This window comes from Cheilinus undulatus, linkage group 8 (assembly GCF_018320785.1).
Source record: "Cheilinus undulatus linkage group 8, ASM1832078v1, whole genome shotgun sequence".
Taxonomy (NCBI): Eukaryota; Metazoa; Chordata; class Actinopteri; order Labriformes; family Labridae; genus Cheilinus; species Cheilinus undulatus.
Genome location: NC_054872.1, coordinates 23433089 through 23505177, shown reverse-complemented (window position 1 = coordinate 23505177; position 72089 = coordinate 23433089). Strand labels below are relative to the sequence as shown.

General features: G+C 38.4%; 2 protein-coding genes across 7 annotated transcripts; both read right to left on the bottom strand.

Moving 5' to 3' along the window:
- Window positions 1-19793: 19793 nt before the first annotated feature.
- tcea3 (transcription elongation factor A (SII), 3) lies at window positions 19794-35598 on the bottom strand. Of its 6 annotated transcripts, none has more exons than XM_041792443.1 (21): window positions 35378-35598; window positions 33810-33872; window positions 32132-32237; window positions 31891-31996; window positions 28306-28830; window positions 27096-27209; window positions 26744-26845; window positions 26589-26657; window positions 26396-26497; window positions 26198-26275; window positions 25962-26021; window positions 25783-25854; window positions 25572-25640; window positions 25406-25468; window positions 25246-25314; window positions 23043-23203; window positions 22865-22921; window positions 22580-22734; window positions 21962-22108; window positions 20482-20553; window positions 19794-20384 (listed from the first exon to the last, which is right to left on the bottom strand). In XM_041792443.1, exons 1-21 carry the CDS (start codon window positions 35444-35446, stop codon window positions 20376-20378), a joined length of 2268 nt encoding a protein of 755 aa, XP_041648377.1. In that variant the 5' UTR covers window positions 35447-35598; the 3' UTR covers window positions 19794-20375. The 6 variants fall into 6 exon arrangements, with proteins under 6 accessions (XP_041648377.1, XP_041648379.1, XP_041648378.1 ...); XM_041792445.1 differs by lacking the exon at window positions 35378-35598 and adding an exon at window positions 35267-35345; XM_041792444.1 differs by lacking the exon at window positions 25783-25854.
- A 29096-nt stretch (window positions 35599-64694) lies between these two features.
- tent5ba (terminal nucleotidyltransferase 5ba) lies at window positions 64695-69474 on the bottom strand. Its single transcript, XM_041792747.1, has 2 exons — window positions 69081-69474; window positions 64695-66281 (listed from the first exon to the last, which is right to left on the bottom strand). Exons 1-2 carry the CDS (start codon window positions 69234-69236, stop codon window positions 65253-65255), a joined length of 1185 nt encoding a protein of 394 aa, XP_041648681.1. The 5' UTR covers window positions 69237-69474; the 3' UTR covers window positions 64695-65252.
- Window positions 69475-72089: the final 2615 nt, after the last annotated feature.

The following is a 72089-nucleotide window of genomic DNA, read 5'->3' as shown; positions in this document are numbered from 1 at the left end:
AAAGTTCAACAGCTATCAACTATCATGTCTTTTTCACAAAAACATTGCAAATGTACCAACTGAGTAATTGAATCATGTCATTTAGGGCTTAATGGATCTAACTAAAAGGTGGCAGTGTGACAGATATTTGATGCTGGCATACAGATATATCAAGACGTTGTCTATTATCACACGTCATAAATTTGAGGTAGTTTGTGTGTTGGAATAATGCTGACTTCCTTTGATGAGGCATATAAAATGATCAGGCTACCTGAGCCATGCCCCGTACGTTTTTGTATAAGAGCTGAATAACCTTTTGGCTTCAAGGTCTTTTTCAAAGACAAAATGTTACATGGGTTTGTATGCATTTTGTAGGATAAGTTAATCCTCGAATGAGGCCTGAAACTGTCTGGTTTTGCTAATGTTGTTTACAAACATTTAAAATGGCAGACTTGCTGTTGATTTAGCAATAAGGTAACATTGCAAAGCAGATTGATTTACCAAAAGAAAAGCTTCAATCCGCAGCGTTTGTGCTAAACTGAACACTATTTGGACCAATCAGTGTCAGTGAAGGAGAACGAAGTGGTAATGGTCTGGGTTTAGTTGTACTCAAAGCCATTTGCAATAGCAGCCTCCGGTGTGGTGATTAGCTTGGATACAGCTCTAGTATAGCATCAGTTTTACCAGAACTTGACCACATTTCTGCATGAAATAAAGAAAAAAAAACAACACTAGTAGTAGCAATTCCTTCACATTATATGCTGCGACACACCTATTCTGCTTGGTTACCTGTGGCTGAGGCTGAGATTGAGTTCTGGCTGCTGGGTAGGTGTCTGCATCATGCAGCATCACTAAGGCTCCAGGGTTCTTTGCTGGTTTTGTTAGCATGCTGCTTTTACAGATGTTTGGAAAGAATAGATGCAGACTTCACGACAGAAGCGAGTTGTTTCTGACCTGGCAGTTACTCAAGCTAATGTCAAAACATGCTTTGCTAAAAGTCAGCAGTAAACACAGTCACTCATTAAACTATAACACCTGCAACATTTTTGAAAGTCAGCCTTGATAAAGCAGATGTCATTCGGAGAAGCCGAGGTATCATGCACCGTGGATGTTTTCTTGAGTGTCAGTCGTTTGGTCTTGGTCCTGGATATCTGCCATCTTACTTCTATACTTATTTAGTACAAGCTGGCTGCTAACTTTTGTCACATCACAAATGCTAGCCGTGCTAACATCAGCAGACTGTTCCAGTGTCACACTCAGCAAGCTTCACCGTAAAGTAACTTTGTGCTTCAAGTTTGAAAGATGTTCAATTGTTAACATTTTCCCATAGTCGGTTTCTTATGTAACTAAAATTCTTATCCACACACAGTGAACTTAATCCAGCATCGCTGACGTTAGGACTGTCCATAGAATTAGCTGAGACCCTGAAAAGCCCAGAGAATGGGCCCTCCCCAGTTGGGATGTATTGATGATGTCAGTGCATGTTTGTTGCATCAGTAGCGATGATGCTAGCATCCTGGCTAACAATTACCTTAGTTGGAGCAAGTGTGTCAAGTTATTGTTGGGTTCTGATGTTGGTATTATTTATTTATTATTATTATTTTTTTTTTTTTTAAGATTTATTTTTGGCCTTTTTGCCTTTATTAGATAGGACAGTGGATAGAGTCGGAAACAGGGAAGAGAGTAGGGAGAGACATGCAGGAAATAGCGCCACGGGCCGGATTCGAACCCGGGTCACCTGCGTACATGGCGTGCTTTAACCACTCGACTACCGGCGCGCCATGTTGGTATTATTTATACCCCAACTTTTTTCCATCCATTATTGCCACATATTTTTTTTTACCACTTTTAATCCATTTTTGCCATTTTTCTTTTTATGTTTTTGCCACTCATCCCATTTTTACCAGTATTTGCTCATATTTGTGCAAATTTTGGGTCCCTTTTTGCCCATTTCTGCAATATCTATTGGCGACTTTTTACTTATTTTATCCCCTTTTTGCTATTTGTTTTACCCATCTCTGACCCTATTTGTCCAAATATGTCACTTTTTGCTGCTTAATCTCCATTTTTGCAACTCTTGCCAATTTCTGCTACTACTTTTTGCAACCTTACCCCACTTTTGCCACTTCTCACTTGTTTTGTCCACCCTTTTTCCCATTCCTTAACTACTTTTTGCCACTTTTCACCCATTTATGCCATTGTTTGACTATTTTAATCCATTTTTTGCCATGTTTTACAGATATTTTTAGTGTCCTTTCACAGTTATTCTATTCTTTCCCAAAAACATCTCAGCTCCTTCTACTTTACGCATCCGGACATTTGTCCACATTATGGCCTAGCCATGAAGTCTGACATTACTTTCCTAATCATTAAGTTGAATGTGCCCATCCTCATTGTTTACATCACTATTAAAAAGGTAATTCTAGTTAAAGAAAAGGGGTTTAGATAAAAAGGCTTTCTTAATAAACAGAAATTTATTTTTTTGTTGCTTTGATAAGAGTGTTTTTATTATTCAGGTTAAAATATAGATTTTATATTATTATCATAGCTTTACTTTAGAAAGGACCAGGATTTTGCTGACCCTCATGGGGCCCCCATTGGCAGGACTCAAGAAACCTCTCACCTTTACCTCCCCTTATAGGTGGCCTTGGCTGACACCACATATCAGCAGCAGAAATGTTTGGATATGATATTAACCCTTGACTGTTTCTGTTCCCAGTAGGGGTCGACTGATTATCGGCCTGGTAAGCGTTGGGCTAAATTGTTTATCTTTGATTTTCTTCATCATGCAATTTCACTTTTTCCTCATTAAATACATTGTGTTCAACATATTAAATGCATATCTGTTCCAAACGTCTGTTATCTGTCTCATGACAACTAATAATCAGTGTCAGTGTTGAAAAACCGATACCAGCCGACCCCTTGCCCTGGTTACATTACACCACTGATAGCTTACAAATGTATTTATGTCACGATGATGATAGGTGGATGTTGAAAACACTCAACTTAAGAACAGAAGAAAGTACAAAAAAGTAACAGAACAGATAAAAACATATTTAGATATTAAAACATATGCAGAGTGCATGCAGGATTACAGCTGACGTTGCCACTGGTTCAGAAGCAGCAAAGCCTACTGTACATTTATCTTTAAATGCAATGAGTCCTCTGCCATCAACAGTGTAATCTGCAGCGCAAAACAGGAACGACAGACCTCATATAAACTTCACAGCTCTTTTAAAAGCTATAATCTGAGTATGAACTGAACAGAGGCACATTCTATCTTCTGAGGCACAGACAGTTCAGTTAAACAATAACATGAGACAATGAATTTACATTTCAATGTGGTGTTGTCCTTGTCCTTATAGTCAAAATACTCCATAGAAAAAGGAATGTTATACCTGCTCTGACGTAGGAGAGAAAAAACAATAGCTGCTTTAGTGTTTTTTTTTCTTTTTTTCTTAAAGCAACAAAAGGGATAAATATAAATATGCTAATTTTCTCATATGCTGTCTTTTCCAGTAGCAAATGTTAATTTGAACAGTACTGCTTGATCCTAGTTTAGCTGCTGGTTGGCTGTAAATGCCGGTTGGTCTTATCAATTCTAATTTAATTAGTCCACATGTCTACCGTCTGACAGTGTTGTTCAGCTTCCTGTAACATTAAGCAGGTTCTATTGATTTTAGTTAAATGTTTGCCTGTTTCCGTCTCCTTGTTTTCCTGTTGGTCGGCATGCTTCTTCTTCATGCATTCCTCTCTGTCTCTATTTTTAAAAGTTCTTTGTCAGATATCAACATGTCAACAACCAAGGCTCTGCAGTTCAAAAATTTCCATCTGGCATGACTACAGACAACTTGTCTGAAGGATCAGATCTTTTTGATGAGGTGGGAATTAGTTTGTGCCACAGCCTTCCTGCACACACATATGGGAAAGCTGATGGAAGATTAATGTGTTTTGTAAGCTGTAAAGAGATCTTAATTTGAATTGTCATTCAAATTTAACAAGTAGGTACGGCTGCTACCTCACTCCTTTTCACAGGACCCTATCATACAAACAAGCCCTGAAAACCAACCAGGAAAAAAAGCAAGGAATTATAGTTCTGTGTGTCTTCTGGGCATTGGATTTATGATTCTGAAGCAGAATTCACTAAAGAAAACTGGATTGTAACCTGGTTTTACTTTGAAAATAGGAAAATCAGAATAAAAATACAAGGCAATTTTATTTTCATGGTCAATAACAGATAAAAAGCATTTAAAATCGTCAAATTTTGCTGAACAAAAATAATTTAAAAAATTGTTTCTTTTTTCTTCTTCTGAGACAGGAAGCTCTCAACAATGGGGCAGAAGCACCAAAATGGATTTTGATGTGTAACTTCTCCAAGTAAAAGCAGAGTATTCAGAGATGTGAATAACAGTTAAACCATTAACATAATGGAAGATACTTTTATTATGCTAAAACCATTCCTTTTTCATTCGTAGAATTAATTCAAGTGAAAAATTGTATTGATTTCTGAGCCAGAATTGGTGTTAATGCATTAATGCAGACATCTGACCATGTTGATTTATTAATCATGATGTAATTGCGGGACCTTGATTAATACATCTAATTTTCAATGCCATTAATTGCATGCTTTATTTTCCATTTCAGCACATTTTGGTCACCTTGCTGCCACAGAATAAGACCATCGTTATGCAATTATGTCTCATTTCAGGTAACAAAAACTACTGTTATAGCCAGGAAACTTTTTTAAAGGAGATTCTTAAGCTCAGTGAGGTTTTCCTGGTTAAATACACAGCATAAATTAGAGATTAATACTCCTATAGTGTTATTTTACTCATTCTGATTTTAAAGGCGTTCTGTGTTGGATTTATTTTAAAGTGTTGATCCATAAGTGTTATTTCAACTCAGCACAGAGGTAATTAAGCTCCACCCACATTTCCCACCCTTTGCACATTGTTGGTTGGAGACAAAGAAGTTGCCCAAAATTTCCCTTTCTGAAGCATTTCTGAGAGTTAAGTGTCATTAAGTCTCTGTATGCTTTTAAATGTAATGTGAAGAAATTCTGCGAAGAATCATGCCCTTTACAAAGTCTGTGTGTGTTACCAGAGCTTAATGCAAAGCAAAAACGGGAGTGTTAAATTCTCAGTGTTAAACATTTCAGTGATGATTGTAACTCTCAAAGTGTCATTTTAACTCCATTCAGAGTAAATAGTCCTCAGTGTTGGAGTTATCTGACAGTGTTGATGCATTCAGTGTGAATTTAACTCTGTAGAGCAGGGTCATCAACTCCAATCACACAAGGGCCATTGAAATAAACTAAGCTAACATCAATAATTTGGTTGACTGAACATATTACTTATCCATACTTATCACCTATACTGAAGCCAGCCACAAGGGGGCGATTGAGATTTTTCAACTACATATTTCTGGAGCCCTCTTGATGTCTCTCTCTGAGATTGCATAGCTGTGCTGTGATTGGTCAAAATGAGTTGAAAGTTGCAGGTTGAAATGGTAACTCTACACAGTGTTAAATATTTAACTATTTCAAAAGTGTTGATTTAACTCTAGCAAGGGTGGAGCTATATTAACCCTGAAAAAGTGTTAAAATCAACTCTGTGGTACTTAATTCAACTCTGGACGTTTTGCTGTGTACCTTTGAATAAATTATTGATTTTTTCTTTCACCATTTCCTCATTTTTCATTTCCAACCGTAACAAGTTCATTTTTCAAGGGTGAAGTTCATGCCATTTAATTTCCCTGTATTTCCTTTTTTTTTTTTTTTTTTTTTTTCAAAATAAAAGCAGGTGTGTTTCCAGACAGGAAGCAGCTACCCTCGGATAAAGACAAACCAAAATGTAATGAAAACTTTGGAATTTCAAAATAGGACTAAAAACAGCTAATTGACCTGATAAACTACAGAAATTCTACATTAAGATCAGAAAATGTAATCATTTGGCAGCCTCACCCTAAAACTAAAAATAGGGAAAAGCTATTGAAATTTTCATTATATGTACAAAGTTCACTGAAATGAATCAAAATTGAAGTAAGGGAGAATGAGGTTGGTTGTCACACTTTTTACTCTGGCTTGAATTTGCTCATCATCAAAACATCGCTCAGTAGTCATTCCTACATTAAACTGAAGCTTAAGGTATTGGCTTGAAATGTGCATCCCTCTTATTTTCCAACGTACTGTAACAAAAAAAAATTGACCATCAAAGACACTCTGACATATCAGCAGGTTGGTTGTCACACACTTCTAAATATTGTTTTAATGTGAAAAAAATCATACTGCCTGTGGTCATTATCGGATGTCTGTTTCAGAACCAGAAATCCAAAGACTCAAAGATGCACAGACCCAGACAGAATCCAAATGGAGTCCTGCAGCTTGTCCTCAAAAACTCGAACAAACTGAGCCATTTGATCCAGCATTGCAAAACCACTGCTATAATATCAGGTTTTACATAAATGCTCTGACAACTTGTTCCAAACAGACAAATTGCAGCCTTTTTAAACTCACAAAATAGAAGACTCTCCTGCTGCTCTTCAGTCTCTGAACTGTTTATTTTCGTGCGAAAGTTGTTTAACTTACCAAGCTGTGAAATGTGCTTTAACAAGAGAACACACCGAACCATCAGGTGCAAAGCACTTCCTACAGCTCCCCTCCAGAGAAGAGAGTGATCAGTTTTGAACAAAGCAGCAGAGGGTCCTCTGTAGGATTTCCACTGAGGATCATTTACTTTTTGACTGCAAGGTGAGTGCCAGGATTTCTTCTTTTAGCTTACCTAAACACATAAAAACGACAGGTGCATTTCAGGATGGTATTAATCCTGTAGAGTGTGATGGCTCGAAGCATCATTTGCAATTCTGCCAACCACTCGTTAGCAAAAGCAGTGAAGGCATGTCTGTGTAATTCAGAGCAAAAGGCAGGGGGCTGAGAAGGAGGCCGTCATCTCAGCAGGGGTTCAGAGTTCGAGATCAACTATTCCCTCTCTTCATCGCCACATTTCATCCTGCCATTTCAAAAGTCTCAGGCGTGACTCTTTGATCCGACGCAGCATCAGTAAAGGTGAACATTTAAGATTTTACGCCCACTCTTTGGTTTATTACTAAAGAGGACTCAAAGCATTAGGCATCGATATGAAACACCTCTCGTGCTGCTACAGTAAAAATGCAAGAGGTATACATCACCTATAGTATGCAAAAGGGCAGATCTATTTTTGAAGAACAAAGCTACAGATACAAGAAAAAAACCATGGATGTTTAAGAGTATTTAATCAACTAGATAACTTTCTCTGGAGGAAGATAATCTGATGCAGCTGTTGGATATGCTGGAAAGTTTTATCTTTTGAAGAAGACGAGAGCATCGCTGAGGCTGAAAGACTCTGGCAGTTTGAAATGAGGGAGTAATTTCACATTGTGAAGATGGTTTGGGATTCTTTAGAAGCTGCAGATGTTCTGAATTGAAAGGCCTCATGGGAAGATAATGTTTCCTTGCAGCAGGTTAGCGTGACATGCCAGTTTTTGAGATACACAAAAAGACAGACAAGAAAAATCCTCTAACCAAGATGAGAGCTTTAGAACTGGAGGAATTTGTCTTTGAGAGAATTTAGATATTTCTATAGATGCAAAAGTATGCAGCAGATTTAATGCCGTCTGTCCTCAAAGACATCTGAATGTCGTGATAATGATTTGAAGTCAATATTGTCCTTAAACGCTCATCATTAGTTAACGTCTGTTTTTCAGGTGAGAACATAGTCACTGTCTTTGCTGTTTGGCCAAGGTCTTCTAAACACACAAATACATCAGCCAACAGTCTGTAAGCATCACACAAGGAGCAGCTGTGGTCGTCTCCAGCAGAAACACGTTTTGACATTTACAGACTAATGTTGCTCTATCAGCTCACTCAAGCTTACAGGTAAAGTCTGTGGACATGCTGCACTGTCAGGATGGAAATGTTTTGATGCACAGCTTGGCAAAACTAGACCTTCATTACACATACAAATGAGTCTGGATTTTTGTTTTCTACACACAAAATCAAAATATCTCTGAATGCTACGACCACCCAGAGCAAAAAAAGATGAGATATAAAAATGTGCTGCTGGGCCAGGTATTTTATTTTGAAATTCAAATCATGTGACCTTAAATGTCAGCATTATGTGCATATTTCAAACAAGATAACATGGAATCAAGCTTATACATGAATAAAGTACATCAGTTAGTTTAATACAGAGGAAGTAATTCATTTTAAACATCAGAAGCATCCTTATTCTTTTCATATCACTCAAACCCAACCACAGGCAGAGCAGGGGGGCAGCTTACAGGGATGAAGCCCCAATGTTTTCTCAAAAGGCCCAGATCTTTTAGGCTGGTAAAATATTCATTGATGTTGAGAGTAAAGATAAATGCAAAAAGTAACAATTATAATAAAGAAAAACAGATTATAATGGACCCTTCTAATTTCATTCTAGTATCAAAACTGAGAAATTTTTTTTTAACTTACAATGGTTTATACACCAACAGCAGTATTCAAAATACTTATAACGTGATATCACATATCAACATTTCCATAAACAAATCTATGAACTTCCTATCTACCCTTCTGTGTTCTTGTTTTTAAATAAACTGTCCAAATTTTAATCTTTTATGCTAAATTCTCACCTTACCTCAAAAATAAGCATCAGTTTCTACTGGGGCTGTCAAGATTAATCACATTAATTGCGATTAACTCCAATCCACAGTTAGCGAATTCATTTTTAGAAAACCATGATTAATCACATGCTTTATTTTGGCTTCAACAAACATGGTTCAGGCATGTCAGTATCTCCCTGCAGCCACAGTGATCTAAAATCAATCCACCAGTGCACCTCAATGTCTCATTTTAGCTTTAAAGAAAAACTCAGACAGCTCAGTGGACAAGTCAAAAACCACCTGAATCAAGTTTAAGCAAACATTTACAGTTAACTGTTCTCATATTTCCTTTTTAGTCCACCACACATCCTTTTTTTCCCTGTGGCTAAGTTCATGTTCTGCTGATTAAAGCAGGTTTGTACAAAAACTGGAAGTCAGTTACCCCTGGATTAAGGCTGTGGTTCTCAACTGGCTGAGTTACAGGACCCACCATCAACTCCTCAGGGAGAATTGCAGCCAAATTTTGGGGAATTTTTTGGTCAATCAGATGTATTTAATAAAAAAAATAGAAGAGCTTGGACCTAGGGCAGTACAAAGGTGTAACAAAAACAATGAAATAAAACAAAACATGCATGTTTTATGGAGTCTCTGACAATATGGCAGTTTTTTTTCCCAGACACACATCCACGAACCACTGAAAAGGGCTTCATGACCCACTTTTGGGTCCCAACCCACCAGTTGAGAACCACTGGTTAAAGAAAGGAGAAAATCCAAAATTACAAAAACAGTTTTAAATGCAAAATAGTGGATTTTTGAATGCACTTGCAATTACTTACAATTAACCAAAGAAATCCTTAGATTAATCGCATTTAAATGTTTAAATCTCTTGACAAGTTTCTACCCCTTTTTGGGATGCAGAAGTAAAACCTAATGATCTTCAAGATACTGTAGCATGATTTTTGAGTAATAAGGACACCCTGTAATAAATAGATTATAAAAATTAGTCCATCCAGTACTGGTTTTTCAGGGTCAGTATCGATACTGATTATTTGTAATGCATGAGACCAATAACCAATATTTGGAACCGGTATGCATTTGTTACAACAATCTAAACATACTTAATGAGGCAAAAGTACGACTGCATGCAAAAGAATTGAAAAATAATTCATCAGTAGCTCTGCCAACATGAGAAACCACACAGAGCAACACTGTAGAAGCAGCAACCAGGAAGTGATGTCGTTTACTCTCTGTGTCAGTGACAACCAGGCTCAGTGTTTATTGGTTGGTAGTTGTAAGACATCAAATCAATCAGATGGTGTTGTGGGCAGGACATTGAGTGAGACCGTGGAGAGTAAAAACAAAATCAGAGGGGAGGACACACCTCACAAAAATACAATGCTGATACTGACAATCAGCTAAATGCCAAGCCAGGCCAATAATCAGTCCATCACTAAAAATTAAGTCGGCACAAAAGAATGTATGTTCATTTATTTATTTTTATTTCTTTTTTACTGCATAAATTTTGCCCAAACAGTGTTTATTTCATCTACTAAAACTATGACTAAAATTGTTTGTTGACACACTCATTTTTCATGAGAAAGACTATTCTAAAATTAGCCAAAAATAGGACTTTGATGACTAAAACTGACAATAAGTCAGTTTAGTTTCGGTCAAGATGACTAAAGGGAGAAAACGATGTAAGTTAGTTTTCGTCAGACATTAAAAATCCATGACATTTCTCCACTGTGGTTAAATGTCAAAATACAATGCACTTCTGTCTCTTCTGCCTCTCAGCTGTAGCAAGAACCCCAGGTTTGGCAGATTGCACACTACCATGATTTGGTACCAGATTTATGTAAGAGAATAAATGTTTGGACTAAAATAAAGACTTAAATGTGAGGACTTTTTATGGACTAAAACAAGACTAAATTTTATTAAATTTTCATTGACAAAAACTGGACTTAAACTATAGAGGGTAGAAATGAATTAAATGTGACTAAAACTAAATGACATTTGATCTAAAGACTCAGATTGAGACTAAAATTAAAAATAGCTGTCAAAATTAACACTGACCTAAATGATTTATTAGCCTCTAAAATCTGAATATATTTTTAAACTTACCAGGGGTAATTGACTTCCGGGGCATAGTGGCTATAGATGGGAACGTTCTATCCGCATAGTTTAACAAGTCTTATGCAAAATATGTTGGCTCACCTGTACACTGTGTCAAAAACGTACAAAGCACTTCATTTCTCCAAAAAAAAACAAACAAAAAAAACCTATGTGTCAGGCACTAATTTACGATGCAGCTTTTGGCATTTTGTCTCCTTCCACAGCGCACTGATCCTCTGATCAGCTGTGTGGGTCTGTGGGCTTCTACAGAGAAAATAACACCACACCAAGCTAAAACAAAGATAATATGAGCAAAATCAACTTGAGTGATGATGATGATGGGGTGTTTACTGTGGATACAAGAGGATATTTGTATGAACCGGAGTACACCGAAGAAGAACTTATACAGATGGGAATTAGTCCATCCATCCATTTTCTATACCGCGTATTCCTTTCCGGGTCGCAGGGGGGCTGGAGCCTATCCCAGCTGTCATTGGGCAAGAGGCAGGATACACCCTGGACTGGTCGCCAGTCAATCGCAGGGCTGACATATAGAGAAAGACAGCCAGGCACGCTCACATTCACACCTATGGGCAATTTAGAGTCACCAATTAACCTGATGAGCATGTTTTTGGTGGTGGGAGGACGTCGGAGTACCCAGAGAGAACCCACGCGTGCACGGGGAGAACATGCAACCTCCGCACAGAAAGGCCCTGGCCCTGTCTGGGAAGCGGACCAGCGACCTTCTTGCTGTGAGGCAACAGTGCTAACCCCTGTGCCACCATGCTGCCAGCAGATGGGAATTAGCGAGCTGAAAAAGAGAGCAGAGAAACTTCATTTGAAAGTTTTGAGCAGGAGAGATCCCACCTACACCACCAGGTAACGCGGGATCAGGATCAACTTTTACAGAAATGACTGGAGGCTAACGCCACAACTATAGCTAAGTACCTCACCGGACCCAACTTCAAAAATCCCGAAATATCCCTTTAAGTGTTTTTTTAGGCCTTTGGCATGATATTTGGTCATTTGATGTATTTTTATGGCATTTTGTTCCTATTTGTAGCCAACGTCTAAAATACAGAGTGCAAAAAAATGGTAACACATTTACCCTTAATGCCAAAATAGATACAATTTACTTCCTTTTTTAAATCCTGGAGCCATCAAAAAATAAAAACATGCACTACAATATTTTATCATTTTCTTTTTAGTACTTTTGTTGAAGTTGTCGTTTTTACTATGTTCCACTAGGTGGCGCCATTTCACCTATTGTGATAGATGGGAGAAAAACAACTACGTTTCAGGGTACTGTTTCATCTTGTTTAACTCCCAAAAAAAGCAATTTTTTATACCTGAGACTTGAAAATGTTTCGGTGGGAGTGTCCATGTGTGAAGTTGTATTTGTTCGTCTTTTTAACGTGACTTCATTCATTGGCTTCTGCCCCTGTGGCCTCAGTCAAACAGGGTCAGTCAGACTTCTGCTTAACAGAAGTGATCTATTTGATTCTGGGTTTTTTTTATTTTTTTTTTTTCTGAAAAGGAGAATAAACAAACAAGAAACAATTCAGGACTTGTTGTGATGTATCCAGAGGAAGACAACATGGGACAGCTCTCTTTCAAATAAAACTTGTGGAATGAAAGTAATTTCATGTAAAAAAAAAAAAAAAAAAAAGCTTGGGTAACTGCGCCAATACATACAGCTTCACTTTATTTACTGATAAATACAGGGAGAGAAAAATTGAGGACTTTGCAATGTCACTCTGGTAGATGATGACAGAAAGATAAGGAGTCATTGCTTTCCTATTTCTAGGCATCAGGATACATGTTTTTAACTTAAGGTCAGGGTCCTCTTTCATCTTTGAATGATAGCTACTGAAGTGTGCACATATTTCAGAAAATGTGCAGTCAGACCTTCATACTACTTAAGAGTCTGGTTTAGCTCTTACAAGCTTATTTTGTTCTGTAGCACCACTGTTTGCTTCTTAGTGTCATTTATTCCATTTATAGAGAAGCTTCATGCAACAATAACAAGAGACTGAGAGGTTAAAGACTCCCACGCTACAAACATTTCAACAAGTCAGTGAGACCAAGATTTGTATGAGCTGTGTAAGCCATGTAAACAAAAGACGTCTATATATTTGCAGAATCAGTGTCTCCCATGGGTGACATCTATTTTACACCTATAGTGACAAAGGAGGCTGAATAATTTAGTGTTTAACCTAAAAACAAGAACAATGTTGGTGTTGAAGATCCCCTTCAAAGCTTCTCTCCGTCTGACAGAGCTGAGTTGTGTCCAAACATTTATCTGTGTGATGAAATAAATTCATCTTGACTGTCAGTCACTTTGACTCTTCAGGTCGGATGTTTTGAAGCTCAGGCAGCTTCTTTGATTGGTTGACGTCTGGATGTGGCTGTCGGTGATAGATCGGCACACATTTCTCCAGAGAGCGTAACATCTATACTACGTTTTCATCAGCGTGCATCTTTGATTAACCTGACGTGACATGTCACTCACGCATGTATACATTCGTGTTATAGGTCACAGCAGGAAAAAAAACACCCTCATAAACACTTGTATCCTGATGCAGAGCACAAATAACAAACATCTCTCCAAAAAGACATTAATAAAGCACACCATCAACACAAAGGATGGTGTCAGGAGAGTGGCACTACATTAACTCTTTTGATTTATGATGAATCCATTACTTCATCTTTAAGACTGTAAAACCTTTTGAAATGGGCAAAAACATTCAAATAAGGTGTTCCTCAATATCAAATCTATTCTAAAAGCATGTTTTACTCACACACAGTCTTGTTTGTTTAACTGATTGTATCTGAAAGGTTGAGGTACTTGTGCTCTTTTCAACGTCATGTCTCGTTGCGGTGACCCCATCAGACTGAACGCCCCTGAGCAACGATGTCCAACACTGGCATCAAAGTAGACACATGGACTCTACAAATGTTGTGCATTCGAAGAAGATGCTAATGGGGTTGAATGGAAATAAAGCCAGAAAGAGAGATGTCTGGGTACAGAAGCCAATAAACATCAGTATTATGTTATTGACTGCATTTTATTGTGACAAGGAGTCATTTCTGGTTGTTGTTTTTTTAAATCACAACTTGTTTATGTCATCATCCCAAAGCTGGTATCCATTCAGAACAAATCTCTGAATACTTTAAAAAAAGCATTTGTTTTGGTTTCATAATCTCTGGATATTTTCCTGGTGATCTATATAACAATGAATAGAGGCAACATGTGTTAGCATTTTTAGCTCTTCCTGTTCAATGTCTCGTAGACTACTTGAGAGTCCATGAAAGCACAATCTTAAGAGATTTTTACATATCTTTTCTTGAACATTGAAGGAGCCTGTCTTGTTCATTTTAAAGTTTTTTCACGTCTCATAAAGGTGGTTGTTAACAATCAGCTAAGACTGCAGAGTTTGCAGAGGACATCACAGTGAACACATAAACCCATCTAGCCTGTCTTTCTTCCTCTGTGTTTTGTGCTAAACTACTCTGGCTTAAACTTTGCTGTAGTTCCTTTATAGCACTGACAGTCAACTGGTGGTTCAAATGCCACGTCAAGCCTCCCACAGCTTCCCATCTGGCCCCCAGAAGATCATTAGATTTATGAAAAAATGTGAGGAGGATGGCATGATAACCACATAGTCAATTTATTGGTCTATTCTTGATTAAAGCTACTGGTTTCTGCATAAACGTTCTGGTCTTCAAGAGTGCTGATTTCCCTGCCTGAGAATAAAACACAAAAGACCTGATATCAGCACATTTTTCACCAGTTATGACACAGCATAAGAGCATTTAACTCAGTATTGGACAAAATGACAGCCCTAACAATATGTAGCTAAAATATCTATAGGTGATAGTCGCACTGTTAATGGATAAGAATTACACACATTTTAGAAGAAAATAAGGTAACACTTTATTTTAGTGAGCCCTAATTACCTAGTCATTTTATAGTAATAAGTGGTAATCATTTCTCAAGAATAAGATGGTGATAACCTAGTGATAAGTTGGCAAAAGCCATTACTAGGTAATTAGAGTTACTAAAATAAAGTGCTATGAAAAGAAAACTATTGATCCAATATGTCAACTAGAAAAGCACTTATGCCATTTCTGACATTTCCTGAAAATTTCATCAAAATCCATCCACAACTTTTTGATTTATGTTGCTAACAAACAAACTAACTAACAAACCCTGCCAATCACATAACCTCCTTGGCGGAGGTAATTGGACCATAATATTTATATTAGTCTATCTCAAAGTCAGGCCCCCACACTGGCCTTGTACAAAGGTAGTGCTAGACTAATGTTTAGCATTTTACTATCCATTTCTATTGCACTCCAAAATTGTGAAAATAGTTTTCTTTTGCAAAGACTTCCTCGATAATAAAGGTGCAAGTGTCAAGCTTTTTCAACATAGAGCTTATTTTCAACAATAATCCAAAAGCCCATTAAAACCCACAGACTTTTTGTCAATGGAACCAGCAGGATGCTAACTTCTGGACTGGCCTACAAAAATATGTCATACCTGCAGCACTCTATAGGCTGATTACTGTGAGAGGCCAGACCATGACGTGCCCTGCTGCTTTTGTCCACACCAGTGAGATGAGCTGAGCCTAATTTCTAGCCATTTTCCACACGACATTCCTGATTTATATAAAAAAGGGGGAATTTCATGATTGATTTTGTGTCAGTGGATTATTTTTTATCATTCAACCTTTATTTAAGCAGGTAGGTCCCACTGAGCACATTTCACATTAAGCAATGTTAGTTAAATTTAGTCTGCAGATTATTCAAAGCAAAGCAATGATGCAGAAACTCTAAAAGCCTTCTTTCTCAACTCAGTTTGGACTTTGGAACAACATATTGCACAATGTCAAACGAACACAGGTTGTGTAATCCATCCTTCAAGATTAAAAAAGGTTGTCCGGTTCACCTAGGATGGCTTTATGAATGAAGACGTACCAATGTTCAAGACAACATATACTTAGAGCAGTCCAGCTGACTTTATAAATCTCAGAGCTCCATGATACGCACTGTCCAACATATGAAGACTCTGAGCAGAGGCTTTTATGCACAAAACATCACCACAGTCAATAATAGGTAAAAAAGTAGACTCAAAAAATAAATCCCCAACAGTAACACAGTGGTACCAAGTTTTACCAATGTAAAGCCTCCCTGCTACATCAAAAGGGAACAGGAGATTTTTTTTAAATAAATTTGTTAACAAAGTTCACTTACCATCCCGGACTTGCAACATCAGGGTGGAATAATTTCTAGTGTGGCAGAACCTAAAGTAAATAGAACAACACAGAAATGGCAGAAAAATAAACAGTGTCCAACTCTGAAAACTTATATTTTTTGCCATTAAAAAAAAAATTTAACTGTAATATATTCATGGAATCACCAACAAGTGGTAAAAATAAACTTGCAATGCCTGCCCAATGATCACACCATCATTCACCTTTCATGTGATAAAGTGTAGTCTGGGTGATGATGTGATGAATTTCTTGTTTATTCCCATGGTTTCAAATGTATTTTGCCAGAGGGCAGGCAGCAAAAAAATATCCAGGTAAATTTAGAGTGGGAAAATTGTACATGTGTGTTCACTGGAAATTTCATGAAATGTTAAAGAGTTTTGTATATTTGCAAACCACCATATGTTTGTCATGTGCTTTTGCAGCTGTGGGGATAAGAGCCTAATGGCTGGGGGTGATAAGAAAGCACCTGAGAACTCATTATTACTTTTAATTAAAACATATGATTGTATGTCCACTTAAGGCACCCATAGCTGGTCCTGTAATGGATGAATTTTATAATTTGCTTTCATTTGACAGCATTAATCTCATTAAAGACTTTTGTGTGTTGCTGTACAGGGAGATGCATTTTATCTGATTTAATGTCTCACGTCTCTAAACCAGCTGTCAGGGACACAGAGGTCACACACCACAGCTGTCATGCAGTAAAATTATGGAGAATTACGGTGTGGAAACCCTTTACAATAAAGAATTTTATCCACTTTGCACTCATTTCTGGTCATATTTGTGCATGAAAAAGGGAGTTTACAAGCCAAAGTGCAGATAAATGTAGGTATTTTCTGTATTATTTTTGTTATATATTTCTGAGTCCCATTTACCTCTTTCCTGCCTACTTAAAGATTTCAGCATGTAAGCAGGCCAACTGATGCAGCAATATAAAATAACAGTCATTGTGAAGCTCTCGAGGCTCAGTGCTGACACCAACAGAAGTCTTCTAATAGTGGAAATGATGCAGAAGAAGTAAATGAATGTGGTCTCAGCTCACAAGAAACCAGATGGTGAGTACTCAGCCAGAGGGCCGCCGGGAGGCTTTTCCGCTCCTCATGTCTTCTAAAGCACAGTCCACATTTCTCACATCACCACCCAGTCCCACATTTCTATTCTTAATTTTTTATACATATGCTATACATTCACCTGGAAACACAGAACTGACATGAGAAGAAATATTCTCATCCATCAAATCCAAGATGTTTATTTTGATAAGTGGCTGTATTATAGTCACGTTAGTCTTCAGCAGCTTTGGTTTCACTGTTTTGTTGGACAGAAATCAAAAAGAAACCTGAACATCTAATTTGTGTTTGACAACCTGAAGAGTGAAGATGTAGAGGCAGAGGGGTACAGACGCTGTGTTTTCAGTTGTGGTGAATTGTTGCCATCTACTGATGTTTTTTGGTATTGAAAAAAATAAATCATGTCATTTTCAGTAAAGTAATATTTTTAATTACAACATATTAACCTAGGCAGTGATTTCATATACTATTATTGTGAACATGTGAAGAGTACTGTATGTTTAAACATGAGGGCGCGGTGATTTGTACTCTTATTCAAATTTGTGCTTGCACTCCTTATACTGTAAAGAAAGTGACACATCACTCTATGTTGACTCAATTTACTAAACCTATAAACAAACAATGCACTAAACTACATACTTGATCATAATAACATTAAATGTTTTAAACATTAGAACTGTTTTGTTCCAATCAAATAGCTTCAAAATATTTACCTTGTGCAAAAAATCACAAATGAAATCAGAATCAAACTGTTTAAGTTTATCCTTTGTTAAAGAAAATAATGAACATACTGTGTATTTCAACATTTCTACTTATTAGGCATAAAACATTTACTTTCTTGTCGAAGTGTTGTATTTTCTGTAAAACATTGCAACAGTTTACTGACTAAGAAAACAATACGTTTCCAGAAAATTCCTTAGTTCTCATTTTTGTTAGAATTAATGTTCAGTGACTCAAGGAACCTGGCAGGAGGAGTCAAGGCTTTGAATACCACACTCGAAGAAATTTCCAATTTTTACTCTTTTCATAAAATTAGGATTTTTTTTCTACCAAAAAAAATGATATCAAAAGCATTAAATATGGTTACATTTAAATATTAGATAGTCATAATACCACACTGAATCGTAATGTTAGCTAAATGAACAATCTAGCTAACCCTGAAGTGCAGCTTTTTCTAAGATGCAACAGACACTTCAGCACTTTGTCTCATGGCTTCTGTCGGAACTATTTTATCTTTTGTTTCATGAATTATCAACTTATAAGACTTTTTCAACTTAATAGCTGATATCAGCTTCTCAGGACAACACAGTGATGATGTAGCGATAATCTCTGGCTCACAATGGTGGACTTATGTTTTCCTGCACATGATGAAAACTGCCAAAAAACAGGTTTGTTTTTTGTCCAGGAGTCTAGAAAAGACTAAAATGTTAGTTTTGGACTGTTGTATGTTGAGAATCCATGATATTTCTCTAATAATAATAATACAATAATAACTTATTATAATAGAATTATCCACTGTGCATATCGGTGAAAACACAGGCAGAGATTAGGTTAGAGAGAATTCAAGGTATGTCAAGTATTGATAGATCATTAGAATGAGTGTTTTACATGTATGTTAGTTTTATAACACGGTTAAAAAATTAGTCCAAAAAAAAAGAAAAAAAAACAATTGTTTTGTCTAAAAGTAAAACTAAAATATGAGGACTTTTATTGACTATTACTAAACTGGACTAAAATGTTTTTGAGTTTCCATCCATTAAAACTAAACTAAGACTTTTAAAATTAAACAAAGACTGAAATATGACTAAAAGGCATTTTGATCTTAAGACTAAATTTCATTTTCATTTTACAGCTCAATATGATTCTCTGGCACAGGAAAACCAAGCAACAGCCACAATAGTTTCTGAACGAAGACAACGCTTAAATGCAAAAAAACACCCCCAACAAAATCTGCAGTTCCTTGCATGTCCACAGGATGCTGGCTGCAGAAGCACTCTGATTCACATATCGCCTACACGCCATGTTAAAATGATGGTTTCTAGTGAAGAAATAAACATGTTTACCGCCTGGTTCCAAAAATAAAGATAGCTCATGTCTATTTGGACACACACACAGTATATGGGTGACTTTTTTATGAATCATCCATTTAGGCTTAAGTAAGGATACCTATTATGCATAATTAAGGGCATGGTGATATGAATGCCAGCTAGTATGGTGTAGCTGTTTGTCAGGAGGCTTAAGACTCAGCTCTTTGTCTGTTTCCTGTGTGATCTGTAGTTAGTTTGAGGCCACATTTTCAATATGCCAACAGCTGCAGATTTGCTGTAAAAGCCACCTTCAGTGAAAAAAAAAAAGTTGGACATGACTCATCCTATCTTAGTCTATGGGATAAACTTTAAAAAGGTTAAACTGTGTGCAGACAATTGCATCACATGATAACACCCATCCTACGGCAGGGATAATAGACATGAAACTATGGAGATAACATATGTAGTTTCTGATTTGAGTTTTTAGGTCATTAAAGAAATGTTGTGCTAAACCAAAGTGTAGACAGTAACAACTTAGCTCTCATGCACAAAACTACTACTCAGTAAAGCAGTCATTGGTGTTGTGCTCTATGCACGACGCACATTTATGATGACATTTTTTAAAATTTTCATAAGCAGTGATTAATATGAAAACACATTTCACAGAACAGAATGCAGAAATAAATTTACATTAATAATAAAGATTTAATTTAAAAAACAAGGGTTTTCTTTTTTATTTAGAAAGCATCAGAGAGCCACTGGAGTGAGGGAAAAAGAGCTGTGTGTGCCGAGGGTACAATAAGAATCCATCCATAGTTAATAAAAAATTAATTCATCCTGTGTGTGCTACAACACAGTTTTGATGTCAGAAGTGAGTGCATTGGACTGATTTGCAATTATTTTTTTAAACCAAAGTTTAAAAAAGCCCTCATGCTCAAGATTTAAGTCATTTTATTGGAATTATGTATGTGCAAAGTGAACAGCTGTAATATGACACAGTGTATTAACTGGTTAGTTTCTGAATAGTTGCAGCACCTTGATCATTATTTATTGTTCCAACAATCATCAAACTTAAAACTCAAACTCAGTCTTCAGTTCCACAGAAAGCAAACCCTGAATTATGGCACATGCTTAAAAATCTGAAAAATTCAAGTAAAAATTGTAAGAACACTGTTATCTCTTAAAATCACAAGCTTCAAATAATTTATAAACCCCCTTCCTCCCATTATAGAAAAGATGTAGCTCAATATGTTCAGAAAAATAAAACCATGTTTCTCCTGGAGGCATCAGCAGAACTGAAAATAGAAAAAACAAGGATGTTAAGAAATAAAATATTTATATTTTATTGTAGAAGTTAGCAATGATTGAAATAAAAGCCAGGTGCAGACTTACCTTCCAGCGGTTACCACACTCATTACACAGAACAAATGTGGTCATTGGTTCATCAGCACTGCGGGTCTGCACCTAAAACGCACACAAACAAACCCAGGCACGAGTGGCTTTGATTAGAGGTAAACTGTATTTTACAGTGCTAAAAATCACTGCAACATGATGTAGAATATATATAAATGAAGCAGAATAATGAACCGAATAAAACCAAAACAAATACATAAAGCTAAGTCTGGTGGTAATATCTCAGGTTAGCTTCAACATGTAAGGTTTTGACTTTGCCTTTGATTCTATATTTAACAGCAAATAGCTATGAGAATCTTGTGTCTTACTTGCACCAAAAAATCAGTAAAACTTATTTATAGGGAAGATCTAAAGTATTTGTACACTTGCTTGGGATGGTTTGATCAATCTTTTTAAGTTCCTATACCGATCTGGTACCTAGGCTTTGCGCCACACTACAATGCTTTGCATGTAGCTCACATCTGCCAGAGGGTGTCAGCACTTTTAAAGTAGCTTTTCTCCATCAACGTGAGAAATTCATTCATAAATTCACAGTTGTTTACTTAATGGTAAATACACATTATAGAGAGTGGTTCTTATTGAAAAGACAACTAGATTTAAAAGAAAGTTAAGTAATGGATTTCCAAGTACGTGTGCATTTATGGATGTCTCCTGCCAGGATCCCTAGGGTCATTCTGGTTTTAATTTTGACAGCTATTTTAATTTTAGACTTCAGATTAAATGTCTTTAAGTTTTAGTCACATTTTAGTAATTTCTACCTTTTATAATTTTAGTCTAGTTTAAGAGTCCTTAAATTTAGTCTTAACCTTTAGTCCAAACACTTATTCTCATGCCTAAATCTGGTACCAAACCATCACAGTGTGTTTTATGCCCCTGCCAAACCTGGGGTTCCTGCTTTCTACAGTTGAGAGACAGAATAGCTACAGATTAATTCCATTTTGACAGATTCTGAATGTCAGACGAAAACTAAATTACATTTTAGTCTAGTGTTAGTCATCTTGATGAAAACTAAACTGAGTTGTAGTCATCAAAGGTCTATTTTTGGCCAGTCTTAGTCTTTTTTCTCATGGAAAAAAGGCTGTACTACTTCAAAATTGTTTACATAACATGCACAGGCCTACCAGTGAACTGAATACAATGACATAGCACACATGCATGCATTCACAGGTTAGCTTAGAACTGAACTGCATAGATCTGCCCAGTGAAACAGCACACTGTCAGTGATTGCAATCTGGCTATTTGCCTCTGAAACACATAGATATCCAATACCAGGATGAGATCAAGGTATCTCTTTAAGCAGGCTTTACCATAATTTTTTAGACCAGTTACAAAGTTTTCTTCCTGTTCCCTCCTTAATACCAGCTGTTCACTACTTCTGTTTAAAAAACATGAACATTTATCTATCCTAAAGGCCTATTTGTTTTTATGTACATGCTCCTGCCTATGAGAATCTGTCTACCTGGTTGTAGGTGCAGTTTTTCTTTTTGCACTTGCTGCACTGCAGCAGGTCAGTGGTTGTGCCTCCAGTTTTGGCCATTTGGTGTTCCCTGATGGCCTCCTGAGTGAGAACGTTCCTCAACTGCTTCAGCTCATCACTCGCCATTTCCTGCAGAGAAGAAGGTGTGAAAGTACAGAGAGTGAGTGGAGTCCTGTTCACATGTTTCCAGTCAGACAACTCATATGTGCAATGGTTTTAAACATTCATTGCAGCAGAGGAACACAGCCTGTGTTTGGTGTCCAGGTTTTGACCTCATCACTCCTTCTAGATTATTTCACATGCTGAACTGCAGAATTGAGGAGGAATGAGAAAGTATCTTTAACCCGCTGTTGGAACCTCCAGGTGGATGCTGGGATGGTGGTGGGTTGAAAATAAGACCACAGTACTGACGCAGAGCTAAGCTGGCTCTAACTGGAAATCCTGTAGCTTAAATAGACCACTGATTTGGAGGATGCTTGTAGGGTGAAATGATAATAATGCATGGGAAATCAATAAAATGAATACCTTTTGCTTGAACTAGCTCACATACATCACTCCATTTGTGTCTTGTAGCTCAGTATGGCGCAACTGTTTGTTTACCTCAGCAGACATGGAAGCAATGCGCCTCAGGTCAATGCTTCCTGCGAGGACGTTTCTGCGGAGCCCAGGGTTCTTGGGGTCCTTTAGGTTGCTGATGCGGCTGCGGACCCTGTTTTTATATTTCATATCTGTGGCCTTGATCTCCTGGTAGATATGTGTCTTCAACATTAAGGAAGCTCATAGACATAAAGCAGAAAAAGGTCAACTGAATTTTGATTAAACAAGAATTCTCAAGAAACTCCCCACTAAATCAACGAATAAATAAACAAACAATCTGAAGGATATGATCTTCAATCTCTGCAGCCATGCTGTCACAATTGCTTCCAAAATCTTTGTAGTCATCTGTGAAGAGCAGAAAACACATGTAGTTATCTGCTGCAGTGAAATCTTTGTGTCTTACATGGATCTACGGTGTAATCTGTTTCTGTGGGTGCATTTAGAGGCTCTCCACTTAGATCCTCACTGTCTGTGCGCAGAGCAGCTGCCAGCATCTCGATGCATTTGTCTCTGACTGAGTCTCCAGTTGTGAGGTGAGGAGATAGAGGACCCCCTGCAGAGCTGAAGCTGGGTGACATGGGGCTGGTCGGGGTGGTGGGAGATTTAGGGGTGTCAATCTTGCCCTTTCTGGAAGACAAAAAAAAAAAAAAAAAAAAAAAACAAGCAGAGTGAGAAATGATTTGATCCAAGTTTCCTGTTCAAACCAGATATGAACTAAGAGAGCAGTTTTAAAATCGTGACATGATCGTCTGCTTAATGAATGAATTAAACTAAACTTTGAGGCATTTTCCATATGTAGCTGAACTGCATTCATCATTGCTAAAGCTGAAAAACATATTTGTTTGCATTTGTTTGAATTTTATTTACTTGATCCTTTTTGGCCACCGAGAAAATCCATGTCCAATATTCCTCTCATTTATCTAAAAAGTAAGTATAGTTGGTCTTAATTAACAGCTTATGTGTTTGGTAACAGGCAGCATGTGTACCATGGAATAACAAGTGTCAGGGCTTTTCTTCAAAAATATCTGGAAATAACTGAAATAAAATGAACAGCATGTTGTAGGCATTTAAACAAAAAAAAACCTGAAAGATGATAAAACAGTTCTTAAAGCTGAAAAGAAACAGCTGACTCTTCAGACAAATCTGTAATACATGAACATTGATCAAAGATGTTAGAAAACTTAACTCTTTACCTAAAAACTGGAGCCACTGCCTCATACCTTTGCAAGTTACAATTGTTTGTCAAGAATAAGGGCTTGGGAATCTTATTTTCTTAAAAGTGTAGGTGCATTTTTTGTTATCAACATTGGATTACAGATCTACTTTAGTGTATGGGGGTCAAATCAATACTTAATATAACGACCTTTGAACTCAAAAAATCAAAGCAGTTTACCCTGAAGTTCAAGTGTAGGTTTGCGCGATATATGGCAAAGTTACACTTGAAATACTTTCAAGCACATTCTTGAAATACTGTGCTTACGAGATTTAAGCTTACAGTGACTTTGGCCCTGTACATCCAGAAAAAACATCTAGAATCAGTTTTTACTTGAGTCAGGGTGAATATTTGCACGAAGTTTGGAGAAAATCCTGCCAATCACCTCCAAAACCAAGTGAGCTAATCCTGGATTTGTGCAAGTTTGAAGAAAATTATTAAAAGATTCCTTGAGATATCATGTTCTCTAAACATAAGACTTATTACGTCAACCTTTAATCCCCCCATAAAATACAAGCAGTCTACCCTTCAGTCAGAGTCAACATTTTTGCAAAGTTTAAAGGAAATCTTACAAAGATTTCTTGGGATTTGAAAGCATGCGATGGACGTGAGACTTATGACCTTGAAGTCTGACCTATGACCTCCAAAGTTTAATGCATTCAGCCTTTAGTCTGAGTGGACATTTTTGCTGAGTTTGAAGAAAATCTCTCAAACCGTACATGAGATATGCAAGGAATGGACATGAGGCCCAATAACCTCGACCTCTGACTTACAAAGTCTCATCACTGTTTCCTGAAGTCAGAGCAGATATTGGTGCCAAGTTTGAAGAAAATCCCTCATAGTATTCTTGAGTGATTGTGTTAACATGCAAAGGATAATCAATACACCCTTGACTTGGAGTGAATTTGCGCCAAGTTTGAAGAAAATCTCTGAAAGCCTTCTTGAGATGTTGCTTTCATAAGAATGGATGGAATAACATAATGCCTTATGCCATGACTATCATCTGAGGCAGAGGCATAAAACACTGTAGGCTGAATTTGAAAAACCTAATCATGTACTGTGACAAAATCTACCTTGATTAATGTTGGGAGAAAAAATGATGAACTATTGAATGTACTTTTGATAACTTGTTGATAGAACACATTATATTGAGTTTCTTAAACTATACCAAGTGAACAGAAAGATTTAAATGAGCCTACATTTTCTGGGGGCTCAACTTAAATAGATGACTTCACTACTTTAGTTAAGCCAACTGAATAATATATTTCTATAGAAAAAATGTCTGCCAACTTGACTATGTTAGGTCAACTAAATGAAGTATTAGGTTGGGCCGTCAACGCAAAAATGTTATGAAACTTGTTGCTTAACTATTTTACATTTGGTCCTCAAATTTGTTTACCAACTGCACAGACTGTAATAAACTTACTCATATTGAAAGGAAAGTCATATAAAATACCTTTCATTGCTGTCAGTGGAGGGTTTCCTCACTGGAGGCTGAGAGGTCTTTGAGCCGTGAGATTCTCTCCTATTAAAACCAAAAAGTCAGAAATCCTGATCAGCAGGCAGACATTGAACCTGACATGAAAAATACTCTTCGTTTCTCTTGAATTATTCACCTTTCAGACGTTAGCTTCTTTGCTGGTGGCGAGCTGCTTTTCTTTGAATCAGTGGACTCCCGTCTACAGCAAATAATGGGAGACATTTTTAGTAAATCTGGTTCTTATCAATAGTTATGCCTTCATAGGTATAAGTGAGATTTTAAGCAATGCATACCCGACCTACCTGTCAGGTTTGGAGTCTGTGGACTGCCGTTTCACAGGCTGGCCAGGCTTCGAGTCGCTTGAGTCTTTCCTGCAATGAAAGAGGTTGAAAGTTTTAGCTCTGGAAACATTCCTCTTCAAATGCAGTGTAGGAAGAAGGAAACAGCAAATATGAAGTCACATAAGCAATAAAAACTGAGAATAAAAGAACTGAACGTCCTGCTCCTGCACACCTGTGTTTCTCTTTTTTGACATCCACACTGGGCTTTTTCAGAGGAGGTGCTTTAGAGTCACCTGAATCTTTCCTGACAAAAGACCAGGTGTCAAGAAGAATCAAACTAAGCAACATTTTAACAACTTATCCATTTTTATGTTTCCTTTCAAAAGCTTTTCACACTCATGCCTCACCAACCTTTCTCTTTTGGCTTCATCTGAGTGTTTTTTTGGCACTTTACCATCAGCTGAGTCTTTCCTGTAAAGAAAACATGACCTGTGATAACAAACAGCGCACAAACACCAAACGGTGATACTATTTTTCATACAAATCATAAACAGATATTAAAGACTGAGATCACTGATCCTCCAACGACAACTCCAGCATCATTTAGTCAAGGATGAATATGTGACAATAATTTCCAGATCCTGGACCTGTCTTTCTTCATGATCTTTTCCTCTTGATCTGACGTCTTCTTCTGTGGTGGAGCTTTACAGTCTGATGACTCCTTGCTGTTGCAAACAACACAAGGATTCAATGCAGAGAGGGAAAAAGGCCAGAACAAAATCATTGCTTATTTTCCAAAAATAATCCAAAGCAGTGACAACATGCAGGTTGAAGATGATCCAGACCTCTCCTTTTTTCCATCCAGAGAGGGACGCTTCACAGGAGGAGGGGGGTGAAGATGAAGAGGAAGTGGAGGAAGAGGAGCATTTGGGTCAGGAGGCTCCTTTCTGAATGAAACACACACCACAGAGCTGAGCTGAATCCCATTATGACGATGTTAATAAAGTGAGGCTGTGCAGCGAGCATGCAGATGCTGACCTGGGTGGAGGAGGGTGGAGGTGAAAAGGAAGAGGAGCGATGGGAGCATTTGGGTCTGGTGGGAATTTCCTGATGTGGAAATCAAGACTTGTGTGAGAGAGAAACTCACAAAACTTGAAAATTCCATCAGAAATGTGCATTGGAGTATGCCTGACCTCTCTTTTTTTACTTCCAGAGAAGGACGCTTTGCCGGGGGAACAGTGGGTCGAGGTGCATGAGGACGATGAAGCCGGGAGGAAGAGTCTTTAGTGTCCTTCCTGAATGAGTGTTAGGACAGTAAGTCAGACGCTCAAAAGTACTAAGCTATGAAGGTTGCTCTCTAGCTAAATGCTAATAAAAACACACCTCATTGCCCATCACTGCATGTAGCATGTACACGCACTAGTCCTGCCATGCCGTTAGAAGTGTTATCAAACTGCAGAAACAAATATGAGTGCAAATGATGTTATTTCATGCAGTATTGTTTCAGTAAGTTGTGCTTTTAGACCAGGTGAGAGGAGGCCTGACCTGTCTTTTTTCTGGTCCAGAGAAGGGCGTTTGATCAGCAACGGAGGTCGTTCAGGTCGAGGAGGAGAGGGGAATCTTGTGGGATATAAGATGCTGCTGTCCAACACTCCTCGTCTACAATAAATCAATCAATGTGAAGATGTGTTTGATGTTTTTTTGTTTTGTTTTAACCATATAGGGTTACCACAAAACAGAATTTTTGAGCGTTGATACCACACTAGTAAAAACTAAGAAGATTATTACCTGTTTCGGTACTAAGGCATCAAAAACAGAAGTCTTGGCACTATTTGTTCAATTTGGAGAGCTTTCTGTCTCTGATTAGTGGTGGCTTTGGTTTAAAAGTACAAGTAAGGAGCTGTGATATTAAGACTTTCCAACACTTCACTTAACTTTATGATGCTTGTTCATCTCCAGTACTGAATTATGCTGCAGGGGTGTTGGGTTTGAAGACTATGGCAATGTAGATATGGGACAGAACAGAGCTTTACGATGCTGTTGAGTTTGTAGATTTGCTCAAATCACAGCAATTCAAGGAGACAAGTGTTGGGTACCAGGGCAGTCTATAAGAAAAATAATTTCTTATCAAAATATCAGTAGACAGAATCAACAAAAAATATTCAAATGGATAAAAGCAGAAATCCTCCATGGGCAAACAAGTGTTAACTCACTTAAAGAGAAGCCCTTCATTAAGCATGAATGAAAATGCCTGAAAATGTTTTGACCACACCAAAACTAAGGGCATATGTGCAGATCAAACTGAATTTTATGCTTGAACTATTCCAAAGATCCTTGGTTGCATGGTTAGATTTGGTATTTTTCCTCTGGCCAGTGAGGTTGGTCTAAAATATTCCAAGAGAACATAGGATTTGTGAGTTATGGGATCTGGTTGAAGTGGAAAGTTGGACCCGTTCCCTCTTGTACCATTTGTACCGTACAAGATGTGATGGTCTAAGAGAGTTACTGCTTCATAAAATGGTTTGGCAACATCCTGACATGCTGCAGTGGTCTGGTGACTAAAAACTGAAATGGCTGTTTAAATTTATTGTATTTAGGCTTATTAATTTTGACTAAAAGCCCAAAAAACACACTCTAGTCCTGGAAAGCTCATTAAAATAGCAGCATTTGTATAGATTTAAAAGATGTGGTATCAAAAGTTTTAAAAACTTTGGCATCCTTGTTTCCATGTAAGAGCAGCTCTCGCCTCTCTCACCTTTCAAATAACGGCTTATGAACGTCAGCTGGTTTCTCATAAGACGGTTGCTCTCGATGCATCGTGTTCATCGGCCTCTCATGTCGAATTTCTTCTCTGTGTCTCTCTTTCTTCAGGTAGTCTGCATAGCTAATCTTCTTCACCTCCTCTGGCTGTTTCTCTTTCTTCACTTCCTCCACTAGTCGCACCTTTTTTTGCTCTTCCAGCGGCCTTTCTCTCTTTGGTTCCTGCATGTGTTTCTCACTCTGAAGGTTGTGAGCATGCTTTGGCTTCTTGTTGTCGATTTCTGCTTTGTCATCGTCTGCATCTATTTGTTTTTTCAGTTCTTCTAAGTGCGTCTCTCGTCTGATCTCCAGCAGATGTTTCACTTTTTGGGGCTCCTCCAGTTGCTTTTCATCGCCATGTTCATCTGCGGGTCTCTTTTTGTTTTTGTGTTCCTCGTTGTGTTTTTCTTTTCTGTTTTTATCCGAGTCGGTTTTGTCAGGTTCTGCATCCTGTTTTAATTTGACATCCAGTCTCCTGTGACTAACAGAAACAAAGGAAGTATCATTTTTTACTTCAGTCCATGAGCCAGACAAGAATCAATGACCAAATTTATTATTAAAGCACAACATGTGCCCCATTCAGAGATGATTAAATTACAGGGGGGAGGCACCTGATTTTTCCTTTAGATCCCTTTAAAGCCATTCTGAATAGCTTTTCTTTACTTCATATTTTAGTGTATGATTACATTTTTTTTTTGGCATGATATAGAGAAAAAAACGTGATTTAGGTTTAGAATATTCAATATAGCAAAAATGAAGTGAAATAAAAAGTAAAACAGAAGTATGTTGGCTTTATCTCATTTCATGTTTATCTGCTGTCATTCATGTTTGGGCAATACCTGTGTTTGCAACATGTCTCTTGTGACTCTAAAATAAATCCTTTTTTTTTTCACAATTAAATTAGCATGGATTAACCCTTATGAGTTCCTTTACTGTTCTAACTCATTTGTCTCTAATGACAAAAAATATCAGCTTCCCAAAAACTGCAGCAGAATTAGTTTTTTTTTTTTTTTTTAAACATGTCAGTCTTTAAAAAATACTTAAGCCTGAAATATACATATGACATATTAATTACATTTTAGGGGGTTTTAACCTCTTAAGAGCCAGTATGTTTACATAACTTATTAGTTTTTTAAATTAAAAAAAAAAACCTAAAATAATAAATAATTTAAAGATCTTGTAAGGGTTAATCTGAGGGTAGCTGATTGCTAGCTTGAATCTCATCTGAATCCATCAAATGGTGTGAAAGCATAGCCATTAAACCCTGGCCTCCATGCAATCGGTAAAACGCATGAGGTGAGTGAAAAAGCACTGCTTATTTGCTTAAACAGCTTCTATTAATATGCTGCAATGAATTCAGACTGTGATACTGAGAGTGCTCTTACTGGGATAGACTGACATGCTGTTTTTTGTGCAGCTCTAATAAACACAATTCTAAACTTTCCCTTTTCATCTCCCCTGCAGACGTAAATGAATCCAGTCTTAATGTTGCTCCAGGGGAATCTTTAAGGGTTCAGATGTTCATTACAGGATATCACTATTTTAAGAGCACTAGTAGAAGTGTTCCATATGCAACACACACAGTTTGAACTGATTACTTTTAGGTGTCTTAGAAGGAAATAGAACAGAAAAATGGGCCTTTTATGGCTATGAATCCTCAGATTTTTCATTTTAATAATATACTCCACTTAGGCATGTTTATACCTCCAAAAGAAATGAACATTGATACAATTATGAAAAATGTAATCAATTGGCAAAACATTTCATTTGACTACCATGCGCACACACAACAGTGGACACTGGAAGTGCTGGTGTTGATGTTGGGCTAATGTGCATTTTAGCTAATACTTGTACTTGAGCTATAAATGAGTTTAATGAGCAGAGTCTTCTTGAGGGAGCTCACAAACAAAAGAACTTGAGAAGATCGACTTGAAATTCATTTTGTTTCTATGTATGGGCATGAAGGTTAAAGCATACAAAAGCCTTGATGCTACCGAGCTCTCCTTATGTATACCTCTTTGTTTCATTTATCATTCATTGTCAAAATGTTCTCATTAGCCATTTATCTAATGGAAAGCTACACAAAAGGCATCTGAGAGTAAAACAGGGCCAGTTTTCAGCTGTAACATCAAAATTTGCTTGCATTGGTGTTTGCTCATTCATTGCTTCTGTTGCAAATGAGATGTTGCTATGAGATATGCGCTGTTTCATTACTATTCTATGCTTTGTTTTTCTTTTATAATAAAATAAAATTAATATATATACATAATAAAATACTTGATTTGCAGTGCTTCCCAAAGTGCCCACTAGTGGGCCCTAGAGACTCTGTAAGTGGGCCGTGAGGTCATTTACAACAGCTAAAAATCATGGAAATTTAAAAAAAAAAAAAAAAAATCATAAAATACAGGATGGCATTTTAATTTTGAATCTCAAAAGTGACAGAAGAAAGCCAGAAGTCTAAAGTCATATCACCTTTTTATCATTTATTTTGATGCATACAACTGGGGTTATGGTTAAACTGGTGTTGGAATAACTGGTGACACTCTGTTAAACATTCCAATATGCCACTCTCTTCCCGCTTGATTTAAAGAATTTATAAGTGTCTTTGGAGACATTAATGCTACTTGGAAAGAGTTTGTTGGGCCACAAAGTATGTGTACAGAGACAAATGGTACACATGTGGCACTCCGTAGCAGAGTGAGGATGGAGAAGAGAAGAAAGCTGACTGTAAATTGAAGGCGTGATTCTGCCTTAACAGTTTAATCCAGGGGCCCCGAAAATAAGAAAAGGAGGGAAAGGGTCAGAATGAGACGAAACAAGTCTCTCTTTGGGGGCCCAAAATTCCTACTTATGCCCCTGCCATGGCATGTTCAAAGTCACTTAAAGACACCTTTTGTTCCCACTCTGATGCTTGGTTTAAACTTCAGCAGACCATCTTGATCATGTCTACACGCCTCGCTGTATTGGTTTCTGCCATCATGCTATTTGCTGAAGATATTTGTGTCAATGAGTATGTAATGAAGTGGTCGGTGAGTATACATTTTTTCTCCTTTAAAAACTACTGCATGTAAGAATGATGCAAATTCAGTCATCAGTAGGTAGAAAATTATACTTCTTCAAAATAAAATGCAGATGAAAGACTTGTTAAGAGATGAAAACAGGCAGATTGAAGCACAAAAACATAATTTGTCCTTACATAATTTTTCGTCATCCTGAGAAAAATATTAATTTTCCTGCTGCAAAGTACTCCCCAGAGCAGCCAGTGGTTTGTAACTCACAGAGTATTTGGTTATATGACAGAGCTGTTGCTGAGTGAGGCAGATGTTTGTATTCACATGCTGTAGTTAAGATCGATACATGTCTGAACATGTACAAATATTGTCAGTTCTGAGTTGTCATACAAAAATGATCAGTGTGGTGTTGTTCAAATGTTTCCCTGATCCACTGAATCCATAAACCAAAAAGCAGCAGGTCACACACTTCTAGGTGGTTTTCCTGCTTCTGTGTTTCATATCATGAGGCCTGTGGAGAGATCACTGACCTGCTCTGAGTCTCAGAGGGGGAGCTGCGAGGAGATGTTTCTGTCTTACTGGAGTCCAAACCGTTTCTCATTTCTGCCGGTTTATCAGCGTGAGAGTGGCCCGAGTCTGTGGGAGAGTTTGGAAGAATCACATCAGCAAATAATTCCCTGATGATGTATTTACTGCACAAATCACTATGAAAGACTTCAGTAACTCATGTATATTCAGGTAAAGTCTGCTTATCGTCATAGAAGAGAGTACCAAGAAGTCTTTTCCAGTCTTTAATTAGAACCTTTGCCAAAGCAACGACTTCCTCGTCCGTGCAGTGCTTCCTGATGCCGTTCACAGACATGCCAATTCTCGTTTCCTTAAAACAACAGACACAAAAACAGTCATTGATTTATGTTCATTGATATCGTTAGTTTAATCATGCTTCTATGTAACGTTTATGATTACACTGCAGTTAGTTCTGTTCTGTGATTTGGTCACTGAACTGTTGCATAAATACAGTATCACACGCTAGGTCAATGGTTCTGAACTAGTCTAGCCTCAGGACCACCACCACTTATGCAATGACAAATCACAACCAAAAATCTGGACATTTTTTGACCACTTAAAATCATTTAACAACTAATATTGAAGCGTGCACCATACATGGAACATAACACGACTGAAAGAAACAGGTCAAGCATGTCATAGAAAATCTAAGCTGTGCATGAATACATGTATTTATCCTATGCCCTATGGTAAGGCAAAAATGTTGGTTGTTTTCTTGAAATTTAGAAAAATAACTTAATGAGAAAACCAGTTTTATTCCCCCCATAAAGGAGTTAAATTATTAGGGATTTGAGAAAACAACCAGAGTATTGTTGTTATCATGAAAAACAGAGTAAAACATAAATCTGCTTAGACCTTCCACACTTCGTGAACTTTACGCCTCAGGTTTTTTTCAGGCACACCTTTGAGACTAGGGGTCGACTGATATTGGTTTTCAGGGTCAGTATGGGAGGCCGATAACGGATATGTGGAACTGATGTGTATTTATTATGACGTACAAAATGTGCTTAATGTGGAAAAAGTCAAACTGCATGATCAAAAATGAAGATTTATCGGCATGAGAAACTGCATGGGGCAAAATAGAGGCAGGAAAACAGGAAGTGCTTCCATACATTCACTGTATCAGTGGTTATGACTAAAACTCACATGGCATCTAATCAGTCAGATTGTGTTGTATACAGGACATTTGGTGAGACTGTGGAGAGTGAAAATAAAGCCAAAGCTGAAGAAAAATAGCACACTTTTTGTTTAACTTTATTGATTACTGGTAAAATAAAATTGGCCAAATGCGAAATATTGTCGCAATTATCCATCAGGCCAACAATTGGTCGACCCCAATTCAAGACCCACGAAAAACTGCTCTGCAACCCACTTTTGGGTCCTGACTCACCAGTTGAGAGCCACTGCTCTGGTCACTGTGTTGTAATGGATAACAACACTGCTGCAATTATTTTCAGCACTCGTGCTGAAGCCTCTCGTCTACAACTCAACACACCTTTACTCCTTTTTGTGGGATATTGCTGATTTACTAGGTATCCTTTTTTATCTTCAGTGGTAAGAAAGCTGCAGCTTTGAAATCAAACTGAACAATATAAAGAATAATTAACTCTGAAACATCTAGTGTTTCATTGCTCCAAACCTGACGATTGTTCTCATGCAAAAGTGTGATGTACTGCTCGGTTACACTGAGGTTTGTGTGTTGTTTTGTAGTTTATTCTGCACTGTTTAATAAATATATTTTAATCAAGAGCTGTTGTAAGTTGACTCTTTAAAAAAACATCAGATGGCACATTTATATTCACTTTCGGTCCCTTAACAAAGAAACAAACCAAAAAAATAATATTGGTTACAAAACAAGCTTGCATAGCACAATGACGCCTACCTGGAGTAGCTTCAGTGTCATATTGAAACCTTTCAGTTCCCTGAGCAGGTCGATGGCTCCTTCCTGCAAAACAGCACTTATCATTCAATCCTTTAAACAATGAAAATCTGTATTTGATAAATGTAATAACACTGTAATATACAGATGTAATAACCGGCAAATGTGAGAAGTTAAAGCCTCTGTTAGCTGGATATGAATCAGACTGATATTAAAATTGATGCATCTTTGTGATCAACAGGACGAGCAAGACCAGCTGAGTATTTCTGTGTGGTTATATTTTAATACCTGGAACTACAGCTGGAGGTAGATGTCAGATGAAGTAATCGTGGGCATAATATATGGAATTCAAAACATTTATGTTGGAGGTATCAAGTACATCCCAACCAAAAATGTTGCTAAGTATTTATTTTCTAATAGAAAGTGTAAAGTCTAAATCTACAGGCTTGTTGTTCTCAGCTCATATTTCATACTTTTTAAAATTCTTATGACATGAAGGAAGAGCCCCGTTCACTCAGGGCTGTGTATGTAAAGGCACATTGGTCAAATTTTGTCTGAAAGGCTTTATAAAAGTACAATTGTAGGGTGCAAATTTGAATGGAGACCAGTCTGTCAGACTTGGCTGGTTAGCTGAGGGAGCAGTTGGGAGGGTATGCTATTTGCTTTGGTCTCGTGTAGAAGCTCAACATCTACTCTCAAAGTTGCATATCACATCTTCTACCCCACACTGCTGGAATAGCCTGTTTTGTACCATTTCCTTGGAAAGGATTCTTGATCATTTATAGATTTTACTATTTGAATAAAGCAGGGTATTCTTAAATCAAAACATTATCTTTGTCCACATGGAGCACCAAAATCAACACAACACAAAAGTTCTCCACAGAAGCTCAGCTTTAAGTTAGACAAACTGATGAGTACTGGTAGCAAAAAAAGTTTCATTTCTGGTTTTAGATACTACAATAAAAACGTTATGAGTCCAAACACTCAACGATTGTAGACTAATATACACTGAAGATGAATTTCTATGTCTGTTTTCTTAAATTTATCTGATAGTAGTTTCCTCAGTTAGTGCTGACACCTACACTTTGGTCTGTAGTAACTGTTACTCCAACTGTGCACGAGCGCCATGGATCAACGTCCTGTTTGCAGTCCGTCACAACACACTCACAAAATACACGCATGTACACACTCGACCTTGGCCGCGTTGTTTACTTTCTCTTGCATGGCTAACTGATCAAACTCAACATGGCAACCTGCAAAAGTTTTCTGTAAACTTGTTGATAAGAATCCTAAAGTTAATCCAGAAGTCGCTGCAGACTCAGAAACGTCATGAGAGCGAAATGTGTGCAAACAAGCGCCAAACACCTGTCGAACATTAGTTACAGCACTGTCAGCTTCACATTACAACCATACACACTCTTCGAATACACGCACTCAGAAGAAATCTAACTTTTACGTACTGTAATCTGGAGTAAATCGTTTCATTTCAACATGAAGCATTCACGGGCCTTCTGCACAACACGAGGTGGCAGAATGACGGGCCACCTGTGGGTGTCAAAATATGGACTCACCGTGTTATTTCTAGACACCATCTTGTCCAGTTTTTTGGCAATCCGGATGAGATCTTCCTCTCGCGTCATCGCTGCATTTAATCGACTAAAACGAATCGATTATGACAATAAAATGGTTGTAAACCTTAAATTAAGTTTTTAAAAAGTGTGTCGGCTGAGGTCGGGCTTTACGCACGGCGCGCTCCATTCAGCCCAGAGGCGTGTCCTGCTGCAGGGTCCCAGCTGACCTGCTCTACACATGACAACAACTAAATATAGACTCAAGTAGACACCGCACCACTATCTAAAATACCATTTTGTATTTTATTCAGACTTCCTGGAATAGAACCCTGCCCTTACAACACTTCCTCATCTGTACAATCAGGCCTCCAATCAGTAAAGCTTTTTACATCAAAGCTTATTTATTTATTCCCTTCTTCAGTCTGACTGAAAGCACTTCAGTCAGATGTGTTTCTTTCAGGCTCGCTGTTTCTAACAGAGAACTGAACACGAATTAGCTACCTGCTGCAGCTTTACCTAACAATCAGACTTACACTGAATGCATCATTGTCCACAAGCATACCTGGCTGTCAAATTCAGCTGTGGGTTACAAATATTCATCAAATGTTACTGTTAAGCAGAGAGAGTGATGATAAGGAGCACACTTCAGGTCGGATTTCTGATAAAGCTTTCAAAAAGCTGGGGGAAGTTCTGTTCCTTCATTTTAAGTTTACGCATTTTCCACCAGAGGGCGCTGTGATGCAAGTCTATGAGCTCAGACCATGCAATGTATTTTACAGTCTAACAATTACACAGTTCTCACATTAAATCATGTTATATCTTTAGAAAACTTCCTACTTTTGCTACCATTTAGTCCTCTCAGAAATGATACACTTCAGCACTTCCACATCTGCCTAGAAAGACAGTGACAGAAAGAAGATTTAAAATCAGATGGAGATTCAGCAACCGAATATGAGCTCTGAATCTCCTGCATGATGATCAAAGTAAAGACTGCAGAAATTTAAACCTTACTGAGTGTGTGTGAGCGTGTGTGAGAGAGAGGCACAAGGACAACTCTGTTGTTTGAACTGGATTAAGAGATGGAAATCAAGGCCTAAATTATGAAAAAGAAAAGCCTTTTCCATCTTTTATGTGAGATTTTTACATTTAAATAAATGTTTTAACAACTGAAGATATTCTGATGTGTTTGCACAGCATTCATTAGCTATTATGTTTCGTAGTCATAGGATCCTGTGCTGCCTGGGTTCTCATGATGCCTGCTTATGGTGATTCTTTGCTTGTTTGTTTAGGTTTTTCAATTGTTGAGCTTCTGTTGATGTTGGATATGTGCCTCTTCTGCACATATCCCTGCCAACACAGTCTGGCTGCAGACCTTAGATATCAGATCTACACAGAGGTGCTATAATTTGCCGGTTCAATGTATTAATTAATTGTAATTGTAATTTTCTTATGCTCAGGCTTTTGAAATGTTTTTAATTTAACTGAATTAATCAACAAAGTCTGGCAGTTACACTCATAAAATGCCTACATTGCAAACATTGCAGACAAGAAAATTTTCAAAATAAAACAAAAAAGGTCAAAGGTCTAACCCAAAGATAAATCATGTGTAGATCCATTTTGTCAGCAGATATGCAACCAGTGGCTCATTTTAGCTTTGATAGCTTTTACTCAAGCTATGCTAGCTTTGTAGTTAACAGTACTATGTAAGCCAATGAAGCTAAGTAAACAATGTGAGAACAGCAAACAGAGATAAGCTAACGTAGCTACGTAGATAATGTTAGCTCCCTTAGTATAGATATCCATGAGTTTTGTAAGCTTTGGCAAGTTTGGCAAGTTTTTAGTTTTGGCTACAAAGCTTGGTTATCTACACAGCTTATGCAGCTAACGGAGCTATGTAAGCTACCTTTGCTACATTAGAATGTTTTAATGGAGGGCGAGCTTTCTTCCTGTAAGCAGACTGTTTAGTTGGCTTTATTTAACTTTTAGAAATTCAGTTTTGCAGATGAGGTTTTGAACTTTTGGTATTCTAACCCTTACTTTAACCTTTGCTTTAACCTAACCAAAAGATTAATCCAGTCTTATTTTGAAATTTGTAGTGTGTGTTTCTATTTTGACAGGTGTGCCATCTTTCAGTAACAGTCTGCGAGAGGGGGCATCTGAGCTCTGTCTGCAGCCAGGGTTCTGAAGCTTCTGCACATGTAAACGCACTTTATAAACCATTGTTTTCAAAAGTGCTTCACAAATGTATTACTTATTATTATTGTTAGTAATAGTATAGGTAGTAGTAGTATAAGTAGTAGCAGTCGTAGTCAGTAGTAGTAAAATGACTGTTAGTAGTGGTAGTAGTAGTAGAACTGTATTAACTGGGGTCTCTCCTTCTCTCCCACAGTGAATCACATTGACAGATTTGTTGTCCTACAAAGGAACATCAATTAAGTGATTTGTAATTTGACTTGTTTCATGATATTCAAGTTTGGTCATCAATCAAACATTTTTTTCTGTCGTTAATTTACAATTTTAAAGTATGTCCTGTCTTTGCTGTGCACTAGTTCTGTTTGAAAAGCAGTTCTTGTTTTGATAGCTGTCCTAAATGAACTCAGAGATATTTCATTGACTGAAGTAATGAAAAAAAACATGCTATTAAACAAAGTTTTATGCTTTTTGTGAGTTTTTTTTTTTTCATATTTCATCATCAATCCATAACAGCTACCCTTTTTCCGTGGTAAATTTCATGATTAAACCAAAGAATTGTCAATAAAAGTAGGTTTGTATCCATACAGGAAACAGTAGAAAAATCAAAATCTACTCTAAAATGGTTTAAAATGCAAAATAGTGTGAACAAAAAGGGTAAGATTAATTGCAATTGAACACATACATTCTGGGATTAGTTGCAATTAAAAAAAAATAATCTCTTGACAGCCCTAGTATTTATGTATACAATCATCACAACAGTTGGAAGGCAGACAACAGAAGGCAGACAGTGGCAGACTCAGGATGTTTGAGGGGCAGAAAATGATAAAAAGGAACCTAAATGTATGCAATGGGGCAGCACAAAAAAAATTGTCAGTATTTAACATAAAATTGTCAGAAAACCTGGGTAAGATTGAATAAATAAATAAATAAATAACACTATTATGTTTACTATGACTCTTTAAAAACAAATGAGGAACTATGGACTGTTTAACCATTGGTCATTGATTATATCACTTGTTGTTCACTGGAAGGGTAGCACTGAGGGAAATTCATCATGTATTCTCCATTTAAAGGTCATCATTGAGGGAAAATTTAGTCCACTTAAAGGGAACTTAAAAGGGCACTTTCAATTTCAGTTTTCAAACAGGGCTCCAAGGTGGGCAGTCACCGGTGTAATGTCAATTTCTGTTACCTATCGAAATGTGCTACTTGTGCTACACTGCATTTGTGCACAAGGGTAAATAGTTAGTTTGAGGACTGGGATTAAACTCGCACTGTGGTAGCTTTTTTTGACAAAGCAGCAGAAATCATCAAAACTTCCTCTCTGAGTCCACCAGTGGCTGCCTCAGAGTGTTGGTGTACGCTGTTGTCCTGAGCTTCTACCTCTAAATAACCTACTTTTTTTTTTTTTTATACTTTGTTTACAGTCGTTGCACCAACAACAAGTTAAACTCTATGATTGTGTAATTGTTCTTGGCAACAAAACCCTGAGCCTGATTGTAAAATAAACTCCTCACAATAAAACAGGTGATATTATCAATAATAAATCCAGATCAGGCGTTATGACATTAATAATTACGGTGTATTCATGAGATGTTTTTAACATTGATTTCAATGGCTGAGATTATGAAAGTGCTAAGAGGACATGCATTCAAACTGTTTATTTTTATCAATTTTTATGCAATAAACAGTTGATTAAAGTCAATTCAAGAAAACAGCCCTGTTATGTCAGAAAAAATGACATAAAAAGTTAAAATCTCATGAGAACAACTGGTTAATGGAAAGTGCAGTGAAATGATATGTGAGGGTGTGTGTCAGCTTAGAGCTTCTATACAAAGAACGAGATTTTGAAAAAAAAAAATGTATGTGTACTCAGGATTTTTCCAAGAACTGCCCCATAATTTGAAGTGCTAATTGGAAATATTTGATTTCAAATGTTTTGATGGCGTAATTGTAGAAGTCTGTTATGCCCACACTCCTGCCTTGACTCATCCACTGTGAGCAGGCGGAGGTCGGTTAAACAAACATTCACAGAAGAAAAACTCCGGCAAGTGCTTTCTACAAGGTTCTGGGTATCCTTGTAAAAATGTGCTTATATATTATCTCTGACAACTTCTTGGAAACAATCACTTACAGACTGTTTTCATAGGAAGCCTCTTGCAGGGGGGAAACACACTCCCTGAGCTGAACCCATGCAGGCAATTACTCCCACAATCCACCGGGAACTGAGCCTCGCTGCAGGCCAAGACCTCTGAGACGTCCCTGCTGCCGGATGTCATGGCATTTGTGGGAAGCAAGGACATGGGAGATGCAAGTTGCCACATTTGAGTTGTTTTTGAAGTCAGATTAAATATCAGCAAACGAAGACTTGAGGTTGTAATCGGGGTGGATTACTCGTTCTAGAAATATAGCCAACAGTTTATATGGACATCGTTTATGTAGACAGAAAGCTCCCTCACATAATTGCATGTCATTACAGAGCAGGATTGGCTTGAAAACTTCACAGTCTGCCTTAAAGGTAAAGTTTTCATACAAGAGTGCATGAGTTCAGATTTAAAGGCCTAAAATGTGGACCATGCCCTATTAATCAGGGATCAAAGGGTGACACTGATGTTTGCTGTGAAGGGATTTGAAGATAACTGTGTTAATGATGGCAGGTGAAAGTACAGTCTGAAAGCTTGTCTTCAGCAAAGAGTATTATCTCTTTACTTGCTGTTACACAACAGACTGAGAGTAGATCCTGGGCCTGGAGGCTGCAGTGTGTCTGGCAGGTAGAGACGGCACTGTCCAACTAGAGAAGTGGGCCAGGCCGTTGTGAGGTAAGAGAGGAAGCAGGCCAAGAGGAAGAGCCAGTGATCAAGACTAACATCCTTTAGCTCCTTGTTTTAAAACCTACAACTCTGGGTCAAAGAAATGAAAAGCAGAGGGTGAAGGAGAAGAGCTCCTCCTCCTTTCTTCAACCCCTGACCTGATTCCCAGAGGCTCAGGCTCAACAACTTGTCTGACCTCGTCTCCTCTGTGGGAAATATCTGTGTACACCTTGTCACAGTTTTCTTTTAAAACCTAAATTAAGCTAAGTCACAAAATATTAAGATGAGCAACACTTTCCTGCATATTTACCATACTTCTCAGCATAAATTACCTGCCAGAAAACTGTATTCAGAACTGTCTAGCTACTGTTCTTGCTGTACACACTGATTTGGTCTGCTAGCAGCAGACAGTATGTAGACTAGGGACACAGGTGCTCAAGTCCTCAATGTAGCGGTCATTACTCCAGTAATGTTTAATCACACGTGCTGTTTTAAAGCTGCAGTATTTGAACTGACGTAGAATTGTATGTGTACTCAAATTTTCCAGGTTGGTAATTATGATTAGTAAGTTGAGTACTCAAACTAGCAGGACCGCTCCTGGCCTAACATAGCTATGTTAGCTTAAGCAAACATGGTATAAAGTAATATAGCCTAGTTAGCTGTAGCTATGTTAGGTAAGTTGCTGTTTTACGTAAATAAAAAATATGTGTTTATGAGATTTTTAAAACAGTAAAAGGTGTATAGTCTTCAGCTACATAACCTATGTAGGTTTCATACCCTATGTAGCTTCAGTGGATAGCCTTAGCTAGGTTAGCTGTGTTAGAGATTCATGGAGGACAAGCTTTTTTCCTTGTAAGCAGACTGCTTACCTTACTATTTTGAATGTTCTGTAATTAGGTTTTGCAAGTAAGGTTTTTGACTTTTAACTTTTGGTATCCTAACACTTACCTTGACCCTTACCCTAACTTGAACCAGAAGTTAAATCCAGGACCAGTTTGGGGATAAATTATGTGTATACCTATTTTATGAGTAGACATGTAAACAGTGGCTTGCTTTAGTTTTATTAGCTTTAGTGAAGCTATGCTAGCTACATAGTTAACACTACTATGTAAGCTACTAGGTTAGCTTTAGCAATGTAAGCTTTGGCAAACTGAGCTAAAGCTAGCATAGCTACATTCTTTAGCATAGATATCCATGAGCTTTGAGAGCTTTAGTTTCATCTACGTAGCTCTGTTATCTTCACAGCTCACACAGCTAATGGAGCTATGTAAGCTACGTTTTCTACATTAGAATGTTTTCATGGAGGACGAGCTTTCTTCCTGTAAGCAGACTGTTACTAAATGTTTTGCAATTCAGTTTTGCAGGTCAGGTTTCTGGTACTCTAACCCTTAGCTTAACCTTTATTCTAACCTAACTGAAAAGTTTAAGTTTAATTTTAAATATTTGCATGGATTTTTCTTCTGACAGATGTTGCATCCCTCAGTAGTTATTTGTAAGAGAGAGTAGTGAACTGCAGCCAGTCTTGAATTATTCTGCAGCTGAAATGTTGAAAAGACAGGTGTATTTAAATCATATGAACACTATATTTGCTGGCAGGATTAGGAAAGTATTTTTAGTTCTTCTGTCTATTGTAACCTATAAAGACAGTGAAGCATTTACAGCATTAATCTGCTGATTGTTCTGCTCTATAGTCAAAACACTTCCTACTACACAGGGTTGAGGAGAAATCTTTTTAACCTTGCAGTGATGATTGCTTGAGAAATCATATATTTTCCGAAAGTATCAGGCCTTGATGTTTGATGGAGACAGTGGATCTCCCTGGCTCTGGATTCCTGGTGGCTCTCGTGGTTACATAAGTGCATCTTGTGTGCATTCCCATACACTGAAGTGAAGAAGCCTGAGCCTCGGCTGCTGATCATAAAGTCTATCATTAGCCCCTCGGCTCTGACCACATCAAGTCCCATCATGTCTTTGCTTGCTTTTCATGCAGACAGAAGAAAGTGGTCCTGCACACTCCACACTGTGATACTGTCTCTTAACACAGAAAAAGAGTTAACCCAGATCTGACTGGGAGCATCCTCTGGCCGACTTTCCTCTCTTGTACCTCACCCAGAGCTGGTGTCTCTGCTAGTCACAGACCAGAGACGCCAGGCCTCGGCAATTATGGCAATTTTTGGATGACATCAGACCAGAAAATGAATGATTTCATTTAGCTGTCAATTTTTTTTCTGGATTCGGTGTAGCATGCAGAACCTGCAATAGAGCATGTCAAAACAGAGTGGGAGAAGTGTTTAGACGTTCACATCTGCAGCCGGCTGGAGGCTAATCCCAGCCTGCTGCGTCTGCTAATAATGACCACTGTTCACCGTTGGCACCAACAAAAAGTAGGCTGAATCTTCCCGAGAGGCTGGACCACCCAAAGACTTTAAGGACATCCTTGTGTCTTCAGCTGTCTTTAAGTCTCTATTTACAGCCACACACACACAGACACACAATCACAGACACCAAATCTGCCAGATCCTAAACAGTTTTGGTGGTGCCACTATTTTCAGCTACCTATGCCGAAAATAACCGGTGTTGCCACAGTTAGACAAAATCCATCCAAAATAACTAAATGACCGACCAAAGAGGGTCTGAATTATGCACCAAGCAGGAGGTGTTTAACCCAATTCTAGAAAGCAGAAACTACATTTACTGTAAGTCTGCCTGAGTTAAGATTATAGAGAAATGAGACATAGAAAATCATATAAAGATACCTTAAAGGACGAGGGGAAAAAGCCTCAAAAGGGATATGTAAAATATGTACTATAACTTTTCACAACCATCAATTACACATTGGCACATTGGATGAACTGAGTCATTTGTGTAGTGTGTCTACAAAAAGAGTCTGTGGTTCTTCCAAAGGCTGCGATTTTGATCTCTGAACTCCCTTCGTTTTGGGCTTAAACTTCACTTTTATGCTGACAAACAAGTGTTCAACCTCTTTGGCCTGAAGCTGGGGAAAAAATGCTTCCATGAATTTGGGTGCAGAGCTCAAAAAGCCATTTAAATATTTTGCATTGATACAATCTAGTCAGAAATCAGTTAACAGTGACTGCACTCAGTGCAAGATGATTTGTTAAAAATTGTTTACAAACAACTCCCCACACAAATCCTTCAGATTATGCCGCGCTAATTGACGGAGGAGAGTTCTTATGCTTTAAGGACAAATTGTGTTAGTGTGTAAATCCCCTCTTAGTCCAATTTCTTTTTAACTGTCCGCTAATCCTTTTAGAGCTCCGTAGTTTAAAACCAACAACTATTTCCTCTTTGAATCCACAGCTTTTGGATTCTGCACAGGTTACTTGTGTAAACACAGGAACTACAGTGACTTAGGAGGTGGGGATTGGACTCAATCCAGAAAGGGATAAAAAACTGAGCTAAAACTGCACAGATTTCACTATTTTTAGCTTGTATTTGTTTAAATGAAGACATGAAACTGAAATTTAACCCCATACTTAGGGCAGTCGTTCCCAGTTTTTTTTCTGCCTAGCCACTTTGGCAGATGAAACTATTTAAGGCCCCCTACCCCTCACCGTACATATCAACATGAAAAAATATGTAAATCTATACCGGTTATGATTTTCCAAACAAATTCCTTTTTCTTTTAGCTGGATCGTAAAACTACAAGTTTTGCAGAAATAACAACAAACATTGCTGTAAACAGAGTTTTAAAAATTTGGCTCATTTACATTTGGCCCTGTGGCTGTTCTGGTATCCCCCTGTCCTTCCATGAGCCTACTTGGAAAGCATCAAACAGGAACATAGCATGTTATGGCCTTTCTATGCCTACAGGGAAAGCCTGAGGCAGGGAGTGAAGCAGCAAAAAACCCTGCACAGATTAGACATCAGTGACAATAGAATGGCACAGATTAAGTCCGAAGTGGAATAAAGGAGGAGCTGGGGTGGAGGGAGGTTGGAAAAAAGCAGCTGAAGATAAAAAAATTCCCTGAAAATAAAAATGTAATGAATATATCTCAAGATTTATACTCCCAGTCTTGCAACAATTTCAGTGACTTCTGCTGGCTTATTTTTTTTGCTACAGATTAGGGTAACAAGAGTGATTTATTTTCATAGTAGAAGTAGCACTTAACTGTAACAGTAACACCCATAGAAAATTTCCTGTTATATTTAAATGCACAGTTAAGGCCTAACGAGGAAGAAAAGTGGTTAAAAAGTGGCTCCGAACCTTGCAGGGTTTGTGCTGTTACCTACAATGAGTGGGGTGAATTTTCAGGCATATTAGGTCACATTCAGCATGTGACGCTGGTAGCTGCATGCACTAGGGGGATAGCGGTGTATTAGTTGCTCCAGTTTATAATTCACAGCCAACTTTTAAGGTGCAGAAATAGGTATCAAAGTGCTAATACCCCTGATTTTTGTAGTACTTTAGATCAGTGGTTCTCAAATGGTTTGGCAAGGCACATGGCTATCTTGAGGAAAGTTTAGGTCTGCCTCAGGAATTTGTTAGACTTGACATTATGACTACAACTGTGAAACAACTACCTGTGCAACAATTATAGACACTACATTACTTTTTACAGTGGCTATTTTACATAGATATCAATATGGTGTGGCTTGATGTTAGGTGGGTTTGTGGGGAAAAAAATATTTGAAAAGCTTTAGATGACTAAGGTGTGCATTATGAATGTTAATGGTCAGAGACCAAATAAATAATGTAGCATGTAAATAGATTTTGATTATCAAAAGAAGGAGAGCCCCAGCAAGGTCCAAGCCCCCAAATGTCCTCATATCAAGCTGTTAATAGTTAGGTAAAACCACTTTGTCATACTGAAACATTGATGTGGTGGATTACAGAGTGAAAATGGAGTGGCATAAGAAAGGTTATTGTGCAATAATGATCATATATAGTTTATTTTTATAAGTAACAGCTTGGCTGAAGACATTTCAATATATTCATATGGTTCATTTGACTACTATTTGCCATTTAGGCACAGTGTGTCTTGTTGTTGCTAAATGGAGGGATGAAGAAAGGCCTCATTATTGGTCCTTGTGTGGGGCCTCCAGATTACAAGAACTGAAACTTCTACTTGCTCATCCTGTGAAATGGATCCATGTGAGGAGACAAAAAAGATGTTACACTTCCTATAATCCCTCATGCCTCATCATTTCATCAGTTTTTAATCAGCTCAGTAAAGAAAAGTTGGCAAAGACTTTGGACAACCCATATGACTTTTGTTATTATTAGATATGTGGCTTTTTAAAGAGGAATTCCACCACTTTTATCAGCATCATGAGCTAATGCTAAATCTGTGAAAACAGCTGTTAAAAGTCTTTTGTCACTCAGGGGAGCTTTGTTAAGTCTGACTAAATATTCCTGACAATATAATAAAAGTTTGTCCCAGCAAGCTAATTCTAAACAGCTGCATGAGCTTTAACCAATCAGTTCTATAAAAAAGGGGTCTTTACAAGTGGTAAATAGAATGATAAAAAGCATTTTACAACACTTCACTCACAGTTTGTTACATGCCATGTCTCCTTAACCCTCATTCACAAACATTAGTATGTTTATTTTTACACCTTTGAAGATATTTGAGGTTCACTGTACTGCTGTATGGTACTTTATTGAAAGACGAATCTACAGCTGAGCCACAGCCACTCTTTACATCATATATTGTGTGATAAATAAGCTCCAGTAATCCACATGTTGAAGTGTCATGGTCATAGAACCCCAAAGTGCCTGATATGAATGAATGGGATTAGTCAATACGGACAGGCTCTTTATAGGAAACTTGGAGTTCAAAGTTCTTGTAAGTTCAAACAGGACGACTGTTTCATTTACATTCATTCTTTGATTCATTAAAAACCATTAACTCACTCATGTGTCTCACTGTATTTCCTGCTCTGCAATGCAGCTAACATGGGCATCTTCCCACTTAAAATTTCAAGCCAATAACCTTCTGCCCCACCCTCTCTCAATCCAATCAAGTGCAACCACTGCAACCCTACTCCACCCCAGCCACCTCCATCATATCCCATGGGTGCTCTGGTCCAGCTCCTGCATGCATCCTTCATCCCTTCATCGCTAATTCCAAGTCATCTCATCAGTGTCTGGGTCAAGATTCTCAGAAGTCCATTCCTCATCTTACCTTATTCTTTCTGTTATCGCTACCAGTGAAAGCCTCACATTCAAGCTCATAAAGACATCATGATGGAGTCTATTTGTCAAGACATTTCACAATTTCAAACATTTCCAAACTTTTAAAATAAATCATTGTTAAACTCTTACTGAGTCTCTCCTGACTGAAATACTATTAGTACCATCAGTGTGTGAATGGCTACAGGTAACATGTAGAGTTTAAGTGCTTCAGCTTTGACCACTTTGATCAGTCACTATACACTTACATGTACAGTAAGGTGGAGCTTCACTTCAAACTCAGTCAGTATATCTAAGTGAACGTCTGCCCCTTGTCCCAGAAGCCATAGCGTCTGTCTAAGAACAACACACAGTGTTACACTCCCATCCTTCTGAATTTTAAATGTCATTCAAAAAGAAAAATAGGCTAGGAGAAAAAATCCTTTAAGAGGCCACTTTATCACTTCATGAAACTTTGATAACCTGCCATTGGGTGTAGCTCAGGGCTACAGAACTGTGCAGTGTTCAGTGTGTTATGCAGCTTATGTGTGGCTCCGGGGTAAGAATTCTTTTACTGACATAATGAGCTGTTGTAACCTGTAAATGATGGCATTACTCCTTTAATACTCATAAATGATTACCTTTTACAGCATGTCAAACGTCATCATGCTGAGGTGAAATCTAAGAATACATAAGATAAGATGATTTATTTGTGTAGATTAGTTTTAATTATATAATTTCTTATATGTTTTTGTGCCTGATGAGGTTTTTTTTTTTTTCTTGGTCAAAATGTTACATAACACATTGAGAGAGACGAACCTTGCGTGAACTTTTGTTTTATAGCTTTGGACTTTGTCTGAAAACAGAAAGCTTTATAACTTTGTCCATCCACTGTTCACTGCTTTCCTCAGCTGGTTCTCGTAGGACTGACTGAAAACAAAAACAAAAATAATCAGGAAAAAAAAAAAATTCTAAAAACAAGCTAATGGGAAGAAAAGAAGTAATGAAAGAGACACATAGAGCTGTCCAAAATCTTTTACTGTTGTGTTTGTTTCAAGTTTGTGGTGATTTTTTTTACGATCACATCAGACTGAAACAGTCCAAAGGAAACAAGGAATTCTGTCCAGGAGCCTTCCTGATGGTCCTGAGGGTCACCCCAAGGTCGTCACAAGCAGAACTGTTAATGCGCAATGGATGTCATGACCAGGTGGTCTCATGTGGTGATGTCAGGATACATACAACTGCCTCTCCCTGTGTGTGTCAGAGAGAAAACATGCTCTGGGTGTGCTTCTGTGTCTTTTTTGGGGGGGTGGGGAGGATGTTTGTTTTTGTTTCTGTTTCAGTTCACTGACAGCACACAGATCCTCTCTGTCTACATGGGGCCCAGGAAATGAAACAGTCTCAGAGCAGAGGAGGGGTCTCCTGTGAGAACGGGATTCCTTTACTCATCTGCTCAGGCTTCCTGTGAAAAGATCACACAACAGTGCATATGTATGAAGCACATTGTCTATTTCTACAAGGAAATGTTATGCTACAGTTCAGTTTTTGTTTTATTTTGATTAACATAACCCTGAGAAAGGATATTCAGCATTTAAGTTTTTAAAAAGTAAGTAAAAGCTATGAGATCCAGTCAAATCTTTTACATATCCGTGCCTACAGAGCTATGAAAATCAGGTTATTGGGTTACATCACTTGGAGAAATTTCAAGTTCACTGTTGGACGCCACAAAAACTTGAACAGGGCGATATCCCTCAACTTAAGGTGAACAGGAGTTGGCACTAGGGTAAATGTGTGAGAAGTTTGTTGCTTTATTTTTTCTTTTGTTTGTCATGTCTTAAGTCTTATTAAAGATATGTGTTTCAGCCTGTTTTAAGACAGGTGAAGAGAGCCTTTGTTATACACATACATTATGCCCCTTATTTCAAAGTTAAAGCTGCTCAAATATAGCTTGAAGTCCATGCAGGCAACACAGCTGACCTCACACAAGCCCTCATCAGCTGATTTGCTCTAAACACGCAATCAGCTGCTCATACTCATACTGCCATATTTAAACTACTCTAACCTGGCTATGCTTTGCTGCTCCCTCTGCAAGCTGCTTCATGCAACCGTCCTCCACCCCAGCTACTCCTTTATTATGCTTGTGACTTATCATGTTGTCACTGATGCCTGCTTTACTCTGTTTCTGTTGCTGCTTCTCCCCCTGCCTCAGGCTTGTAGGCACAGGAAAGGCAGGAACATGTGCCGATCCTGCTTGATGGTTTCAATGTAGGCTCATGGAAGGGAAAGGGGCTTCCAAAACAGCCACAGGGTCAAATATAGATCACAGGAATAGGTGCAAACTAATAACAGCTCATAAAGAGAAATAAATACCCCAAATCATGTCTTTCTTGACAAAGTGGTCCTGACTGAATTTCAGTTTCATAACCTGAGGACACTACTCCTCATAAGAGTCCGCCTATTTCCCTTCATTTTGCCGCAGAATGCTAATGTTTGTTTCTGCATGCAAATTAGCTTAGCAATTTACAACCATGGTCTATTGAGTAGCATAGCCAGCAGAACTGCAAAGTGTAATTTTGAAACTTGTGGTATTTTACAATCAAGGGGAAGAGTGGAAGATGCTAACATAGTCTATGCTTTGATATTTTTGAGAGGAGGTTGGGATTATGCTCTGGAACATCTCTAAGCCTCTGATTTGACCAGCTCAGAAAAGTTAAAATAAAAAGTCCAAACACAGAAACTAAAAAGAAATTCTAAAAAATCTGATTGTCATTAAGTCAAACACAGCATTTTTTCACATTCACAGCAATATCTTCCATCAACCAAGCAAAAACCTCTTAGTTGAAACAACAGATGCAGCATTAGATTGCATTATTGGCCATTATGCAATGGCTGATTGGTGTATGGGTCAATGTCATGACGCATGTTTTAAAGTAGCCGAAAGTTTAAAAAATATCTAAAAGGAGTGAAAATTATTAATATTCATACTAATCCCTTTCACTTATGCCCATTTTACTGCCCTAGTCTAAATTTTCAGGTTTCAATCAACTTTGAGAGAATAAACGGGCAATTTAGGACAAAATGTCAATGTGGTGTAACCAAAAAAAAAAAAAACTGGTACAAAAAAAAATCAACTTTTTTGAAAAAGGTGAAAATCCCAACTAAACACTCTATAAACTGTCCGGGCATAATATTACACTAGTACTGTTGAATATTAGATAAATGTCTTGAATAATTATTGTTTTGTGTATTTTTGATAGTTTGGGGAATCTTTGGAGTTCGGTTGACTTCCTAAAATGTCAACGCGGTGTAACCACCATTCAAGGGGCCATTTTGCTAATATTTTTAAAAAAAGACATTTTCAAAGGAAATTATGTCACAAAGATAAACATCTGATGATCATAACTGGTAAATCTCAGGGTTTGTATCTCTGATTAAAATCTGAAATAATCTTTGTTAAAAAAAAAAAAACATTATTTACATTAAAAGTACTCTTTGACATCTTTATACCAAGACCATAAGCTTCCACAGGTGTCCGTGATAATGTCTGTTAAATTTGATTTTAGAGGGAAATGTCAAATGGTGTAACCGGTTACACCATTTGAAACCTATTAAAAAATCTGTATTTTATCAATAAGCAGAACTTTGTGATGCTGATTAAAGATGTAGTAAGAAGTAACTTGCTGTTAAGAACCATTTTCAAGAGTTAATCACGGAATATTTTTTAAATATGGGATTTATTCACAACTGTATGTGATTTCTGTTAAGCTAGGATAAAATGATTTTGTTGAGTAACCTTTATGTCTGTTCGGTGTTAACATTTCATTCCCTGAAGGAAATAAGAAGTACCTCTATGAGTGAAAGTATCAGGAGTAAGGCCCTGACTGTTGGTTTTCCTCACACACCAAACAGCAGTTTGGAGTACACAGCCTTCTTGCAGTCTGGGTGGGGTCCTGGAGTGAGTCCAGCCTCTGGATCAGACAATCCTACTGGGGGGTGTTAACCCTCATTTGGGCAATGATGAAGAAACTTTGTGGGGTGATTTGGAGGAATGCTGATCTGAGTGGTGTTCTGTTGTTAGACTTCTCTGCTGGCTGTCCACTGCCCATACTAACTCTATGTTTGACCACACTAGTCCAGAGACTGATGATGTAGCTGTCTTATCAGATCTGCCCCTGTACGTCTTGGAGACTGAGGTGAAGAAGGGAGAAGGGCTTTTAGCTGATCACCAACAGTTGGATCAGATGGTGGAGTAGGCTGTCAGACAGACCTGGTAATCCTGAACAGGTTGTGAAATGAACTGAGACCTTCAGGTGGAGGTCCCTGCCTAGAAGATTTTTCAACTCCCATCCAAAAGAAGTTGTCGTGCTACCTGGCGGAGGTTGGGGACATGGAGTCCAAGTGATATTTAAAGCTCCCATATTGGGAGTGGTTGCATCAAGAAGACCATTGGTGCCTGTCATGATAGCAGCCTGAAAACCCACTGATGGAGGTCATCAGGCTGAAGAAGGAGACCTTCTGGGCTTGGCCTACTCTGGAGTCTCTGAAAGCAGCAGACAGGATGTAATCCTGTAATCCCAATTTTATTGGGAAAACTTTTAGGGTTCTCCAAGGATGTTCTGGAAATCTAATTGTCTGGGAGAACATGTTCACATACAACATAAACATGTTCGCAGCAGGAGTGGAGGAGTGCTGGTCTGGACTGTTGACGCAAAGATCACTTTGAGGAACTCCGTAATCTACCTGCAGAAGTCCTACAATCATGTTCCTCTAAGGATCATGTGGAGAGTACCTTGGGAATATGAACCCTGGGGCTGTTGCTGTGAGCCATCCTGTCTCTCATAGTAGATGTTATGACTGTGTCCAAAATTACTCTGCATTCACTATATAGTGCGCTACCTATATAGTAAAAACACCATTTTGTGTAGGTGTATGAATTCTGAGTGAGCACTGTTATTCACTACATAGTGCACTAATTCTGTCCCACAATGCATTGTGTAAAATAGTGAATAGCCGAACCATTTGACATTTTCAGCTCATTGTAGGCTAACTTTTTGACAAAAAATGTAAAAACTTTATTTTAAAATACCTGAAACCAACTGAAATACAAAATTTACATTCTGACAAACCAAATGGATGCTTTAAAACTAGTTGTTTAGTTTTAGGATTTTTTTATCTTGACAAACCTTGTTTTTAACTGACCTGTACACAGAGACATTTCCCAAACCAATATAAGGATCTCCCTTATTGCACTGAACAAGTTTTTGGTCATGACATAATACTTATAGCCTGTATATAATGCAAACACAATGAGGCCCAATACTGAGCCTTTGGGAACACTGCAGAAAACGGTAGCAAGAAACAAATGAGGAAAACACCCACATTTTATCATTTATCCTCTGAAAAAGTAGGGGGTTTATACTGGATGTGGGATGACACAAGGGTTGAGCCATTTGTTCCAAATAAACATTGCGGTCCTGGGCTTCCAACCGGTCAGGGTAAAACCAGTGACCAACGTCAACACACTAAACTGAAGAACGGAAATCTATAATATTTTTATGAATAAGAAAACACCGCTTCAGCTGTGTATCTGAAATTTAATAGTTGATAGTACGTGTCTTGTTCCTATCATATTAAAGAAAAATAGTTTTGTTTATTTTACTTGGAGTGGTGTTGCCTGCGCAGTCTTTTATCAATAAACTATAGCGCTTTTGGTAGACAGGCAAAATGATTTCATGAGAAAAGGAACTGCTAAGTTTTATATCTTACTATTAAATCTGACTGACAGAACAAGATTTAAAATGATCAATGAAACAGCTGGAACACACCAGGGTAGTTTAATGCTCCTAATTTACTGCTTGTGGCTATTTAACAAGCATGGTTTAAATCTTGGAAATGTATTCTAGTAGTTAATTAGAAATCCATTATGTTCAAACAAGGGCCAACTGAAGGTTTTCTCTTACTGTGGAATTTTTGTTGTGTGCCATCACAATATTAAATTCCAAGGTCAAACACTGGATTTGGTTCAGTTGTTACTGTTTCATTTTAAATTAGTTTCAAGCTAATTATGAGATCCTAAAATGCACCTGGAATCAATTCACCTCTAGACATTCATTCCCACAAATTAAATTGATGGTCTGTACAAATCATGGATAGAAAAATAAAACAATCTGTCATCAGCTAATACAATAAAGTTTCAGAATCTGTTTGTGCTTTAGATGCAATGTTCAGTTTCACAACAGTGCTCTGGCATTTACTTTAATCCTTCATATTAAATAGAAGAAAAAATATGTCACTTATTTGTTAAGGCAACCATAATCTGATATTTCATGTTGATGTATGCTGCAGTGGAACATGGCTTGGATTAAAAAACATGCACATTTCCTAAGTGAAATTCATAGTGGTAGAACAAATGACTGATTTATGTGTTTTGATTAGGCTTCATTTTCCATCTGATCTCACTCAAGGACAGGGAAGAAATGCTGTTTGACAGAAATTTTGGTTTCAAGTGGGGAATTTGCCATATCCAGAGGTTTTCCAATGATCTTGGAGCAACATCAAGACATGGAGCGTTTAATGATTTCATTCAGATTAATATCAGCACACAGCCATGAAGTTTTAATAACCAGATTGAGCCGATGTGCTCAGTGACTTGGTAGCCAAAAACTGGAGTCACACGCAGCAGGAGGATTGTGGGGGGTTGAGCAGCCAGCCGACCTCGGGGGTGAAGAAAAGTTCTGGGACATGGGGAAAAGTTAAAATGTGGAACAATGACTTTAACTGGACCTCAAGTAAACAAACCCACATCATCTTGGCCTTTGGTCCTCACTCATGAGTCACCACCATCACCCGTCTTTCAAAAGTGGAAATCTTCAACAATTCCCTCCAAATCAGTGCTGATGAAGGGCATAACCAAGCCTTTCTCTTAAAGCAATACTTCCTGTCCTGTTCCAGGAATAGAGTGAGGGGGCCATCAGTGAAAGAGGCCTCGGTGATGGGCCCCTAATGATGTCAAACCAGGGAGAAATGATCCAGAGGGCAGCATCACAAGGCGACTGTAACCTGAGCTTCTGAAAACACCTTAGATCACTTTTCAGGAAATTTCCTGGAAGGTTATATTACACTTCCTCTGAAAAAAAAATAAAGCAAGGTCTGTTTCGAGACATTCTGGGGCTTTTGTTATTTTCAAAGAAAGATCCTGTGAGAGTGAAGTTAGGAATTGTCATGTAATTTCATGTTTAAACATTTCAATATCTTTATCCACTTAAAGATTTTTTTTTCCACTGGAGGTTATAGAACAAATTCTAAATCTCAAACATTTAGGTTAACCTGTTAAATACAATCTCTAAAATCAGATCAAGGGGCACAGATTTACCTCTGTCTCCATAGCAGGTGACGTCTTTAAAACCCCCAGAGTTTTCGCTAGAGCTAGCTAGCATTTATCAAAGCACCACATTAAAATGTATAGTTTAATGTGAGTTTCAAATCTCATTTTTGATGAAGGAATATGGAGATCTATCAGAACAGCTACAACATTCAAAATAAAATCTGATTAAACTTTTGGTAAGGTAAGGGTAAGGCTTAAGGTTAGGTGAGGGTACCAAAAGCTACAAGTTAAAAACCTGACCTGCATAACCTAATTAGCCTACAGAACAGTCTGTTTACAGGAAAAAAGCTTGTCCTCCATAAAATTGTTAACATAGAAAGCTTAGGCTATGTAGCATCCATAAGCTGCGTAAGCTAAACTGATAACATAGTTTTACAGCTAACATAGCTAAAGCTTTAGCTCACAAAGCTCATGGATATCTATGCTAACGAAGCAACAAAGCTAAAGTTAGCTATTTAGCTATGCTATCTATGTAGCTTATGCAGTTATGTTGCTTTGGCTAAAGCTAACGTTGCTACACTGGCTTACATAGTAACATTATTGATGTAGCTAGTGTAGCTATGAAAGCATTAGCTAAAGATAATGAAGCCAAAGCAAACCAAGTGTATTTAAAAATGGGTCTAAACATAATTTACCCCCTGGTAATCCATTTACCAACCTCCGACCGTTTATTCTGTTTAATTTATGGAACGTGCTTAGCCTGAAAGGTTTACAGTGTTGCCACTTATTTCATGTTTGTAATTACCAGATTTGTTTATGAATAAAGTTGAATTTTAAAAAATCTAAAACTGTAAATTCATTGTACCAGCAAATCACAGCACTTCCACTCTGACATCTCATACTGAGGTCTACGGTCTGAGGCCAGACTGTCTTGTTAAAATGAGAAATAACAGATGAGTTTGTCAAAAGAGATGCAACCTATGATGGAGCTACCATCTAAACATTCTTAGATTGACTTTTGCAACTCCGGACCAGACCAAAATTACTGGTATCTTGGACCCTTTTGAATATTTCTCCCCTGTAGCTAATGGTAATTTTCCCTGCAACCCTCCCTTATTTAATGTATTTGCCTCTTGCCACTAGGAGTGGCATAAGGGTTATATTGTTAACTGTAAGCTAGTTAGCTGAGCATGCTAACAGCTGTAGCAGCCTAACAACTTTCACTCTTGTTTAAAGAACTTTCCTTTTGTTGTGCTGGCAGGGTAAAAAATAAATACTCAGAACACTAAATTTTTGGTATTCCTCTTAATGCTTCACATTAGCATGTTTGACAGGGACTACATGGGAAGTTACAGTTGCTACGCTGTTCAAAGGACAATAAAGAAAACAGCGGATTCCCTAAAAAATCATTAGTGTACTTTTTTGTCCCAATATGAGAGTACTGTTTGAATTATGTGACCCAGTTGTTGTTCAGTTTAAACATGTGTGTCTGTGTGAGTGTATGATGCTAAATTTGCAGGCAATAGTTTGATCTTTGCCACAGAGCCGAGGGTGTTGACCCTTTGTGTTCCCATAAAATCTCTTTTATAGATGAAGGAGGCGGATGTTATTCTGTGCTTGCAAATCTATAATCCCAGATTCCCGACAGGATTTTTTTCCCCCCATTTATAGATGCAGACGTGTGCTTATGAATCTGGCAGAACTTTTGAACATGTTTTTGTGTAAATCTTTCAGCCATGAAACATCGGACATCTGGTATGGCAATAATAACAATCAAATTAAAAATACTGAAAGGATGACTTGTTCACATCCAAACACTGAAGATTATACAATTTCATATGTTGGATTGATGGTTCCACTTTGGTTATAACAGTGTTTGGATGGGGACAGAGTGGAGGATCAGGGAGGGCACTGCCCCCCTTAGAGGGTAAACTCTACACACTGCAGCCATTCAGTTGGCCCGGCTCTCTGGATAAAGTTAGGATTGTTTGTCAGCGAGCTGTAATGCCAGGAATGCTCAGTGCTGGCTCCCCCTGTGTGCGAGTGTCTCTCACACTTTATTTTGCCTCTCCAGCAGCCGTTTGGATCTGTGGTGACACCCCCACGCTCCCTGAACTCTAAGCGAAATAACAGATTCTATTTCTCTCCTGAAAGCTATTTTGGTAAAACCCCCACCCCCATCGAGTTACCCCACCCTCTGCCTCCCTCCCCACCTCCTGAGTAGAGACTGTCCTGTCTCTGCTCTGGGCTGACATTTTCTAGCATGTTCTATCCGGCTATCATGACATCACTTTCTAAATGAGTAGACACATGAACCTGAATGCACACAGACACAGGCCTGGTGATTCACCGCTACGTGTGTCCAGCTGCATCCAAGTCCAACTGGTCTCTGATCTAAATCTGCTGTTTGAGCCTTTTAAAGAGATTCATGAAGTGACATCTGCTCCTCAAAGAAAAAGGCAAAAGGTCATCTTTTTGTTCTTATCTCTTTGTTTTTGATTTAAAACACAATTCAGGCACACTTCAGAAGTTTATGAGCTGTTACTAACGACTTTATTATGAGCTGATATGGGCTAATACGTGGTTTATTAAGACTCTTACATTGTGGATTCTTTGTATTTTACAACACTTTTAATCACCAAGGACAAACACAATTTTTTGATGATTTTAAAATTTTGTTTAATTGACAGGTATTTAAGGCTTAAAACATCTATCTAGTTCTTTAAGAAATTTGCTGTTTTTAAATAAAGGATCTTTTAGTTGATGAAGAAGTGTGCAAGTATTCTACCACCTGTTGTGTGGACTAACATGCACTTAACATGTGATGTAGCTGTATACGTCTGAGTGAAGTATTTATTTCCACCACCCTGGAAGCTTCTCGTTCAATATGATACGCAGATGTTTGGCATGGCTGGTTTTAACCGTAAACACATAAGAGTACACAACATGGACTAAGAGTTGATGTCTACCAGCTCTAGAGCTGGCAGAGACAATTTTCCAGTGCAGTTCAGCATTTTCTGTCCAATAAATGCAAAAACACCCTTAGAATCAGTGAAGTTGAAAAAGTTCACCTTGTAATAATCAGAATCACTTTTCCATGGCAAATCAAATTCAAGAAAGGGCAGGACTTCTGATATTGTCCACAAAAATTGAGGATAAACTACCAAACTCCTCTTTTTGAGGATTTTTTCCAACTGGTGGCTCTGGACCCAAAAGTGGGTTTTTGTGCCTTTTCAGGGCTTTAGAGATTTCTTCAGAACTCTCCAGCGCTTTGTCTTCAACCATTTCTTGGTGCTTTTTGAGGTGTGTTTCGGGTCATTGTCCTGCTGGAACACCCATGACCCCTGACGCAAACCTAGCTTTCTGACACTAGGCCCTATATTGCAGCCCAAAATTTTTTGATAGTCTCCAGATTTCATGATTCCCTGGACACAGTCAAGGCACCCAGTGCCAGAGGCAGCAAAACAACCCCAAAACATCTTTGAACCCCCACCATGTTTGACTGTAGGTACTGTGTTCTTTTCTTTGTAGGCCTCATTCTGTTTTCTGTAAACAGTAGAATGACCTGCTTTTCCAAAAAGCTCTACCTTAGTCTCATCTGTCCAGAAAATGTTCTCCCAGAGGGATTGAGGCTTACTCAGGTACATTTTTCCAAACTCCAGTATGGCTTTTTTATGTCTGTTTGTCAGCAGTGGGGTTCTCCTCGGTCTCCTGCCATAGTGCTTCATCTCATTCAGATGACCACGTATGGTCCAAGCTGACACTTTTGCACCCTGAGCCTGCAGGACAGCCTGAATCTTTGTGGAAGTTGACTGAGGATGTTTATCCACCATTCCAACTATTCTGCGTTGCATTCTTTTGTCAGTTGTTCTATTCTGTCCACGTCCAGGGAGATTAGCCACAGCTCCATGGGTTATAAACTTCTTGATTATATTACACACAGTGGACAAAGGAATTTCATGATCTCTGGAGATGGTCTTGAAACCTTGAGATTGTTCATATTTTTCCACTGTTTTGCTTCCTAAGTCCTCAGACAATTCTCAGCTCTTCTTTCTCTTCTCCATGCTTGGTGTGACACACACAGGCACACAACACAAAGGTTGAGTCAACTTTTATACATTCTAACTGGCTTCAGGTGTGATTTTTATATTGCCAGCACCTGTTACTGCCACAGGCGAGTTTAAATGAGCATCACATGCTTGAAATAAAATGATTTACCCACAGTTTTAAAAGGGTGCCAATTATTTTGTCCAGCCCATTTTTGAGTTTTGTGTAAAATTATGTCAATTTTGTCTTTTTTCCCCTGATTTTTTTTTTTGTTGTTGTTGTTCCAATGCACGTAAAAAGGCAATAAACATGTGTATACCAAAACATTTGAAATTGCAACAATATCTGGGAGAAATGGTGTATTTTCTGGAGAAATTCCAGGGGTGCCAATACTTTCGTCCATGTATTCACTTCTGCTGGCACTACTTCACCACTGACCACGAGTCCCCTTCTATTAGCAACAATAGCATAGATGAGAAGCGCCCTGACACTGAGTTTTTAAGGCGCTGCAAGTACAAAAAAGGTCAATAAGTTAGTACATTCATATGGTTTGGCACATTCATGGCAGCCACATTGCCATAACTTTTCCTCATTTTGATAAGTGTCTGATCTGGAGCTGGACCAGGAACATCTGTCAGAGCAAATAAAAACATGAGCTCACAGATTTGTCTGGTTCCCAAGGTAGGACATATGTAGAGACTATATTGTTTTTTTTCCTCTTTTTTATTTCAACCAGTGATCAAATGGGGAGTTCTTTCGTACTCTGTTTGACCTCTGAGTCAATGGAAGAAAGCTTTAACTCGTCAAGGCCAAACAGGATTTATTGCTTTGTTCCTGTCCATATTTTTATGCTACCATTTCTATCCAGGAACAACATGTATCATCATGTTTTTATTCTTTCCATGTTTGATATATTCATCTAAGTTGATATAATGAGATTATCCATGTCAAAACTAAGCTATGTTCAAAAAGGCATTAAAGTAAAGGCATCAGATGTGTTTATCAGCACACATCCCTGTATAATTTTATTGACATATCCAGTATAACCGCCGGCTTTATGTCTCACATGTGGTCAGTGTGAGTTTCTTCAGCCTAACATACAAGCTACTTAGTTTGGCCACAGTTGTTCAGTCTTGCCTTCAATAAAATATGAACTTCTTAACCTTTGCCGGTCATGTGCTCCAGCTACAAACCAACAGAGAGACAACAACCAGCACATCTCATCCAGCTGAAGCTGCACTGTCAGCCTGCTCAACTAAAACATGTGTTTCCCCTTTGCAATCTCTGGATGATGTCACATCCACAAAGTCATGTGCTCCCCAAGTACAGCTTAATTTAAAACATCTCCATTTCCTGACTCAATGCGGCGTGATCTGGATCAAGCCTCAGAAGTTTGTCTCACATTGCAGGAGACACTGAATTCCCCCCTTGGGGACAAATAAAGTTTTCTGAATTGCGTTGAACTGAATTGAACACCGAGAGAAAGTATGCGCCCAACAGAGACACAAAGCGAGAAACTCCCAGTGATAATGGGCAAGTGGAACATTATAATCGCCCCTTTGAGTGAAAAAAACCTTTTTCAGGAGAGGTAATAGCACAGATACCAGGCCAGCGTGAGTTTGATTTGTGTTGTGGCGTAAAATTGTGAAATCTCTGTCATTACTGCATCTCTGTCCTGTCATCACCCTCTTTTCACGCAGACGTGCACAAAAGTTCAGCCCACACACACAAGCACACATGCACATTCCCTGCAAATGAAAACTGAAATTAAACGTCTCTAAAAAACGTAACCCGATTGTGGTTTGGATACAATATCTGTGTCTACCATGTAAGCTTCCATTTACCTCTCACAAAGTGTAACATCACTGTACCTTTATGCATATAAGTGCATTAGGTTTGCTGCTGAAGTGGAGGAATCTTGCCTGTCTAATGTACATAAAGATTAAATATTGACCTATGACGACCTACATATTGTGTTTCAGGTCAACCTATGTGCAAACATTAAATAGAAGGTTCAGGTCTCTTTCTGTCCTGCTTTATGCATTGTAGTAATGATTTGTGCCATAAATAGCAAAGCCATACACACTTTACATCTGACTGTAGGACTTCAACCAACCTTCAAAATGCTAATGGCTAAAATGCACTCAAAATAAGTGAGCAATCCACAACATTTCAGTGTTCACAAGATTTTTTCTCCTTTGTCGAAGCAACATGCTGTTTCCTATGCTTGAATAAATGGTAATCAGGTTCAGGGGAGACCGCCAAACAAGACGATGAATAACAGGTAATAGAATAAGTCAAGCACTTAAAGTTTCCATAAACTATGTCTCAGTGCAGTCAGGTAAATAGGAAAATTGTATTAGGAAACATACGCATCATGTTAGTAATGTACAAATAAGGCACTGAGCAGCATGAAGAGGCCATAACCTTGGCGAATGTTTAGTTTATTAAAGTCTACAAAATTTCATTTTGGCACCAATGAACCAGCAAAATTTAAAGAAGAGTGAATAGCTCAACTGTAACAATTCTAATAACCTTTAATTATGTTCAGGTGTTGTGTTGAATTTTGAAAGATGAAAATGAATCATCTGCCAGCCCTGAAAAATAAAACATAATCTTCATGTAGCCTGGCTTTGAGTACCAACTAGGGGATGCATAGACTAGACAGTTTGTTGACTAGTTGGCTTTACTGCTGTGTGATGACCCTTTTTGCTTGAAGATGACTGCAACCAGTAGCAGCACATTAGGTGTGTGGAAGTACTACATTGTAAACCACATTGATACCAAATGTTGATGCTGTATTTACTCTGTAAAATGTTTGTAAGCTGTCTGTTGTTCACAGTCTATAGAATATGATTGGCAAATATAAACTGTTGGTTGTTCCAAACTATTCCCTTTTCCTGTGGATTTGTTCATGATGTCATAAATGACAACTTGAAGTCGACTCAACCTTCGTCATGTGACTGTTGAAATTCATTGGTCGGACTAACATCCCCCCGGGCAACAGCCCATGTATGGTGTTTAGGAATGGCAGAATCTTTTAATTAATCTTGTAAGGTGATTGAATGAACGTTCTGTCCATCACGCTCATTGCAGGCCAATCACAGCAACAAAATGCAAGACATAACTGGCGTGTGCAGGGAGAGTAACATGAGCTTCATAGGCAGCTGCTATCATGGTTAAGTATCAGTGGAGCCAGTTGGTAATTTACACTCCTGTCCAAGCAAGTCAGGAGAAGAGTCAAAGCATCTTTTCCTCCTCGATAAGCTCTTCATTGTGGTTCTTTTCCCCAGTTATTAACACACTTTTTTTTGCCTTTTTTGTCAAGAACTTGCATTACCCTAGCCCAAGTCAAGGTTGTCCCTCAAAACAAAACACAGCTGAATGATGGTTTTTCTATTTACTATGAGATTACCAGCATTTTTTTAAACTATAAACATTTTCTATTGTCAAAAATTCAGCTGGGTCAGGCCTGGGTCCAAGTCTGACCTACAGCTCCTTTCCTTTATGTATTTCCTCTCTTTCTCTCTTTCTCTCTCTCTCTCATTGCCTTCTCAATTCCCTGCTCAAATGAAGGCATAAAAAGCCCAAAAAAGGAATCTAAAAACATCCCATAGTTCAATTTAGCCCCAAGGAAAGCTGATTTTATCAAGTCCAGATAGGATGGGATTTTTTACATGTGACTATTATGACTCAAGTTTTGCACTGTGCTCATGGGTAAAAATCCCACCAACAGATTGGTGGTTTAGAAACAACCCAGCAAAAATGTTAATTTATCACACCATAACTGATTTGGTTCAGAAAAAATGATGACTAGTCTGTTTTTGACCAAGCATTTTAGAAACACCAATTTACACAACTTTTTCACACGCTGAATGGTGAACAGAATGACTTTATACAACTTTTTATGTTAAATTGGTGGACTGGCCCTTTTTAAGAAAAAGATATTTGGATTTTGTATGAAAAAAACAACAATGGCATCTGATCAGTCTTGTGTTATCAGCTTATGTTTCACCCCTGTTTGGAAAAGCCCATTACTACAGGTTACATACAGTACAGCATCTCCTACATATAGGCAATGTTTTAGCAAGCCACCCAGGTATATTTGCAGCCACCCACGTATACATTCTGACTATTCCTTTCTTTCTTTTCTTTTTTTTTTTGTATATAATTCTCATCATGATGCATATCATAAACCAATCAAGGGTGGCTTATGGGGCTTAAGCCTCGAATGTTGGGCCTTGCTAACCATAAAATGAAAATTAGATTCTTTAAGCCAAACATAATTTCAAGATAGTCTGATCTTTCTACCATGAGCAACTTATGCAACTTTTAAAAAATACTAATATAAATACTAACATTGATCTAAAAATAGAGTTTTCAGTATTTTTGAAAATAAATTAATATTTGTAACCCCATGTGTTGCTTTTTTATGTTATTAGTTTGAAAATTCATAGCTGCAGTTATAAACTTGAACACCAAATTCCTACCCTACCCTATCTAAAACAACTTCAAGAAATAAACATCACACATTTTAAGGAGGCAGACATGAAAATAATTGAACTTCAACATCTTCTTATTTATAATGATGAAACTTGCAGCTCAATTAGATAAAACATTTATGTAAGCACTGCATTCTTTTCCAAAATGAAGTATAGATTTGTTGCCATTTTTTCTAAACTTGTGTTTACTACTGCGTAAAAGAAAAAGTGCATACAACTGCCCAATAAGCAAAAACTTTTTGGGAAGCTGCTCCCTGGACGGTCCTTTGTTTGGGCCTAACCCTGAATGTTTGACATGTCAGGTTTTGCCCCTACTGCTGGTGTCATCCTGTACTCCTGCACTGTGATACCTCATCAGCAATAAGCCTCTAAACAAGAAGATCATCTGCCATCGAAATGGAGTGATGTTATTGCTCAGTGTACTTTCAGTTTCTTCGTTGAAACAAGCCTCAGAAATCTGGAGAAACTCTTGTTATTGAGTTTTTTCATGTTGCCAAGAAAAAAAAATGAGCTGTTTTCCTGTTTTGTTTTGTTTTCTCATTTAATATTTTGGCCTATTTGACTTACACAATACAGAAATATTTTTTATGGTAAATCTTATGGTGAATTTATGGACTATATCATTATTAGAAGAAAAATAAATTGATATGAATAAGTAAGTCTGGAATGCTGCAGGTATTTATCCATGTCCACAACACAGATCAGATTTTCATATCAGGATTGTTTTGTTTGGTTGAAAGGTTTATTCAAAAATATAGACTTCAATTAGGCCTATTAACACAATGGATGGCTATGTAGGCTTTTATTTTGACATGGAGGCATTTATTTGGAAATGTTCACCTTTCCCATGGGTCACATGATTTCCTTTTCTTCAAGGCAATCGTCAAAGCAAGAAAATGAAGACACAAAGTTAAAAAAAATTGTTGGGCCCATTTTTTAAAATTATGTTGTGATTTCTATCGAAAATTGACTGAAATGAAAAAAAAAACTGAACACCGCCGGTTTTTCAGTTTCCTTTTTACAGGAAAAAAGGGAAAACAGCTCCTTTTCTTGTTTTTCTTTTTCTTTTCTTTTTTCAAAAAGCAAAAACCAGAATAGCTGGAGTTTTACCTGATCTGAGGCTCGTTTCAACCAGGAAATGGAACTGCCTGAAAGTACACTGACCCTTATCTGAATGTCTTTATACAACACACTGTAAATGAATTTCATCATAAGGAAAGAAAAATAAAATATTTTACACACAGAACAGACCGGACAGGATGGCCATCCCGACTGCTTAAGTAATGTCTTTCTGTGGGACTGAAACACTGTAGCCCATATGTATTATGTAGGATGTACTGGATATACTGGTCTTATGGTAACTTGGAGATGACTTGGTTCATACAGTAGACAGAATGGTTAATCTGACCATGTGTGCAGGAGAATATGACACCAAGGTAATGGATTTAATATTAAGCATAATTGACTTTATATTGGCTCCAGTACTTGGTACTTTGTTCTAAGTAAAATACCCTTGAGCACCACCAGTGCCCCCAAATTTAACAGATGTAAGCAGAGATAAGGTTGTGAATGTGTAGCCTTTAATAATTCCACAGTTTTGACGCTGTCTTTAGTGCCAGACTTAAAAGTCTTGTTGGAGTTCACTTGAACGGATGTGACCAAATCTGTCAAAATAAGCTTTTTATCTGCACGGCTGATGTAAATATCAGCTCAAATGTGAGTGTTTGGATTTTTCCAGGTCTGCTTTAAATCTCTGTGAGCAGTCTTTTGACAAACTTTACTGTTTCAGCTCTGCCCCGTATATTTTTGATTTTGACTCAGACAAAATGACATGGATATGGTATCAGTCAAGCAAATGGTGCTGGGTTTCCAGTGGTAACATGGAAGGGAGAACAGGCCAGCCTTTGTTAAAAAGCTTTAGTATCAGTGAAGAGAGAGAAGCCATTGTGCTTGAGAAAAGCCTCCTTATGGTTCATGTCCTCAGATTGTAATGGATCCTCGGCCCCAGTTTAACAAACAGTACTCACTCCAGACGACAGTATATGCATTTCATCAGGCCTGTTACTGGAAATGAGGGGCCTTGTTGTCATCAGATTATCGAGTATATGGAACAAACCTTCATCCATCCAATGCTACAACAGACAAAAGCTTCTCAAAGGGTCAATAAAGACCTGCTGTTTATGGAGCAAGTGTGACGATACAACTTATAATCATGAATGTTGAAGCAAATTTCAGATAGTGGCCCGTTTAAACGGACTGCAACCCATTAAAATGCCAGCAAGGGCCAAGGTTAAAAAAATGACCACAATACAAAAACACTGTAGTTTTGCCTTTTTTAATCTGACAAAAATGAATGCCTCTGTTCCTGAAAAGAGAGACAGACATGTAGAAAACACTGGGTGCCCTGCCCCTCACTTTACAGATGGTTTCAAAACATTTCATGGTTCATTTTAGGCACTTGGAATCATAAGAACATTCCCTTTCTGAACAACAAATACATCTTTGGTCCGGTATGTAATTAAAAATAAAATAAAGCCAGAGTATGAAAAAATACCAGCTTCAATGTTTTTTTTTTATCTTCCTCAAAAATGTATTTTGGACATATATAAAGCTTCATAAAGACCTTTTAATACTTAAACATGATATTATCGCTACATCTCAGAAATGACCAGCAATCTTACAGATGTTTTGCAAGACAAAACAAGTGAGAGAAAAAGTGTCGGCTCAATCAGGACAGCAGTACAGGATTGTTAAGTCAAGTCACATTCGGCATACATGGGTTCCTTTTGTTTTGTCTTTTTTTTCAGTCCATTTCCTTATAAGGATAAAGAGCATGGAGACACATCTACCTCTCTTGAACAGTTCAGCTACAGGGCAGCCACGTCTGATATGAATTACTGCACGGTGAAATCTGTGGCTGCTGCACATGTGCTATATAATAATTACTGAAGTTGATGTCCTGCACATACGGAGCCGGCTGGTAATAACACGTGATATTCGTTACAGTGGGGATGGCGTTCTGCTCAGCTAGCACCCTCAGCGCCAGCATGGAAATGAGGCTGAGAGTCTGGCGGCGTTCATGGCCCATCAGACACACGGTGCTCTCGTTCACTACGTGATGCAGAGTCATCAGGCACTCGTACCGTTTGTGCTCCATGCCTGCAAAGTGGTTCTGCAGGTAAGCCTCCAGCTTTCTTTGCTGCTCTCCTATGTCTGAAAAGTCAATGAAGAAGCGCGAGCACATGTAGCGCTGCATCTGCTTCATGTCCGCTTCTGAGGAGGGTCTGAACCCCCGCACCAGCAGGTGGCAGTACTTCAGTAGGCCGCCCCCTCTGATCTCCTCAGGGCTGCGTGTGGCTATGGTCCTCTGACAGAGGTGCTCCATAGCCTCCATGAAGTCTCCGTACACGCTCTCCCCAATCACCGTGGGATGAAAGTTCTCAGACATGGGTGTCTCTGAGCAGCGGTCAAACAAAAGCAGCGAGTCGAGGCAGATCTGGAAAGAGTCCACGCTGAATTCAAACTGCCGCCGTAAAGAGTCCACAAATTTAAGCTCCACATTTTTGCCAGTGTTGTTGGACAGCGAGATGAGACTCCAGCGATCCGTGTCATTACAGACTTTGACCAGTTTCTGTACATAGGCCTCTTTGAGGGTCAGCGCAGTGATTCGCTCCTTTGAGACCCCGGCTGGCAGGAAGTCAAAAAGGCAGTCCAGCACCACATCTTTCACCAGGCGGAAGGCCTGATCGTCTTTCAGCGACACACCAAAAATCAGGTCCAGGTCCTTGTAGCCTAGTCCTGTATCCTGATGGAGGACGTGGCTGGCAGCCGAGCCGTTCAGTCTCACGTCTTTGACACACACGCCTCGCTCCTCCAGCCTTGCCCGCACCACCTGGACAGGTACAAGACAAAACATTTTGTTAATGACACTCATGAATTCTCCTTTTAAAAATGCCTTGAAAGATGCAGAAAATTACAAAAAGCATCCAGTTAAACCACATGAGTCTAATGGAAATCAATAGTTTGTAATGGCAGGATCAATACTGCTGCTCTCAAAAGTCCATTTCATCATCATCAGCATCAGTGTGAATGAAACTTAAGAGCCCATACAAAGAGCAGCAGAGCCTGGGAGCCTGTGCTCCTCCAGGTCTGTCTCCATCTTTGAAGAATCATCTTATTAGAGTGACAAGATCTATAACATTGAACTACAGCCATAAGAGAGGGAACGTACTGTGTAGGACTACAAAAAAAGAAAAAAAAAAACATTTAAGCTAAACGTTAAAATCCTAGTGTCACTAGGAGTCAGCAGCATTTCCCTTCCTCTGTCCCAGTGACCTGGAAGATGTTTGAAAGTTGAGGTCTCGCCTCAGTGCAGACACACAAGCAGGGGATGATCTACAGCCGGAGAGGGTGTGCTAACTTTTCTATGAGCAGACACAAAGGAGGAAACAGTGACATAAGTCACTAAACATACACATTTAGCTTTACTGCCTGAGGGGGAAAGACACACGCATGTCATAAAGCATTTTCTTCTAAAAACAATGTCCTCAGTGGAAACAAATAACTGCAGCTTCTTAATATATGTGGTGACTCATTTGATTTAGTGTACACCCATCAAGCTGACTTGATGCTGTCATAGCAGACGGTGACAAAAAAAAGCCTGACATATAATCATAACTCTAAACAAATGAAAATAATGTATGCATATTAAACAGTTGAACCTACAGAGTGAATTAAAACTGTCACACATTTGCATACAATCTTAAATCTCCCTACCGGCACTGACCTGTCAGATTAGAGTCTGTTAACTCTCTCTCCCATGGTGATCAGATAACAAGCCAGCTCTATTTATACACACTGGGTCAGGCTACAGGCACATAAACATTTAGAGGCAAGTTGAATAGAAGCTGCATGATAAGTGGTGAGGAATCAGCTATAAAGTGATGCTGGTTGGGATCAATATCCAATCAGAAGCAGGAATATTTGTGCTTTAGAGCCAAATAGAGGGTTAGGCTTACAATTAACACCTCTCCATTTGCTGCCCCCTCACTACAGGTATGCTGTCGTTCATACCTGAATACAGGTGAATGGTATAAACTCACCTTAACAAAGTTTACCTATGCAACTCTTGTGCAATGTAGTGTCACTTTTTCCCTTCCAGTTGATAAAATTAAAAGGGAAATGTAGTTATGAGAACGCATATTTTACCAGGTATTATAAAATGCAACAATTTCATATAGTTTTATGGTGAGTCCAATGGTGTAAAAAGTACCAAAACTTTTTACAAACTACATCTTATAAGGGGGCTGACTATGTTAGAATTTGCAAGCAAACTACCTACACACTGTATAAACTGCACAAGATAGTTGCAGCTTTGTGGAACTAATACAGTACTTATATTTTTGCAGCATGTGGGAGTTATCTTGTAATTCTTGATCATTTGATCAAGAATTACAACACTTACTACACTTACTAGGGCTTTTGTTGCCTTTGTAATGAAAGAGGTAGCAATATCATTTGATTTTTCTAGTATAATATAAGTTTAAATTCTGATACAATGGCATCCCTTATTCAATGGGTTTTTAGCTGTACAGCAAAGAATAGAGGGTGTTGTTATCTTCCATCTCAAGTTACGACTCTGCAACTCTATGGACTTGTGACGATGCAGCAGGACAAAGGTTCTCCCCCTCTGATGATGCAGAACAGCAAAAGCAAGTCTTTATCTCATGCTAAACAGTGTCACTCCTCACCATCATGACAGGACATTACCTACAGATCAATGTTCAGCCAAGGAAGCATGTTTTAGTATGATTAAACTGCACAGGGTTTCCACAAATCCAGGGGAAATGGAGTCCCCACATTTGGGATTCAAACCTGCATTTAAAGCTTCCTGCACGCTCAATGGAGCATTCATCTTTCCACAACCACAAGCATGAAGCTCCCGGCTATGCAGGCTGGCTGAGCTCATCCTGAATATGTCGGTGTGGAAATAGGATGGGATTAGACAAAAGTTACCCAACTGGCAAGAGAAATAGGAACCCGCTATTTGGTCGGTTTTGATTCAGTTAGTGTAAACTTTGCACTATTTAAGGACATGTGATAAAGTCACAGAGAGGATGGAAGTGGAGGGACTTTGGCTCTAAACTTTTTAATGATAAAGCTCCTCTCTAGATTTCCTCCAGGCTGTTGTTCATATGTGAGACACTCATTCAGATCCTCCCATCTCTCTACTTGGTCTAATTAGAAGAGCAAACTACTTGCATCCAGAGACACAATAGTGTCATGGATTTGCTACAGATACAAGTGGGTGCACATTTAATACAGCAAGCCTAAGCTGTCATGATGGAAGCTTTTCTCAAAAAGGGGAAGCAGTTCATACAATATGATGATGTAATTAATCACTGACTACAACTGGACATTAAAGGATTACAAAAACTGGATCCCTTCTATTCTGGGTTGGTCACAAACTGGCATTTGGAGACCACCAGAGATCCTGGACAGCTTCACAGGAGAGTATCAGACAAGCAAAGTGTACTTCACTTTCATATCAAGTCCCTTAAAGTGAGAGAGTATCACAAAATGACTTTTTGACCCACGAGTTGAATTATTTCCTCTAAAAATTAGTTAACAGTGTAGTTATCTCTCTTCAGTTTTTCTGTAATGTATAAAGGTTGGATGTGATGTTTAGTACCTGGACAATCTGGCGTGGTTGCACGGACAGAGTGGGAAAGTTTCCTCGGCCGTGGATGGGCACAGCCTCCCCTAGGATCGAGTCCAAGCGCTGCACCTGATCCCAAGACAATACACAGAACCTCCGACTCTGATCCGAGGCATCACCGCAAGACATGTCGAAGTTCACTTTCAGCCCCCCTCCCCAAAATAAATGCAATACGGAGAATTTAAAACGGCGTTTCCTTTTTCCTCCTGTTGCTCGGCTCTGTGTCCTCTCTCTTAAGCACCAGATATATTCCTGCGGATGTCAGATCCGATTAGAAATGTTGGAGTGAAGAGTAGAAAAGTTAGTGGAGTAGGACTTGTGGTGGTGACAGTGGGATTGTACGCTCCCTCTCGTGTGCGCCGCTAAAATCCGGCCAGTCTGCAAAGAAGCGATTCATCAGAGGGTTTAAATCCTCCTCATTAGCATGTGCGCTCTGATTGGCTGCCGTGTTTGGCCATTGATTATGGACGCCCTGTCTGCACGGAACACCCTTCGTGTGACGCGTTTAAAGCCTCCTCCTCTCTGCTTGCTATCTGCATGCTCGCAGGGTTTTCCCTCACACCGGCCTACTGCTCCACTGCTCTCATGATCTGCGTAACCTCTGCTGCAGCAATTATCACAGTCAGATTAAATATTTATCCATTTGTTCCTGATGTAAAGATCTTTGAATTATTGCAGAAATCAGGTTACAGCTGAGTAAACATGATGTATTTACCCTACCGTGATGCTTTTCTTTATTTACTAAGGGAATGTTTGCAGAGCATGCAGGATGTTTTCTCCAGCCACATACTGCGTCACAGTCATACTATGAAAATTACCACTGTGGTTTTTTTTAATAATCTTAAATAGAAATTTTATGGATGTAACAAGGACCTTAAGATACCTTTCCAAATTAAAATTAGCCTGTCCCTTGACCTGCCAGTAGTTGGAGCAACAACAACTATCAATTCAGAGGATTATACTAACATTGCCAGGCTAAATAAACATGACTGTAGGCATTTTTAGAATTTGATAACATCTATGACACAGCTGAGGTCTTAACTTTAGCTACTGAACTTAAATCAACAGAAGTGCCACCTATGCAGTCTGGCAGCAACATTCATGAAAAAAGTATTGCAAACATTAAAGACTACATAACATTTCATTAAAAACAAAACAAAACAAAAAAAAAACAAAAAAAAAAAAAAAAAAACGAAAAAAGGGTCAGAGTTGTAATCCAGGATTTAATTATGTGTAAAGCCAGTTTGAGAAGTCGGAACAGGAACACCGGCTAGCTAACATAGCTATGCTAGCTATGTAAACCTGGCACAAAATGTGTGTTTGGTAGATAATTTCTTTGTTCTAACAATGCTTCTTGGCAATAAATCTTATATCACTGAAAGCCTGTTTATTTTCCTTTAAAATGGTGGCACATTTGAAAGGAACATGCATTTGTGGGATGAGCAGCAGAGCTGAGTATGTGGGTTGCGCCCATGAAAATTTGCCAGATCTTCTCTGCCAATGCCAAATAGCTCATTTTGCTATTACTGTTCACCATCAGGCCAATTTGTACTGGTGTCTGCAACACATGTACTGGAACCTGATCATGTGGAGGAACATTATGTTTAGCAATCCGTCCAGATTCTGCCTATAGCAGTCAGATCATAGGGTCAAAGTTTGGAGAATGCTATGCTGATTGATGCACCGATAGAGTAACATGTTTTGGTGCAGGCAGTGTGATGGTGTGGGGCGGCATCTCCCTCACTGGAAAAACGAGACTTGTCATCATTGGAGGCAATCTCAATGCAGAGAGATATCAAGATGAGATTCTACAACCAGTGGCAATCCCAAATCTCCCCAGTCTGGGACTGAACTCTATCCTCCAAGATGACAATGCTCACCCACGCAGAGCGGGGTTTATCAGAGACTACCTCCAGAATTTGGGAGTGGAGAGGATGAAATGTCCTGCCAGCAGTCCTGACCTCAACCCCATTGAATACAGATGGGATCAACTTGGGCATGCTGTTCATGCCGGAGTGACCAACCCAACCACGTTGGCTGACTTGCAACAAATGTTGGTTGAAGAATGGGATGTCATCCCACAGCAGTGTGCGACCAGGCTGGTGACCAGCAGGAGGAGTAAGTGCCAGGCTGTTATGGCTGTGTATGGTTCTTCCACACGCTACTGAGGCTCCTGTTTGTTAAATAAATAAATTGTGAAACTGCCACTAGTCTTGTTTCTTCAGACTTCAATCATCCAATCCACTAAACAAGAGTCAATGCCAGAATAAGCTGTTTGGCATTGGCAGAGAAGATTTAGCAAATTTTTCATGGGTGCAACCCACATACTCAGCTCTGCTGCTCATCTCACAAATGCATGTTCCATACAAATGTGGTATCATTTAAAAGGGAAATAAACAGGCTTTCCAGCGATATAAGATGAATTGCAAAGAAGCATTGTTACAACAACAAAACAATCTACCAAACATAAATTTCCTTACTTTTTGTGCTAAGTTCATAGTGTGCATAAGCCAATGTAGAGACATTACCTTTAGCAAAGTGAGATTTAGCAAATGTTGCTGAAGCTAACTTAGCTACATAGGTAACAGCTACATACCTACATGAACTTTAGCAGCTATGTTAGCAATGTAGCTATGTAGCTCACATAGCTAACGTAGTTTTGTTAGTGAGGCCCTATCTATGTTAGCTGCATTAGAATAATAAGCTTTTTTTATGAGCTGACTATTTACTCAACTTTATTAAATGCTCTGTTTTTATGTTTTACTGGTCAGGTTTAAACTCGTAACTTTTGACATCCTAACCCTTACATTAACTTGTACCCTTACACTAACCCTAACTGGAGGTTTAATCCAGTTTTATTATGAATGTTTTGAAAGGTTTTCCTTTTTGACAGAGGCGGCATTCTCCAGAAGTGGTCTGCAAGGGTCTGCAGTCAAACTGTCTTGGAGCAGCTACTACTGTTGGGTAATTTTTCTCCTTTTG

Coding starts and splice junctions, on each gene's coding strand:
- tent5ba (XM_041792747.1), bottom strand. CDS start 69,236: ATGTCTTGCGGTGATGCCTCGGATCAGAGTCGGAGGTTCTGTGTATTG. Junction 66,282..69,080: donor AACCACGCCAGATTGTCCAG/GTACTAAACATC, acceptor GTACCTGTCCAG/GTGGTGCGGGCAAGGCTGGA.
- tcea3 (XM_041792443.1), bottom strand. CDS start 35,446: ATGACGCGAGAGGAAGATCTCATCCGGATTGCCAAAAAACTGGACAAG. Junction 27,210..28,305: donor CATAAGCCGTTATTTGAAAG/GTGAGAGAGGCG, acceptor GATTTATTGTAG/ACGAGGAGTGTTGGACAGCA. Junction 22,735..22,864: donor GGCTGCAGAGATTGAAGATC/ATATCCTTCAGA, acceptor TGTTGAAGACAC/ATATCTACCAGGAGATCAAG.